Source organism: Opisthocomus hoazin, chromosome 18 (genome assembly GCF_030867145.1).
Source record: "Opisthocomus hoazin isolate bOpiHoa1 chromosome 18, bOpiHoa1.hap1, whole genome shotgun sequence".
Lineage (NCBI taxonomy): Eukaryota > Metazoa > Chordata > Aves > Opisthocomiformes > Opisthocomidae > Opisthocomus > Opisthocomus hoazin.
Window position 1 is genome coordinate 7,477,007 of NC_134431.1, and position 72,089 is coordinate 7,549,095.

Consider the following 72,089-nt stretch of genomic DNA (forward strand, 5'->3'; position numbering starts at 1 on the left):
TTTTAAAAACTTAGATTGCCAACCTCATAGCAAATCCCTTACGGTTTTGGAGGTCTGTCAAGCAGGTATGACTAAAAAGTGTCCTGCTGATAGCAGCTGTGACCTGAAGCACATCCTTTTAAGTGATAACTGCTGTCAAAGTGAGGAGACAAGCAGTCAGGGCAGAAAGGCATTTCAGTTGTAGCAACTTGCACAGGTCTCATACAATTTGTGTTTTCACTCAGTGGAAATACTTCATTAACTGTCAATTATTTTTGTTTTGTGGAAGAATTGTTTTCAGTTCACTCATTTTTCTTATAGTCGCTCAGTGTTGAGCAGGGTTTCATTCCTCCTGTGTTTCAATGCCAAAGAAGTTTCAAAATTCGTATATAGAAGTCCTGTCATCCTTAGGTCTTATCAAGAGCTCACTGAAGTCCATAGAAAGGTATCAGTTACCTCTGGTCTGTTCAGGGTCCACCTGTTTGTGACTGGCACCTTTGGCTCTCTGCTTTTCTTGATGAGCCTCTAATCAGATTCAGCTTTAGTATTCTGTGAAATACAGTATCCTTCTAACAGGGTAGTGGGCTCTGTTTCATCTGAAGATTTACTATGAAAGGGGATTATAGTCCTTTTGTGCGTGGAATGGAGAAAGTCCATGGAGATAAATTTTGAAAGGTGGGGAGACTTTGTCATGTACTTGATCATGCATGGCTCTGACAGGGCCATAAGCAGAGTGTGCAATGAATCAGAGCTCTCCCTGAGTTCCCCTACCCTGTTTTCCCTGTAGAAATTGCTTATCCAGTCAACAAACCAAGTTCCTCCACTCCATGTTTCCCGTGCATTTGCAAGAGAGAGCACAGTGTAAATGCACACTGGAGTCTGTGGGTAAATAATGGCCGATGTTTCTTATTGCAGCGAAGGAGCCTCTTGTGCAATTAGAGAGAGCGCTTTCAATTTTTTTTTTTTTCACAAAATAACTATGTATTTACATAATTGTGAAAGATTTGCAAAACACTTGGTCCATTTTTTTTTCTGTAATGATATCTTCCTCTTGCTCTCAGATGCAGTATTCCTCGTAAACAGCTCTCTCCTCTCCTTAGTACCCTCATCTGTATCATGTATGGAAAAGAGAGCTTGGGCTAGTTCTCATTCAAGCATTTGTCCAAAGTCTACAGGAATGCATGGAAAGATTCCCGGAGGATTCAGTGAGTTGTGGATTGGGCACTAAGGTCCTGGTGCAGTGCACCCACAGCGTAATCAACCTGCGCTATCCTGCCAGGTTTCGCCTTTGATTAATGAACATGCAATTTAACACAGATTCACTAAGCCTTTCAAGTGCACCAGAGCTCTTTTTTGACCAAAGTTTTCACTGTTTCACGCAGTTTCTGTAGAAACGTACTGAAAACTTGGGCTTTATTTGAAGCTATAAGAGCTGAGGTGTACTCTGATTTTAAGACTAAACTTTGTGAACAGATGGGAAGCCGAGCCCTGAACTCACTTTGGAGCTGAATTGGAGAGTCGTACAACTGCCTTGTGTTCCAACATTTCCTACTCGGTTTCAGTCCATTCAGAAGTTCAGGCAATTCAGGGATGTTCAAGCATGCATTTTACTTTCATTGAGGCAGAAATATGAGCTGTGTTAAAACAGCAAGTAATCAGGATTCTGCTTTGCTAGGAACCTAGATCACTGTCAAAAACTCTGTCCAAATTTGGGCAAAATTCAGACACCAATTCACATAATACCATTGTAGTTAGACTTTCAGCTCTTCTCTTCAGTTATGACACTGAATTACAACGTTTTTAACCTTTTTAAATATAAATAATCTTGTTTCTCACCATAAAGGAAGTGCAGGTGAGAGTGCATTCACTGTCTGGGTATTACTACAGGATTAAAAATAGGGAGAAAGGTTTCTTTCAGTCCCTCACATTGGATGTATTCTGACCTTTGTCTCCGGCATTCAGAGATGGCGAGGACAAGAGCAGCTCTTTTCCAAAGAGCTCAGCTCCCAGTAGTTCCCATTATAACACCATGACTCAGCACCTAACATGTGATCTCTGCCCCCGACACAAGCAGGGTGAAAAAAAAAGAAATACCCAATGACCCTTGGAGCAACGTGTCTTGCTGACAGTTAATTTGCGAACAGCACTCTGTGGCTTTGTATATTAATTAAGCAGTAAATTAATTCGTTAATGTTGCCGACTCACAGAAAGCAGAACATACCTTCATTTCATAATGTCTAATTCCATTTCAACAAGTTACATTCAGCCCGCAGCTTACCTACATGACACCGTTGCTGACTTCAACAGATGCCACAAGAAAACGTCTAGGGGCAGTTTTTGGCCTGATGTGTTTCACTGTGCTACAGACAGCCATGGGGCTTTTTCATTCCTGTAAGTAAATTTTCCTTCAGAAGCTTGGCAAAGTGAAACCTCAGACACTTTTGGGCTCTTTGCCCAAGCTGAGAACAAGGGGCACAAAAAAAGGCTCATTTTCTTCACCAGCTACAAAAGTGATTGACGTGGAGGGCTGGTCCTATTAAGCTGAGATCTGGCCTGGGTTCAATGTATTTGGAAGCCTAGTTACAAAAGCATTAAAACAACTTTAACAGAGATTTTGTCAACCTATCAAAGACAAATCAAGAGTGATTTCCCTGATGCCTCTGCTGAATTGGGTAAATTTCATTTATTGATTTCAAGCACTGCGTGCTGATAATTTTTCTGTCTTTTCCTCCAGAGGATTTTGACATGATCAGATCTACTCTGATGTTTTATAATCACATTTTCTTTCCCCTTCCTCTCTCCTCCTTTGCAGGGTGCTTTGAGTGTTGCTACCAGGTATGCAATATGTGTATGCTTTCATATGTCAGAGACAAAATATTGACCAAATTCAAAAGTGTGCTTAACCGAAGCTAACTCAGTAGTCTCCTTTAATCTAGCCTGCCCTGCACTTTCTTTGGCTTCTGTCATGTAGAGGCCCTCAGAGTGGCACCTATAGGGTTGCTCAGGTGAAACAAGTGTCGCTTTTATGGGACCTGGAATGGACCAAAACCCTTCATCTTGATGCACTTCAGCTTGATGCACTGCAAGTTCGTGGGATGGAGGAGGAAAAGGATGTGGGCTTAAATACAGCATGGAAGGAGTTGTGTGTGTGTTGGTATAAATGTCACTTTCAAGCAGTACTAATTAGCTGGAGGAAATTTTCCTTTGGGTGTAAATGGACATCATGTAGCTGGGGACACTGGATTTCAATACGTGTAATAACTGAGTAGGACTGTACAAAGGACTCTCTGCAGTGCCAGAGAGACTCCTACGGCCTCATCTGGGTCCGGAGTTCTCATTTTCACGTCATACTATTTTTTCATTTGTATGGCACACGCTTTGCATTGATAATCAGTGATACTTCTCCCTTGACCCTGCGGAAAGGTGGAGAGACCCACGCATGGGCTGCAAGGCTCACTTTTTGGGGGAGAAACTGTTGCCAGCACAGAAGTGCACCAATGTCTGTGACCAGTTTGCTGGGGTTTGTATGGATAAAGCTCGGTGTGACTGACACAACTTGGCACATTCCTTGGAGTTTGCAGTCACATTTGCAAGGATTTTGGGTGACACCAAGTGAGCCTCAGTGGTTTCAACTCTGCAGGGCCCTGATCCCAGTGTTGGCTTCAGTGTGCAACCACCTTGAAAGAAACATTGTCCAGTTCAGTGCAGTGCAAATATATTTCTAAAGCCAGCAGCAGTCACTTATAATGATTGTAAGAGCAGAAACAGACTGATCTCCTCCCATGTAGAACCTTCTGAGCTCCTTGTGCACATGCAGAGCTGGCCTGGGGCTTGTTAGCAGGAAAAACATACAATGGCAGAGGCAAGGGACCAACAGGTTCAAAGTGCCCAGAGGCACCCCAGGGTGTAAACTAGTGTTGCCCTCACTACAGTCCTTTGTCACCACTCCTGAAGATCAGTCAATCAAAATGCGATGCCGCCTTCAATGAAAGAGCATCCTCCTGCATGCATCTCTCTTTCCCTTAGCCCATGGGGCTGCGTGGAGCTGTGGACACCAGGGCACTGGTTGTCTTTCTCAGCTGCTGCTGGCCAGCATCTACTGTGGCTCTGCACAGAGCAAGCCTGATGCACGTCCTTTGTTCTGACCCCTGCCCAGAGGAGAAAACCAAAGCTAAGCAAGATTTAAGTGATGTGCTCAAAGTCAGACTGTGATTCAGTGATCAGCTGAGAAAGCAGACATGCTGTGCTAGCCACTATTCCTGTTTCTTCCAAGTTGATGTGGATGGATTTATTCTATGCATATTTATTTTGGGGTATCTTTTTCATGACATTTCCTCAATTTCTTGACTTACAGTTTTCATTATTGTGAAATTTGATTACAGAACCAGGCAAAATCGCAGAGCAAGGAATGTTTCCATCATGCAATTTCACTCCAAACCAGCCCCATTTCAGCCTGAGGAGTGCATGGAGAGACGATCGATTCGGAGTTGGCAAGTGACATAATCACCAAAAATCGTCTGATCTTATTTGGATCCCACTGAGAATATTTCATACACTTGAAATATCTGCTGATTTTTTTTCCTCCTCTTTTCCCGTTGTCCCACATAGTGAAATAGCATGGGAATGAGGGAATGCTGCTTGTGTATCCTCAATAATATGAGCTGCTTTGTCCTTTGCTTTCTGTTTATTTCTCAGTACATGCTAGTGCAGATATTTCCTGATCAGAGCAGGGTATGTAGCATGCAGAGATTCTCACAATGTCAAAATGTAGCATGCTGGCCTGGAGCAACTCTTCAATTTTTCACATTTATGTGACACTATGAAAGTAAGTAAGAGCCATGACTTTGTCTTGTGCCCTAGCAGCTAGAATTTACATAAACTTATAGAGGTCTTGAAATCACAAATGCAAAGTGAAGTATTGCGTATCATTAAAATAAATCACTGTCACAGAAGACTAAAACTTAAATAAAATTTTGTTTTCTAGAATCAGTCTGATCATACTATGCAGCCAACAGCTTTGCATTCAGTATTCTGTAGATCATATAAGTTATGTCAGTGTCTATTTGTATTCTACAATATCACATTTAATATCACAGAGTTACCTCCCTTAACTATGTTTAATTTGGCTTTATGTTTGTTTATTTTCTTTGTCATGTCATTTTTTCCTCTTGTTGTTAGTTTTGTTTGGCACTGGTATAATAACACTTTGGAAACATTAACTAAATAACCTTCCTAATACTCCTGGGCGGTGCTGTAGGCTACGTAAGCCTTACTCTGCCTCCCACTTCATGATGAAGTAAGCAGGAGTTGTCTGATTTGCATAAGGATGAAAAGAAAATCGTCTGCGCCAAGACTCAAATCTGGGGATCCTAGTTTGGATTTATATACTAGAAATTTTTTACAACTGTTTGTTTGGTTGGAATAAGCAGGGGAATGGAAAGACTGGGGGTTCTACCCTCCTCCCTAAGCTCCTTGTAAGTTCGTACGGGCATTTGGGGCATCCCCTAGCCAAACACACAGTGCTAGCATCCCCACCCAACAGCATCCCTACCGCACAAGGAACAAAAGCTAATCCTTGTACGACTGATCCTTTTGCCATCAGTGTTACGGTAGTGCCTAGAAATGCAATGGAAAGCAAGACCTTTTCTGGCACATACTATGCAAATAGCTATGAAAAATGGTCCTTGTCTTCAACAGCTCACAAACTCCTCTGTATACACACCTTCTGGCTGAGTGTTGAAGCCACTACTAACTGTTGGAGAGCTGTCATTCAAATATGGCTTGCCCAGAGAGACAGAATTGAAAAAGCAGCCTCTCCAGAGGATGGCTGGAAGGAAAATTATCTTTGTAACTTTATAGCTGGGGTGTGCAATAGATAGACTAATGTTATCAGAGGGAGGAGTAAGAATAGGGTTAGGTAAGTAAGGAATGAAGGCTACTCTAGGAAGCCAACACCCGGGAAGCATAATGGCAGGTATATGCCTCAGGAAAGAGGAGGACTGGTTTGTGCAATGGGGAGTGGGAGAAGTGATGTGAAGAGTGAACCCAGTGCAGGCTCTCCAATGCTCCAGGCACGTTATGCCTGGCCCTGGGGACTGCATGGCTCAGAGCAGTGGTGTGGCCGCAGGAGCAGGGAGGTCCAAGCACTGCATGGAAGGCTGTGGGGGCCAAGTCCTCTGTGGAAAACCAGCCTGTGTGTTTCTCCCGGCATTATAACTGTGGTGGACTGGACAGCCATGCCTATCCAGCACTGAATCATGGCAATAGCCCTGTGCATGCTCGAGCACTGCTGCCTCATGTGCCGGCACGCAGTTTGTAAATGTTCATGACTGTTTGGATTGCATTGAGAGCAGTGTAGAATGCCGCCCGTTCACTGCTGCAATACTGCTGTCAGGTCTCAGCTCAGCAGACACCGGCTCCTCAGGCTGAAATCATTTCTGCCTATGAAAACAGTCATCACACTATTCTCTGTGTCTGCCTTTTCCAAACGGGAGGAAAGTGAACTGGAGATCACAGGGGACAAAAAGGGTTTTGATGGAATATACACGTGTGTAAGCAGAATACATAGCTGTATAATGGAAAAGCACAGTTCAAAATGTTTGTGAACTAGGCCAGTGGTGGGCTGAAATGTCAGCACTTCTCTCCTTTTTATATGGTAGTAGAATAAGATTAAATTCCCTTTAAAAGCTGTAGCAGCTTCTGCCTGATTAGAATCATCTCTCATAACATTTTTAGCCTATTGTGTGGAATCCACTTCAACGAATCCCCATGAAATGAAGAGGGCTGTAAGAATAATCTGGCGGCTGTGCAGTGGGCTCTGCCTTGCACAGCTAGGTTTTGCTGTGTGCTTGCAGCGGGAGAGCAGGCCCCAGCTTCCCAGCTACTCGTGTTTTAGTGTCTGAAAAGGCACCAAGATACTTGCAACAATATTGTATCACACTGCTGTTTGAGCAAGGAGAGAGAGAGCTTTGAATAATTAAAATCAATTAAAAGGCTAAAGGATAGGGATTCTTCTTGTCTTCTGAGAACACTTTACAGCAGTAGGTAAATGTTTTCTTGCCTTTCCCAATAATTATCTCTCTCAAATACACTACCCACACACACAGTCTTGTGCAGTCACAGTCTCTTCTGGTTTAGATTTTCAAAGATCTCAAGGTCGGTTGTGCGAGCACTTAGCACCCGCAGCCAAAGCCCCACACCCAGCCCAGATGGTGGCTTCCCGAGGAGGTCGGCTCCAGCTGCCACAACCTGGACATTGCTGAAGACCAAGATCTGCTCTTTGCAAGCCCGGGCATTAAAATCCTTCTGGAAATATGTAGCTGCTAGCTGAGTTGGGCTGAAACTGCCAGAAAGGAAAAGAAAAAAAAAAAAAATACTAAAGCCTTAGTTAAACAATAAATGACAGAGCCTTCTGTGTGTGTGTGTGTCTGGTTGAGATTCACAAGCTGGGAGCAGTATGGTACAAGAGCACTTTCATCTCGCCAAGCTGTAGTTTAGGAGATTAAGGTCTATCATATTAAAAAAAAAAACAAAAAAAAAAAGAAAAAACCAACTAGGTCCTCGATCTGCTCCATCAGCTGATGTCTTCTCTGACTCAGGGCATCTCCACCTGAACACCCACTGATCTCTGCTCTTCCTGGTAATGATGCAGCCCTGTGAAGCAACGTGCGGATTGCATGATCTGATGAGGTGGCAGTCTGAGCAATGATGCAAACAGCATAAGCCCTGAAAAGCTTTCTGCCTCTTCATCACGCTTGACACGCTCCTCTCCCTGCTATGTCCCTCTGCCCCTCCTGAGAGACCCAACCGTTTGATTTTCTCTGCTGCCTCATTCAAAAAAATCCATCACCTCCCATAGCATGAAATCCCTGTAACAGCAAGGAATGAATTGCTGGCAGACACATGCCCTGAGATAAAACAGCAGCTTGTGAACATATACATAAAGAAGCCTTGGAGTCTGGGCTGGCTTCAAAATATGTCTGTTTATTTCTGCTGTGATTTGGGGAGTACGAACATCTTTACATTAGCAAGCAGCACACAACAGGATCTGTATCACAGCGAGGAATGTGCGTGGCTTTTTGAAAGGCCAGCTCCTACCTTGGCACTGCCCCAAGAGGGAAGAACAACTCTGTCCAATTGTACTTATCCCCCAGAAAATTATTGTAAGGGTTTAATAGTTAGCTTAGCCTTTAATAGCTCTTGTTCCCCATCAGCGCCTTCTTGCCTCCTTTCCCACTTCACTGACTAAAGGGTTTAATTGAAATAATGGAAATATTTTTTAAAAAGCCAGTGAACAATATGACGTATTTGCTTTTGGGCTACAATGTTTAAAACTTGAATTTTTCTGTGGTTTTCACAGGAAAAAATTCTGTTTGCCATTTTATAGTGGGGTTTTTCCCCCCAGCTGAAATGATATAAACTTGAAAATATATATAAATAGAGAGAGAAAAGCACTGGAGTATGTTCCAGATGACCTGGTCTCTGGAAGGGAAAGCTCGTGCGCTGCCCGCATGGTGCCAATGCTGGTCGCTGTGGGTAGGAGAGGAGGACAGACATAAGTCAAAGATTCAGGGTCAGGCTGACTCGAAGGACTGGAAACAAGTTCATCCACTTCTGCCCCTGAGCCTGGCAAAAGCCAGATTTCTGTGCAGGGCGCTGGGAGCTGTCACAACAGGGAACGGGTCAGGACAATGAGTGTAAATCAATTTACAAGAGTTGGCAAGAACATTTTCTGGACTCCCGATTTGAGAAGCCCTTTCAGCACGTGATCCAGAATTGCCCCATGTGTTCTTGTTCTTTTAGAAAAGCATGCACACTCTTTCCTCCCCAGTATTTTTAGCTCAGCTCCCTTAAGAAAGCAAGGACAATGCCATCTCCCTCCTCTCTAGGTTCCTGGATAGCAACAGCGTTGAGTACTTTTCTGTGGTTCAGATGTGTTTCAAACATGGGACAACTGCCAGGGTTTCATTAAGTGAACAACATGTGAATGTAACCACATACAGTACTGCTTACTTCCATACAGTGCAGAGCGCCTTTGCATGAAAGCAGATGTTATGGAAACAGCCCAAGTCAAATAAGCAAGGGAAGATTACCTTCATAATGAGCTAAAAATTAGTTCTGCACGCTCTTAAGGGGATCACAAAAAAAAAAGATTTTTCAGAAAATAAACAGATTGTTCGTGACACAGACACGTGGGCAGGTATCAGCAGGTGTAAAGCATTTGTTTTCCCCATATACCATAAATTCAGATGCAAACTTAAAAATGCCTAAGCAAATCTACATGGATGTGAATTACTTCTTCCAGCATACAAATCATACTAAATAAAAATTCACTGAATTTCTTTGCTTCTTAGAACTTGATTTATTATCTGGCTACTAGGAAGTGCTGTCATCACTGAAATGTTTAGACAGATTAACACAAACTAATTATAATCTATAAAGTTTTTAAGGTTGAAATATCGTAATTTTACATATATGTTATTTTAAAAAAAAAATCTTTGACATATACAGAGCACACAGCATATGTTCTCATTTGCCTGCACAGGGTATTCCCTCCAGTTTTAGTATAGAAATCTCACACACATTTTCCCCTACATCTGCCTTAAAATACTTTTCTCCCATGACTGCTTGTCGCTGTCTGACGGCCTTTGTGCCCTCGCCGAGCGATGGTGAAGGAAAGGGACTTGCCATGGGGGCGATCAGCATCTTAATTGGTAATTCCTTGGTCAATATTAATCTGGAACCACTGTTGCTCTCAGTATCACCACTGCTGGTTCGAGCGCAGGCAATGTTTTTTTTCAGAGGGGAAAATGAAGGGGTTTATTGGGAAGAGAAGGCAGCCAAAATGAGAGTCAGTGTTACTGGGCAAGAAGCCTGGGGGTTTTCCCCGTTTTCTCCCATGTTGCTATCCCTTCCTAACTTACTCAAAAGGCACAAAAGGAGAAATTGAAAAGGGAAGTCCCTTCTCAATCGTCCTCTGCCCACTCGGATGCTTTCTTCCTCTCACCACCCCTCACTCCCTGGTGCTCCATCCAAGAAATACAAGGAGGGGAGAGTGGAGAAGGGGGCAAAGAAACTAGTTTCAAAGAAGAACTTTTTTCCTCATCAGCAGTGCTGAAACACTTTGAAAAAGCCTCTTTCTGCACAATATGAACAGCTATACCCACTTCTTCAGCTTCCCCTCTCTTTCTCCCAGGAGGAGAGAAGTTAGGAACCTGAGAGAAGAACCTGTTCATTACTTCAAAATGAACACTTTATTTCAAATTTCAGCACATTTTTGCTCTTCTTTTTTTAAATGAGACATTGAATGAAAGGATTATTTTATCCATTTTTTGTCTAAACATTCTTGGGGCTGGGGAGGATCATTAAAACTCACTGACTAGATACATGAGTCTTTGCGTTTTGCAATTTGGCTTACATTGAGTAATAGTTATTTGTCTGAGTTAAATTAATGTTGATGGATTTCTTTCATATTTCTTCCTCACTCACTGAATAAGATTTACTGAATGTAGCTTTTAAATGTCATTGCATACGTGGAGTTTATTCACATCTGCATTTTTGTGCTGGGAGGGGTAACCTATTTTCTGCTTCCACTCTCCATAGCAGGGCTCGCATGTTTCAGGGGCTAGTTCTGCCATTCACTGCTTTCAAAGAGCCCTGATTGGCTTCAGTGGGAGTTAAAAGCACTTCAGGGCTTTAAGAAAGAGGTCTGATCAGTTTTTAAAGTGTTCAAAGCTGAATGGATTGAACTATTATCTGCGAGTTTTCAGAAGTTTCTGTCAGCAGCAATATGATCCTCAGTGCACTTAGTGTGATTTTTTTAAAAGGATTTGGTGTATTGTGGCAATAACCACAGAGCAAATGCTACCTATAAGGAGTCAAAATCTGTTGTTCATCCATCAGAAAGTCACAGTCCATCGATGTGACAGGGGAAGGCTCGGCTGGGAGACCTTGGGACAGCCAGACCTGTCGGCTAGCGGGCTTGCTGGGAGCCAGAGCCCCAGCAACACTGGCTAAAAACCTACAATGAATTTGTGTCATCTGCTCAAACCATTATTTACCCCAGGGACCACCCCAGTCTGCCAAGGCAACCATGCTGTTATCCTTCTGCACCTGCCCTTGCCATCCTGTTCGTGCTGCTGCAGCCTGGTTTTGCCAGGGTCCACGGAGAAGCAGATGTCTGCTGTCATGGACCTGGCTGGAGGGTTGGTGTCTGTCCCCTGGAAAGTGGCAAAATGCTTGAAAGATAAGGAGAGTGCTTAACAGAGCACCTTAGATTCGGGCTTTTGAAGTATGATGAGCACATGTTCTTCAGTGTTCCTGCCTCGCCCGTGTGATCCATCACAACACTTGAAAATAAGCACTTCTCAGAGCTGGAGTACCTGCATAAGGCTTGGCATATGGTTAAGTGCTGAGCTGAAATGGGGCAACCAGCAAAGTAAAAGCCCATTGAGTCCAAAATGTAGCTAATGGAAATTGGAATAGCGCCACTGATTGCAGGGGACTATCCTAATTAGCACCAGCAGAGACGGAGCTTTATGAAGCATAAAACACAGCTATGCAGTACGTCCCACCAGAACTCAGCAGCCTTAACTCTGACCTTTAAAATCACATTAGTTTAATAATTCCAGTTACAATAGTAAAGTGCATTTAAAGAGATGTGGAGAATACTGAGACTTACATATGTGTTTATATAAAATACATATATTTATCAAACTGACAGCCAACTTTTAGTTAATCCTTTATAATTGTGTTTTCTTGAGAATGTTATTGAACGTCTGATTTGAGGAAAAAAAAATGCATAACCATGTTGATTTGTGGCAGACTTATGCATGTGTATGGCTTTGCACATGAAGCTGATCAATATGTGTCATTAGTGTCTACATACATAATTTTTATGGCTCTTTTTAATAGGGTTTGCTTTATGTTTTATTTTGAGATTGCTAATGAAAGACAGCTATTTATTTAGAGGTCAGCGTTCAGCTTGTGATGAAATATGTATTTTGCTTTCTTTGTACTTGATAAGAATAATGCATGTACGTTTATTATGTCGGCAGCATAAGATTTATGATATCCACCACTATTAATGTCTTCGCTTTTCAGTGCTGAGATTTTGTAAATGAGCTGATAAGTACACTGTTGTTACTTAGCAACCTTAATTGAAATTTTTAAACAAAATACATTTTAGAATTTCCCAGGTAGTTTTTTTGGCACTTCATTATGTGTTTACTTTCTATTTTCCTCCTTTTATTACAAGGAGACACCTCGATTGTTTTCTTCCCCCTTTTCTTAATTAAAGGAAAACAGGAGAGCTGACAACGAAAGCAAGTTTCAGCCAGTGACCCGCAGCTTCTCCTTTAGCCCGGACTTTTTTCCCTACCATGCGTCAGCAAAGTTTTTACAAGAAAATTGCACCATCCTCTCACCACGACTTTTCTGCAAGTTTTCAACAGCCCATAAACCTGCTGCAAAGTTTATTCAAGGCCTGTGGCAGCCAGGCTGCTGCCCAGGACTGGGCGCAGCCCGACACAGGCAGGCACAGCAGGCAGCTGCTCCGGCAGGGGCACAGATAGCAGCCCCCAGACCCAAGGAGCACCCGAGCGACCTGGCATCCGCTGCAGCTTCACATCACCAACCCCACCGGCATTGCTGACCACGCTGGGTCATCGCTCCCAGCCATGCACTCCCCCACCTAACCCTGCTTGCAGAAGCACCTGTCACAGGGCTAATGTTATTGACATTAATAGTTCTTAAATTATTTTCTGTTTATTTATTTTTTTTAGCCATAGGTTTCATGGCAGCTGTCAGGCTGTCCATAAGTGCCTTTGAAAACCCACCTGCAATGCCAAGTGAAATGCTCTGTTAAGTCACACTTCAGGCTCTCCTGTTTACTGTCAGAAAATTTAGAAAACAAAACAAAACAAAACAACCAAACCTCCCCAAAACCGTGGTCCCATCTTAACACTGGAATTTATTTCCCTTTATGATATCCATAATTATCTGAATCTTCAGGTGCTGTATGAGAGATCACACCCTGTAATCACAGCTATGATACTTCAATGATTATTCATCCTCTTCCTCCTTGAGCTCTTTCTGGGGGCACAATGTTCATAGGGGTGAAAGAGCTATATCAGTTTAATCCCTCCGTCTTTTCCTTTCATGCTTTGGTGCATTCAATACTTTTGTCAGATGCAATTATATCTGAGTAATGAGGAGACGAGTTCTGAGCTGAAGTTAAATAGTTACAATGTGTGTGAGCTGGTCCCACACACAGAGGCAGGAATTACAGGCTGAGGAATAAAAGTTTTCCTTGTCAGTGTGATCAGAGAGGTGTCAGAGGAGCAGCAACTACCAGGAATAAAACAAGCCCAGGGCTGATTCGACCTGGCCCCATACGCAGATGGCAGAAAGTGCTCGGATCCTAACACTTGTTTAGAAGAAAAGTGCATTAAAACAGCAAGAAGCAATACAGCACGTCTATTCATTAAAAAAAAAAGATATTTTTAGCAGAGAACTCAACTTAGTAAAAATCATCTATGCCTAGTTTAACAAGCCATGCCATTAAACTCAGGAGGGGCTGGGATATACTGTCTGAATGCCACAATTGCCTGCCTCACCCCAAAAGTGCCTGCAAGACACTGGGGTTGCACCAGATCTCCATGGGCAGCTGAGAGCAGAGTCACTCCATGCAAGTGAGAGCCAGGCTGGTTTTTATAGTTGTTTTTTTTAATTCCCTGGTTTTGTGTGAATTCTGCTGAAGGGGAAAGGGTGTGGAGGAGTCAGTGTTGGAGCTCCTAAAGGTGTAGCATCCCGCAGCTGCTCAGGAAATCTCTGAAATCCCCACGTCACCAGGCTGGGAAGGGCAGGAGAGTGAAGGGAAGTACAAAAGCCACTACCTATTCACTGTGGCCAAAGGTGTTTCCTTTAGCTCCTCTTTACTGAATCGGAAGGGGGGGGGGAAGAGGTGGAAAGAGCAGCCAAAAAAACTGAGCAGGCAGCGTAATGCTCTTTTTAAGAGAAGCCACTTTCACAGGGGAAAAGGAAGCATTAACCCTGCAGCTCATGGGATGCACCCTGACACCCATGAGCATTTGGACAAGAAAGCAGCATCTCTGCTAGGGCTGGCACACCTGGCCGGGGGTCACGCAAAGCTCTGTCTTCTTCCAATCCCCCTGCCCTTAGGGCCTGCAGGGGTCCAACTGCTGCAGTATTATTCTCAGTTTAGGAATTAGGGCCATTGCTTACTTCCAGGTGGCTTTAGCAGGAGAAGTGCTGCTCCTCTCTCAGAGAGAAAAAATGAAAAAGAATTATTTACTAGAAAAGACAATAAAATCTTCAGCGTGATGTGATACTTGCCCTGTCCCCCACAGACCACTGCTGGCATGGGCTGGAAGTGTGTCTGAGCAGCGCTAGGAGGACAGAAGCGGTAAAAAGTTTCACTTGGAAGTGAAACTCTCAGTATCCTCAGAAATCAAGTATTCTCCACAACAACAAAAAATCCAAGGACGTTTACATCATTCATTCCACATCCACCTGATTACACAGAAAAGTCATGTTTCTCTCAAACCCTCCTTGCCCCCCTGAAACACCTCACTGAATTAAATCTTCAATCCACTTTGACTCCTGTTCTGTTTTTTGGGGTAACTTTGGAAAAGAGGTGGTCTTTCAGCAGCTTCTACATCACTCATTGCAGCGAGTTCCCCAGAGTGTGTTGAAAAGTGCCGGTGCTGGGGTGGAAGAAAGTTTGATGAAAAAACAGTTGTTTTTCCCAACTGGCTTCACCTGAGTGCAGCCAGGATAAAGCTCCTCACTCATACGCCTTGGCTTCTTGCCTGCACGAGGTCTCCAAAATACTCAGAGGGTGGGGAACAGGGTCTTTTCCTTTCCCAACAGCTGACCCACCACAGCCAAACCACTTCACTTTTAAACTATTTTTAAATCCGAAGGCAATCCAGCTGGTGACATAATGACTGTGGGAGCGATGCCATATGGGGCACCTGGTGAGACAGCTAAGAAAGAGCCCGGACAGTTCTCCAGAACACTTCCCACATCAGGAACAGCCCCGGGGGAGCTGCACGGAGCGCATCCCGCCCTCGTGTGAGCCCTGGCACAGCATCGGTGGTCGGCACCCCACTCTGCCCCGCGGGGATGCCAGCCCACGCCCTGCTTCCTTCCCTCGCACAGCCGGCGGTTTGGCCGCTTCGCTGGGTTGCTACCAGGCTGCCTCGACGGAAAGGTTCAGAGGAGGGTACGGCCGTTTGCAGCGTTACACAAGGACTGGAAACGCCGCGCTGGGGAGAGGACTGGGGAGCGAAGCCAATTGCAGTGGGCTGCTTGGGTCTGGGTTTCAGGTTTGTTGCTCTGCTGTTTGTTGTTTCTCCCGGGACATGTTGCAGCCTGCAGAAGCATCAAGGCTACTCCAGGAGGTATGGTCAGCACTGGGCTGAGAAAGAAGCTGTAACTGTCGCAGCCTTGACGTGCTTTTAAACATGTCAGAGATGTCTCCTGGTGTTCATTTGACAGTCTCCTTGCTCAATGCATACAAGTCCCACAATAACCATGCTGCTGTATGGGAGAGCAGACCTCCCTGGGGTTTCTTGCCTCCTGTGCTACAGAGATGGCACTGAGTTCCCAAAAAGGATGGTGATGGCTCTCTGGCAGCAACACTCTTGCCATAAAAACCATGGTAATTCACATGGGTGGGGAATTAGAATAACACTTTTTTTTATAACACTTTTGACAAGTGTGTTTTGTATATTCTGTCTTTTTTTCTTTTGTTAAGGTGTTTCGAAGTGGTCTGCTCCAACTTCAGATCACAGGCAGCCTGAAGCCAGTGCCCCTGAAAGCCATGGGAAGTTCTCCACCAGCTTCAATGAGGATGGAGCATCTCCTCCATGATCATAAGGTTGCAGGGGTGATCTTGCTCTGCAAAGCTGGGTGCTGGAAATGCAGATACCTCGTACTTATATACTTTGGAAATATTTCTAAGAACATTTGAAGGAAGGATGGCTTCAGCCCTCCAGTTACTGGGAGCTGCTTTCTGTCACAGAAGCTCAAGGCCTAAGGGTGCATCCAAAGTGAAATGAGCAGGAAGGAAAAAGGAGGAGTGGGATTTTTTTTTAAAAGCTTCTGTAAATGTAAATGTATTTCATTTTTCCCCAAAAGTGTGCCATTCTGACCAGTCTTCATGAAACCCCTTGAGACCTAGAAATGTGGTAAATACACACCAGAAAGACAGATACACTCCTGTAGCTTCTGCAACAGCACCAAACACCTGGGGTCCTGTCACACACCTTGCGCAGCAAGAAGCACAAGAGAACACACATGGTATATCTTCACTCATTAATGAGTATAGAAGTGTCTTTTTATTGTGACCAAAATTAAAATGAATTATGATTCAGGGACACCAAAACTTCAGTAGCATGACAAGGATTTTCCGCCCCTGTCCCAGCAGCAGCACCATACGTGGTCAGAGTGCATTCCTTCAGTGCTGCTCTCCCCTTCTTCTCTGCAACCTCCCTCCCAAGTGATGGGTCTCCCTATTAACATCTGAGATGTGCAAGCCCCCTGCGCTACTCAGAGCCCCCTGAGACTCCTCACATCACTGTCCACGCTATGGCCCAACGTTGGACATGAAATGAAATGTACATGGTTTCTGTAGGGACAGAGGATTCAAGGAGAATATTGGTCCCTTTCCCAAGCCTGATGAAGTCAGGGAAATCTCGTCCTGTCACTCCAATGGGGTTTAGTAAGAGCCTTTCATGAGCACAGTCTGCAGCATGCTGCTGCCTGCTCGCTGACTGCTTTGACCCAATCTGTCGAAAGCCTGATGTCCGGGCACTTTGCTTTTCCCAGATGGTGGAAGGGAGGATATGAAAGAGGATGTTACAGAGCCAGGACAATAATTTTATCGCTTGACATCCTGCTTTGATAAGAGGAAAAAAAAAATACCCCACCATAACTAGCATTTTCAGGACAAACTGCCTGGCAACAACTCTAAAAAGAGGAGGAAAACCCAGAACAGCTCATTACAATTAGGTAAAGAATTTAAAATCACATCTTCTCAGAGCCAGTGAAAGCCCAAATGCTGGGCAGGACACATGGCGGCAGAGTGGCCTGTACTTCCACAGGAATCAACTCATGAATAACTCTATGCTATCCTGGCAGCACGAAGAATAGTAATTTGGAAGTCCCGCCTTTTAGAAGCCTCTGTCCTGCCTTCTAGCTTCCAGCAGAGAAGGTGACCCTGCCCCAGATCTCAGTACATTGCCACTGCCTTGGGTAGACACCCCGTGCCCCCCTCACTACTGCTCGGTAAAGGTCTCGCTCTCTGGTGCAGGGGCTAAGGATTCACGGGGTGGTAGCAGGAGGGCTCAGGCATGTCCTAGAATTGGTGTGCATGACTCGGGAGGGCTGGGGGAGCATTGCACATCTGTGGGAAAGTCGCTCCTTCTGCAGCTGGCTGCTTTGCAGGCAGCGAGGTGCTGGCCGAGCCTGTGGCACAGCCGGGGCCATGGAGCTCGAGTGCAGGAGAGCCCTGAAGGCTCTGATGCTCCTCTGAGTCACTAAGCCTCCTCCTCCTCCTCGCTCAATGGCAAAGGAGTACCCATTGCTTTCCAGGTTGCTCTGATCAGAAATGAAGGCAATGCCCACATCACCTCAGCCACAGCGGTCCCCGCCGAGGGCAGGCAGTGCCAAAACTCACACGTTTTAGGGCTGGGCGTGAGTGGCTTTGTTTTGCCTTTTTGCTTTCAACTGCAGAAGCCAAAAGCATTAGTAACCCATGGCAGGGAGCACAGGGCAATCTTCCTTCTTGGGCAACGTACAGGCCTACACCAAATGCCGGTGTCTGAGCTTGCATGGGGTGTCTCACCTGGTTACCAAAGGCACGCAACCCTGCATCAAAACAACACAAACAAACAAGCATCATCTTTCTCTGGTGCTTTGTAGGTGAGCTGCAAGTAAACAGCAGTACCCACGATCAGTTAGACAGTTGTGTTTAATGAGATCTATTTCAGAGATTAACTACCGAGTTTAAAACTCATCATTCTGCTGCTATTCGGTTGGTCTCGAAATGTCATGGAAATGAAAATAATTGCAGTGCAGGTTGTAGTAACTCTTAGGAAATATTGGCAGAACAATGAAAAACCTGTTGAAAAGAAGAATTTCTTTATGAGGCCTATGACATACTAAAATACTTATTGGTTAATATTATGCTAATCAAAACATCCTAGAGAGTCACAATTTCATATAGAGAGGTGGCAGGGAAACCATGCTTAAATAAATAAGGATCAGCCAGTGTTAGCAGAAGTCAAAGACAAATCCTGAAGTAATTGCACGAGTAAATAGTAATTGTTTCCATTGGTACTGCCTGAGCACATGTTGTTTGTTTGTTTTCATGAAAAAAAAAGGTTAGGTTTGTGCAAAAATTAAAAAATTGCATTTTCCATTGCTTTTTTCATACTTGAAAATGCACTGTAATGAGGGATGATTTAAAACATGTTCTCTTGTTCAGGAGAAGCAAAAGAAAAAATGTTGTCCATCCCGAGCCTGAGCTGTCCATACAACAACAGGAGTTGATTAACGAAGCCCACACCTTTCACAACAGAAAACAGTAGCATGCCTGGCCCTATATTCCCTCCTCTCTCTCTCCCCAAGGAGATTAGATCATCAAAGCTTTATTGAAATGTTGTTTTCCAGGGATTCTGCAGGGCAGGCTGGTCCTCAAGGTAAGGTGCTTTGATTTCAAGACACAAGAGTGTTTGGAAATTCAGAGCATTTCATTTCCTGAGCTGCACTGCAAAAGCTGAATCTGATGCTTCCATGGGGTTCTCACTGTAACTTTAATGCACTGCCAGAAGAGATGGTGTTATTTTGCAATTTTGGCTGCAGTTATCGTCACATCCTCCAGGAAAGGCTCAGAGTACTGTTCCGGTATTTTGTTGCTGATCCTTGGCGGTTCCAGGTAGAAACAAGGGACCCAGATGAGTCCACCAGGACCTGAGACCTGCAAAAGCAGAGGACACTGCCAAGAGCTTCATCATCCTGTGGATTAACTGAAAGGTTGTGAGGACACCTGCCAACTTCTCATAACCAGGCTGGAAAAGTACAAGTCTGAGATCTGTCACACCTACTCGCTTGTATGTCTAATTATTTGCCCATATATTGTATGGCACTGCTGGGGCATCCTGGCAAGCCTGCAAGACATCTGCTCCTTCATGGCTGCTCAGGCTGGAGGCTCACACAGAGCGGGATTGTGTAACGTAATAAAAGTGATCCTAGAACAGTGTATGTCCAATACACCTGGACTGGTTTGCAAAACAGGTATGTTTTTGGCTAGGCAGGGTGGATCTGGCTGCACCTAACGTCGGGTGGCATCAAAGGAGGCACAAGGTTGAAAGTGGGTGAAGGAGACAAAAGGCAGGGTTGGGAGAGAAGCTTGGGTGGAGGACGAGAAGCGGGAGAGGTGGCAGATGAGAGGCTGGAGTGTGGGCCGTGGCAGCATTACACTGTGCTCTGCAATGCCGCCCAAGGAATTAGCTGGAGAGTGAGTATGGAGGGAAAGGCTAGAGTTGTGCCAGGGAAAAAGCGTTTATTAGATGCAGTGAACGAATGTACCACCTGTGCCCTAGGTGTGCTCAGGCACTGAGAGCCCGGCTCCCTGTCACCGGTGGCTTTCCTGCACCCAGGGTTGCCCAAAGCACCTTGGTGCCCTGCCTCTCCGATCACATAGACCCTCCCCAAATATTCACTTTCCAGCTTTATTCCCGGGCTCATTTTCCCTGCCAATGCTCTTTGGGACAGGCAGCAGTGCTCACTCCTGTTTGATGTGACACAGGCAGCCCGAGCACGGATGGGGCACAACCGGGGCTTGTCTGTGTGCAAGGGGTTGGCAGCGAAGGGATGATTCAAGGACTGGCACTGCCTGCTTTTACCCCAAGAGATGAAGGAGCTCTTCCACACACAGCATATCCCATCACCCCAACAGACCAACTTGTCCAGACCAGTCAGTGGCCTGCGTACAGCAATTAAACTTTGCCGAAATGGTAAAGCTAGTCTCTATAAATCCAGATCCAAACCAAGTATTTTTTATGACGGAGGCCACAGCTTAATATAATTAACTGTGACTTACACACTGGTTACTCTGGTGTGATGTCAGATTCTCCACACTGTTTATTTTAATTAAAAGAGAAATTGTAGGTCTTGAGTGCTGGTAATTACAGCCCGTGGACTCAATTTGCCAAAGCCCCTAATTAACCTGCTATGTGTCTACCTGACTTGAGGTGTTAGCTGAAACATGACTGGTGTAGTGGCATTATGTTGTCTGCCGTGATGGAAATATAGTAGGAAGACATGACAGGCTCTGTGATGGGGATCCATATTTTAAGCTATTCTGCATGACATTCCTTTCACTTTTATGTAGATTACCATTTCCTACCCGAGACTTTGTAAGTATAGATCAGCTGAGAAAATGGTTTTGATGAGAAGTACCCTGTTTTCAGAATAATTGCCTCCTGTATACGCTCAGCAGGGTTTGGAAATCTGGTATCTTTGTGGCAGCAGATTGCAGCAGGGCGGGTGGACAAGGCATGCTCCTGTGAGGATGTCTTTCCCTCTGGAGAAAGGCCAGTTATCTTTCACCTTAATGCTTACAAGTGCTTCTGCCCAGCTTTGGCACCTCCCTCTGTCCTGAGACACTTTAAATCCGAATACTTCTCTCCCAGCTCAGCCACAAACCCACATCATTCAAGTCCCTCTTTAATTTCCCATCTCATGCCTGCTATCACATTTAATGTATTCATTCCCCCAGTAAAGGTTCTGCATATTCTCTTGTTCCCTTATTTCCATAACTACTCTAGTTTCGCTCTTCTTGACTTGAGCAGACCAGCCAGATGTTTCACCACCAGTGCAACAGGGAGTTTTGCCATTGCCTACAGTGGCCCAGATCAGGGCCTGGAGATACACACGCTGCCCTGCTTTTTCCATACTCAGAAACCCACAGTTCTCCATAAGCTTGGAGCTGCGCTGACTACAAAGAGCATTAATTTAACCTGTAAAATGCATGCTTCCAAAATTGAGCTGCTTTGCACAGATCAGCCTCCACAGAATTAGAACCTGTGTTTCTGAGGCAAAATATATACCAGGTACAAATTAGGAAGCTATCTGCACAGATCTGCCATTTCATTGTCTTTTCTTGTAAATTTTCCCTCTTGCTCATTTCTATCATTTGCATACAGTTATTTTGCAGGTAATGTGTACCTGAAAAATTATTGAAGTAAACGATGCAGAGAGATGTGCAGGGCCAACATCAACCATTGTTTCTTATTGGCCTTGATGTACCCATCCAGCTTCAGAAATCTTTGTTTTCAGTTGAAAATTCTCCTCTATACTTGAACTTACAAAGGAAGTCAGTTTACTGGTTTAGGTACACATGTGAACCATAGTACCTCAATTTGCCCTTTAACTGGGTGACACAAAAAAATGCAAGAACTTAATTTATGGGCTACATACATGCAAAGAGGAGATACTCTCCATCCAGTTTATTCTAGAGAGAGATATGAAATCCTTTCCATAGGCTGCTCTTCTTTTCAGTGAGAACTTAATATAGAATATCAAAGATCCCTTTAACAATTTTAAGCACTTTGTTTCCCACAGATTTCCCCTACATTCTGTGGGGAGAGAGAATGTATTCCTTGTAACCTGTCATCATTCAAAATGGTATTAATCCATGAGAAGAGAGCTGAGGGAAGGAGGGGGGGTGGAGGAAAAGGTACACTGTGTGTGCATGATACATGTTAACCAACATCTCACAACACATTAATCTTCACTCGCAAGGAGAGACAGGCCAACTCCTTGGGGCTTCGCCACTATAACCCTGTCCTCCTCATTCATGAAGATAAATGCCCTCTGAGTGATCAGCCATCATGTATTCTTTATGCATGTGCCAGATGGCTGTCTTGTAAGTTAGCTGGAGAGCAATCTTCTCTATGGAGAGCAAACAGGCAGGATCACTAGCAGTGAGCTTCCCACAGGCGTGACATCTACCCGTCTGTCCGTCCATCCCTGCAATTCGGTGTGCTTTTGTGCGATGAGCTGGCAGGTCATCCACCCTCACCGGCTGGGTGGAGCCAGGCTGGGGTAGCCCCATTCCCGTAGAGATTGTTACTGCTTCGCCATGTGCCATTAAGGTGTAAATGACAGGGTTTTCCCAAATCCATCTCCCAGGAGTGTCTCACGCAAGCTTGGTGAGGAAACGGTGAAGAGTAAAATGGGTGTGGAGCTTTCTGGGGCTTGAGGAACAAGCCATGACAGCGCATTGCCTGGTATGATCTTGTGCTTGCTTTCTCTTTTCCTCCCATCTAAAGGTCAGATGCTGGTGACCTCACATCACCCAGCAAAGTGCCTGGTGCCACAAGCATCCACGCTGATTCTGGAAGATGGTGAGCAGCAGTTGCTTCTCCCAGCTGCAGGGTTGTTCAGAGGGCAGGGGCTGGTTTGGAGCACACTGATTTCCCCATGCCCTCTCTCCCTCTCCTTGTCATCCCATGGGCTCTCTTCCTTCTGACTTTGACATACCCAAGCAATGGCCAAAGGAGAGAAGCAAATATTGCAGAGTCGTGAAGCCAGCTGTGAGGCTGGACTACACCAGCGCTTGCAAGTGCAAACAAAACCTGATCTATGCATCCTGTCGGTCACTGCCTCCTTCTACCCCGAGAATCTGAAGTACCAACAAGGACAGCCTAACGCAGAGTAAAACACAGAATTAAAGAGAGAGAGATAAAGTTTGTTTCAACATTAAACTTTAAACTGTTTGTAATAGGCACGAGTCTTCTTGTACAGAAGGAGTGGAATCTTTATTTTCCTTTGGAAACCAATGGCCAAATTCCCATCCAATGCCTCCAGGATTTTGACTTAAATTGTTTCATTTATTAGAAATTATTCTGGGTAATTATATTGCTGTTGAATCAAGAGAGAGACAGAAATGTTAACACTAAGTATTTTTATTGTTACTATTGCTGACAGTTGCAAGGTTCTCGCTAGAACAGGAAGCTTGCAGTGTCCTAAGCTGCTGTAAATGAAAGTAAGACCCCTAGGCTCTCAGCATTTTTTTATGTCTCGAAGAAATACCCAGGATACTAAGGAACACAATTAGCAGAGTGCTGCTAGATCATTTATAATGGAAAACCCACCAGATTCATTAAAACAGTCAGTTCCAGCTGTTTGCAACGCACAGGGTTAACTGAAGGATTTCTCCTGCAGTGCTGTGGGACACTGCTTGATGGGATGGTGTGTTAAACTTCACTTGATAAGCATGGGAATTACTGGGCAGGTCTTCATGAACTGGATCAATCAGAGAGCAGCATTGGAGCTGGCTGCTTCATTTGGCTGTCGTTGTCTATATGCATGCCAGGGAGAAATAACTTTGTCCTAAGCTGCCATGTGTCAATGCACCAACTTGTAGACATGTGCTAGACAACTTTAGGAATAGAGTGCCATGAATCAGCCATATTAAAGGGGTTGTGTTTTCTAAACGGGAGCAAACTGCTTTAGGCTCAGATTTAATACTCATGTTCTTAGTGAAGACCAGAAATATTTATTTTTCTTATTCATCTGTGAGACCCGCTGTTTTCCAACAGATCTCCCCACCTGCATGTGCAAGTACCTCCTCCTGGTTGGGCAACTTGGGTCAGTAACACCATTGCTCAACCACAGAGCCCCACTGCACTCTGACATAGACCAGTACGAGCTCTGGGATCCCTGGAGTCAGGAGGCTCAAACACCACTAGGTCAGGAGTCAACTTACCAGTACATTTAGGTTGCAAGTTCCTAGCAGAAGGGACCGTTGCTTTGTTCTGGGTTTGGATAGTGTCCTGCCTGTGGGGCTGTGCCTTCAGGTTAGGGCCCTTCAATGCCACAGTAATACAGTGAAATTAAATAATAAAATAGCAGCAATAACCATAGTAATTAGCACTTTCTTTGACTTGTTGCCACAGACCCACCAACCACAAACATTAGTCAAGGTTTATGATCACGTCTCCCAAACTGCGAATGCTTGAAAAACACCTACTGTCTCTTCACACATGGAGAAGTGGGGAAAAGTCAGAAAAACAATTACCTACAACAAATCTCATCACCCAGATTCCTCTGGGTGGCCAGTGATTTCCTCTAGCTGTAAAAAGTCTCTTCCCACTCCAGCTCCACCAGGTGCATGGGTACTCAGCTCCATCAGGTAAGGTCCTACACTGCATCTCCAACGGGTAAGCAAAGGAGGGATTATTCTCAGCTGGATTTCTTCTGTCAGTCATTGAGTATCAGCCACAGCATGAGTTAAAATAGGGGCATAATAGGATAAATGAAAGGGAGTGATTGAGAAGATGTGGGCGACGTGACAGACAGGCAAGCTCCTTGAATGTTGATGAGAATGGCATTATCCAGGCAATGGTTGATTTCTTTTTGTGTCTTGTTTAAAGGGGCAGCATCTTTGAGCAGCCTGTATTTCTTGAAGGATAATAGTTCTACTGCAGAAAAATCCCATGTCTTCCCACTGAATCAATTCTACATTCATTTAACCCAAAAACCACAAGGCAAATTAAAATAAACAATTTCAAAAGCAATCCAGTATGGGACAGGAAACCTTCGCAGGAGTTGCCAGCCTAATGCACAAAGAATGGGTCTGTGAATAATGGTAACCCATTGTGAAACAAGCTGAAATTTCAGTGAGTTTTTAATAAACCAGAGCATCAAAACAATGGAAAGTCTGCCAGCACTTACGAACTACATGTGAGAAAGCCTCTTGCAGCCTCTGTGTTCATCTTTCATCAGAGATGCTTGCTAATGCTGTCACACAATTCTACTTTTATAGTGTAGGCTTTATACGCATGCATTATTCTCAGGCATTTACGGTGGCCCTGCAATTCCGAGAAGTACAGAACACTGAGCCCCATAGAAGGAAAATGCACAGATGGATTTGAAAGCAATTCTCGCTGAAGAAGCCTTAAGGCCTAGGTGTGTTTACAACCTTGACAAAGTTACAGAAAGATGAAAGAGAAGGAGCAGGAAAACATATAATTAAAGTAGCATGATGTTACTGTGCACAGACACAGAATGAATATGGAATGCTTTTATCACAAGAGATGCTGTTCGGTTGTCACCAGCTGTCCCATACAGAGGTCATTCAGACACAGGATGGCCAAAATGAGCCACCAACATTGCTCCTGCACAAGGCACATCTCGAAGAGGATTCCCACTAAGTTCGGCAAGCAGGAAAAGGTAGTTTGGAAAGAGCAACGATAAAGAACAATTTGGTTATGAAACAGAATACTCTGGAGGCAGTTTAAAGAAGGCGGTCCAGGTCAAAGCTGTTGTGATGGGAGAGAACTTTTAAATTGCTCAGGGCTTAAGGGGACCCAATGTTCCTTCTGATTTAGAAATTGGTTCCAGCTGGAGATGGGCCAGCTTAGGATCCACTAGCAGATACAAACCCAAATCGTAAGGCAGAATAGCAACTGGCAGTTAGGATTAGACTTCTCATGTATTTTATCTATTGTCTTGATAGTGACAGCAACCCAAACCAGATAAATTGGAGGGAGATAGAACAAGTCTTTCCACAAATATTTAGGGACAATTCCTTGATTCGAGGTTCTAGTTTGAATTGTCGCAACAATCAGTGAGAGGAACAACGTTAATCAGGGTGATGCTCACAGTGTTGTAGTGTTAGACACAGCTACTGCTATTACCATTATGACAGTTTCCTCTCTAGTATGTTGCTTCCTAAAGGAGCCCAGTACGTATCACAAGCTATACCGTACTCCACTGGTACTACTGGGAGTCAATTCTCTGATAAGCCAAGAATAGCAATGAGGCAACACAGAGCCCATGAGAAGGGAAAGGGAAAGGGAAAATGTTCATCCCAGCAGCCGGACAAGCTGCAGCTCACTGTGCAGAAGAGACCACACTTCGCACTCCCGCAGTCAGTCGGTCCAGTCCCCTGCTAGCGTCTCACAAATCTGTACCAATTTCACGTATGCCCTCCAAACTCATCATCTGATGGTCATGCACAGACATCTACAGCCGTGTCATCCTTCTGCATAGGTTAGAGGAGGTACCATTCTGTGATTCTGTGGTTCTGTGAGGTGCTGTGGCCCAGTAAGAGGTCCAACCTCTCACCAAAGCCTTTGCCCCATGCTCCACTGTCCTAGCAGCTGGTGGGAGTGAGCTGCTTTTGCCAGCTTTTAGCTTTCCCTCTGCCAGTGCTTGACCCAAAATGATACTCTGGATGGTTCCCAGCAGTGACAGCAAACCACTGAGCTTCATGTGATCTGTTAGTGAAAAACACTCGTCTAGTTTTTGGCTTACATCCTCCCACAGCAACATTTCCACCCCCCACAATGCCCCTGCCACATGTCTCCTTGTCCAGACCCAGCCACTGCCACAGCACAGGGTCCCAGAGCACAGCTGTGGGACCGTCCCTGCAGACACAGCATGGCTGTGGCTCGATGGAGCAATGTCCTCCAAACCGCAACTGAGCACGGGGAACCCAGCCTCTCCCATGACCATGTCGAATGCCAGCCTTGTAACCTGCTGTGGGAAAATCCAGGACTTCAGGGGTTCAAGCAGTGCTTTACAGCAGTGCCACCACAATGAGCTTGAGAGATGCTAGGACCTGGGCAAGCTGTCCAGCTCCTGACAAACTCACTGTTTATATGGCTAAAGAGGAAGAGTAGCCTAGTGAATGGTGTATTAAATTGATTCTTTGGGGAGCTGGATCTAGTTCTCTATCATTCCAGACATGTTTCACAAAAACTTGTCATTGCCTCAGTTTCCCCTCTCTGAAGTTACGTCTTTGAGATATTCAGGAGTAAACAGTTATCTCACTGCCATTAGGAACAACATTGTTTCTATGTTCCTTACTCCCTGACTGGAGCACATACAGGTGAGTTCACGGGATCTTTTAGTTACCACGGCCAGCAGTGTTATAAGGTGCTATTAAAATGAGTGAGGTGCTCACACAGAGCAAAACGATATCCGAAAGAAATAAAAAGATTGGACAGAGGAGAAGAGAGAAAGCTGAGGCCATGGAGTAGTGATCCAGCTTGCTGGAGGCACAACAAAGGACAAGAGCGGGGCCAGGAACCAAAACCTCATCCTCCTCCGCGGGACAAAGCCATCCTTCCAGCAAGGGTCCAGATCTCTGCCAGGAGGCTTTGTGTCCGTATCAAGGATCCCATTCATGGCCTAAATTAAGCAGGAGATTTCCAGTGTCTGTGGAGATACTGACAGCATCTTTTGGCTGGGTGGAGTCCCGGGTATTCTCTTGTCTCAGATGCCATAGGAGCGATACCACTGCTGACTGGCCCTAGCTGTCATCAGTGATGCTATGACTGTTCCTTGTGCGAGCAGGTTACGGCTAAGGAAAGACGAGGTGGGAGGGCTGTGTTTATTTCACTGCATTTTAATGAAGACATTGGAGCTGTTGTCAGCATTACCCGTGGGTGCATCAGCTGCAAATCAACACTTAAATAAATGAACTAAATGATGTGATGTCAACTCCACATTCACAGGAAACTATTTGATCAGAACACAGACTGAGCACTTTGGAAGCTATTCCCAAAATAACCCTTCGGGTAAAAGCCTGAACTAATTAACAAGTAGGCGTCCTCTTCTGAAAGACAAAAAACTCAGGGGACACAAATGTTAATACTTAGTATCACCAAAAATAATCAACACTAGAGACATCTACAGCAATCTAAATCTGGCATTCCTCATCCCCGCCTCACGCCAGCCAGAGCTGCGAACAGCGGGAGAGCCGCTCCCCTGGGCTACCCGGTACCCCCGCCCAGGCCATCAGCCCAGCCCCGACCGGTTACTGATAGGGACCATCATTAGGACTCTTTGGTTGGTGCCAGCCCCAGCGATGGAGCAGGGAGAGGGAGGCTGGTGACTCAGGACCCGGGAGTCCTCCCGGCTTTGAGAAGTGAGAGTCGGTGCCGTCACAAGTGACTAAGGCACTGACGCAGGTGCCTGCGACAGACGATGCAGGCCCTTCGTTCCCGTCACCAAGCGCTTTCCTGAGATGCTGGGCTGGGTCAGCCCCTCAAGCAGTGCTGAGCTGTCCCTGTTTCTTTGCCAGGGGACTGATCCAAGAGGGGCAGTTTGCCCCCAGGCACCAGGAAGGATTGCTCTGCCACTTCAATGCACCAACTGCTGAGGACAGGCTCTGCCGTTTGTCTGGGAGGGCAGTTTCTCCCAGACCTTTCCCATATCCCAGTCCTGTGTTGCCTGCTGAACAGGCAATGATGGTGCAGTGATTCTCACTGCTCTCCTGGCCTCCTACGCCTCACAGAGAGCCCACCTGTCTCATTGAGCACTGAGAGCTGCTGTATATTTATCTATGAAGCAGTATGCTGGCTGGACGGGTATTTTTCTACGAAGTGGCAGCAAATTTTGGCTAAAAATAATACTAATTTAGCCTCTTTGGCCTTCAGTTTAACCCCTCAAATGTTCCATTTTAGAGAGGTGACAGCTGTTTGGTTCTGTTTTATTGAAGGTGGATAGAAAGTTTGAGGCTTGCTGAAAGGCAGCTGTTTTTCCCCTGCAGCCTGCTGGGAAGATGTTGTGGGTAAGGGAAGCATTAAGAGATAGGTGACTCCTCACCGGACCTTGATTAGAAGAGGGAAATGCTTTAATTGGTATATTCTTTGACTGTCTCAGTCACCTCTAGGTCCCACACTGCTTCAGCACAGTCATCAGTGCAACTCTCCTCCTTGGTGCAGTTCCAGTCTACTGGGGTCTAGAAAAAGATGAGCATGAGTCTGGGCTGGGTGATGAGGTGCCGGAAAAAGCCTTCTCCAGCATCTACATTTGACAGGGAGCCTCCTGAATTTACACAGTCCTGTTGGATTTTAGAGTCTTCGCCCGAGGAAGAAGAGTTCCTCTATGGAGGAGCCCCATGGTGTTTGGGTGCTATTCTGCTGGCTGTAATTAAGTGCTACTTGGCTAAATAACTTGTTCAATTTATATGTGATACTTTCCTGGAAGGCTATTAAATGCACGCTATTTTCCTAAGATAGAGGCTTTTGAAGCTATTCTGGGCTTTCATATAAAAATGCATTTAGACAGTTGCAATAAATAGCAGGATGAATGCTGTTCCGTAAGTGCCGTGTGAGGCCATCAGAGGCAGATGGAGAGTTCTCAGCACAGCTAGTTTTGGTTTTGGTGATCAGGTTTGTTCCTCTTACAGGGATTCTGCGGAAGTCCAATGGCTTTCACTAGACGCCTGTGCAAAACCGATCTAGTAATGCAAACCCCTGGTGCTGGGCAATCAGGGGCTTTCCATGAGTCCGTCTGACATGAGAAATACTGTTTTGAGATGCCTCCTCTTCCTCTTACCCATGTTCTGTTCAGTATCTTTAGGTATTGAATGCTTTTCGTTCAGAGCAGGTCAGAGCCCTATCTCCGGGCCAGACACGCCTGCCATTCATGCAAACCCAAGCGCAGAAGAAGACTGCGCAGGGACCTTGTGGTGTGAAGGACACCTCAGGGCATCCAGGTGGACCAAGTATGGATAGGTTGATCTACCCACAGATGTCCTCTTCTGAAGTCTTCCTCAGCTCTTGCAGTACTTTCAGCTTGCAGCATGGCCAAACCTCAGTCAGCAATGCAGAAGAGCCATGATCAAGACAGAGAGCAAATGGATCAGGCTGCTGCAGTTGCTGTTCTGTTGAGTCTTCAACCTCCAAAATTAGTAACTAAATTGGCATAGGCTATGGCCAAAGCTGGACTAATCAGCTGATTACTGCAAGAAGCAAAGAAGCCACCAAGTGACACCATCGAGGCTGACTTCTTTCTCAGGAGAGAACTTCAAGATCTCTCACATATTTAGAGGTTGAGAGAGCAGCTTTCAGAGGAACTTGCACAGCTCATTTGATTTCTCTACGCAGAAAACTCTATGTAAGTTTGAATCACAAAATCCAGTCTGAAAACAGTGATGGGCTCTGGGGACTGAGAAGACATCTGAAGTTGGATCCTGACTCTGAAGTAAGCACATGACCAATCACCCCAGACTTTAATGTGGTAAGCGCTGGTTCCGAACGCTGCAGATGGTCTCCAGTTCTATTAAGGTCCAAACTGATGTTTTTATTTTGTCAGTCTGAATGTCCACATAGCCCACATAACCCATACTTAGGGATGCTTTAGAATGGGGATCAAGTTCTCCTCTGTCACTGAGCACTCAGGAAGGATTCAAAAATTCAGGAGGAGTTTTTATTTTGTCAGTCTGAATGTCCACATAGCCCACATAACCCATACTTAGGGATGCTTTAGAATGGGGATCAAGTTCTCCTCTGTCACTGAGCACTCAGGAAGGATTCAAAAATTCAGGAGGAGATGTTTTAGGGCAGGTTGCCAGTTCTTTTGCCAGCACACAGACTACTACAAATTCTTACACGCACGTACATAGTTCAGACTCGCCCTGCACAGTGACACCCAACCGCATTTAATTCCTGTGCATACCATCTCTCTGTGCCAGCCTCCTCTCTGACACTTTTTTCCTTGTTCTCAACAAACACAATTCTAAATTCAGTCCCTGAGTTTCCATTGAGGATGAGCAAAGCAGAGCTTTAAAGTCTGTGGCTGTTTTAACCCATTTTCTCCTGGATCAAAAAGGTTCCCAGTTCATTCCAACAACCCAGGAAACTTTCCCCCACCGAAATCTTGAAAAACAAGGGGGACTGAAAATGAATTACTTTTGCTAAGGAGCAGTTTCTTTCTCTGGTGTGGTTTTACTTCCAGAGATGTGAGTTAAAGGAATGATGGTGAATACAATCTTAAGACTGATCTGAGTCTTCTGTGAATATTCCTTTGTAGAGCACACTCCCGCATATTCTGGTCTGTACTTGTGGTTGGTAGTTCAAGGTCACATTAAAGAGGCTGACAGTGCAGCTCAGATCCTGCAGCACCTGCTCATGCCTTAGCTCTGATCATTTTTCAGCAAAAAGTAAAAAATTTACATGAATAACTGTAGAAAAAAAAGCTCCTGACATGCCATGTGTTTTCGTTTATTTTAGTGTTCGTAGCAAGAAAGGGGCATTAGCTGGAGCACAAGCTAGGTGTATGACTCGGCACCGATGGAGTTAATCATGATCCCCTTTCCTATGGCCATCCACCACGGGGTTAATGCACCCGCATTGTCCATGATCACAGCGCTGTGTTAAATGTGCTGCTCTTCCTGGAGCCACACCGTGAAATACTCGGGGCTGTACTAACAAAGACCTTACACTCTCTTTTCCTGTGTGAAAACGTGGAGCTTTTCCATGAGCAGCTCCTGGCCCCTCATGGCATCGTGGTGCAGCCTGTGCTTTTACAGTTCACTGAGAGCTGCCTCAGCAGATCCACCATAAATGCCTGTTTTCTAGGATTTAAAAGTGGGGTGGGAAAAAAAATTCAATGGGCTGAAACTTGTCATTTCAAGGCTCACCTGGGGAGTGAGTTTCTCATATCGCGCCAGATTCTGGCATCTTCAAAGGGTGAATTCCTGTTTCCTTGTAACTGAAACTGGTAGGAGCCACTGAAAGAAAGGGTGAACAAATCTGAGTATTAACTTCAGATCAGGCATGTTTTAAGTTGAGCAACGAGCACCTTGTGTATATGTACATGAAATACATATCTTCCCAACTGAGAATTACTTTCTGATAAATCCACAATGTGATGTAGCAACAACTTCTAGTTTCATCACTCTGATCTCATCTGAGCTCTGCACTGTGGATCACCATTGCCTGTTACCCGTGAAATCAGGGAGTTGCTGCTCTCTGAAGTGGCAAAAAGAGGGTTCCAATCACGCTCTGCACAAGCCTGTCATCTCCCTCCCCACAGTGGGTCCCTGCACAGTCTGCTCCTGCTGCTTCAGCCTCTGCTTCCACCAGCACTGCCTCTGACCCTCTCAATCGTTTTGGGACAGACACTACAGGGGCACTTCAAGTGCATGCGTGGCATCAACTGGCAAATGGAAGATTTTTATAGTATCATTGGATCTTTTGATTCAAGCCTATCGTAGAAACAATCCACCAACACAAGAACTGCATGTTTTGTAAAGAATTTAGTTCTCTCCTGCCACAAGAAATGTCTTAAAGATCTGCTGGCCTGCTCAAGTTTTGCTCTGCTGCAATTACGCTAATGCATATGTTTCACTGAAGGTCCGAAAGTCCTGATGCTGGCAAGATATGAGATACCCAGGCTCAGACCAACAGAAGGTACGTGGAAAGTAGCATATTTTGCTGCACAAATGCAGAGCATCTAGAGTCACGGTCTGCACATCTAGAGTCAGGGTTTGCACATCCAGAGTCAGGGTTTGCACCTGTGCAATTACTTTGAAGTAGTCATACTGGAGCAAGGAGAGGAAAAAAAAGCAATGTAGACAAAGCTTTCAGCTGACAGAGAAAATAAAAACACAGCTTGTGGTTGAGTGAACTGATCTGTGATAAAAATGTTTGCATAAAATTACATGCAAATGACTGGGAAGTACAAACCTACCCACAAGAAAGTCTGTTCCACTCAGGACCAGAAGCAGAAGTGCTGGAAATATGGGAAGCAAACGACCTCAAGGAAGTTAGAGGGTGCCAGTGTGAGCCTCCTTCCACCAATATCAGTAATAAAGCACCCAGTTACCTCACTAGGTATGGGATCATCTCCTGGCTTTGCAAACAAAGGGATTCTGTCTAGCTCAGCTAAGATTGAGGTAGGCACCCAGATTGTTGTCGCTTTTACAGATCTTACAAACATATGAAACCTGTAGAAACGCACCTCTTGGGGAGCGTTTCTTTGGCACCCCATCTGCCTATTTGGAGCTGGAAGTTGGAATGGGCATTCAAGACACAGCAGAGGGGATATTTCCAGTTGTCTGTCTCATTCACTTTGTCAAGTCATGATTATTCTGGGTCTCAGAAATCATAATTCCTTTGGGGAATGGGGACAGCCCCAGCCAGTATGACTATAAGCTTCAGACCAGTGTTCATCTACTGAAGAGAGTTACTTGTGTTGGTGTCTCTTGGCTGTCTCTTGAAGGAGACTTTGCCTTTCTAAAAGCTTCTGTCCATCATCTGTCCTCTGCAGGTGGCTTCCTCTGTACAGTGAAGGCTGCGTCTTGCCTGCTTGTGTGCTAAAACATCTGACTGAGCCACCAGCAATTTAACCAGGGTCTTCCTGAGGTAGTACAGACATACATTTTTTTAAGGGTCTCATAGGTCAAAGATATACATATACATATGTAAGTGTGGTAAATAAGAAGTTGGTTTTCACCCTCATTTTAAACAAAGATAGGAAAAGTAATAATTATAACTTCAATGGCATTGATGCAAAATCACAGCAGTATTTTGCTTATCTGATCTTATCTTTCCTTTGATGGTCTGAGTTGCACAATGATTACAGCTAACTCTGCAGAGGCTGAGAGATAGCATTATATTGCTCATAAAGGTTATCATCTCACTGCTTCTCATCACAGCCACACTGTTGTTAATAACCCAAGCTGGAGTTTAAACAGGAATACTTATCTTTAATGTATATTTCCTGCTCCCATATATTTCAGGGAAAAGCATTGAATATATTGGCAAGAAGGACAAACAAAAACTGACTCTCCCAAGATGCTATGCACATATAAAAATCCAGATGTTTCCAGTATCAGGATTTTTTTTTTTCCTTTCTTTTGGTCTCTGTTTTCCTGCCATGCCTACAGGAAAGCACACACAGAATGAAACTGCTCTCCTATGGTAGCTTTGAGGAGCAAACTCTACAGACAAGAAAAAACAAACACAGTCAAAATCAAGCGTTTTCCTCCTTTTTCATTTGTTTGGCTGCTGCTGCTGAGACCCAGGCTCGTACCTGGGGTAAGAGATTTTCCTGTTTCTTCCAAGGCACCACTTCTGTGACCCGGGGACTTCTAAGGCTGGGAAAGGGGGGCACAAGGGGGTGTCCCATCTCACAGATCCTTCCTGCAAGATGTCTAAGTGATGACTACTTATTGATCCTGAGCCTGAGTGTGGTGGTGGAGATAAAGTTGTGTTTGTTGTACATCTCCCTGTGGCCAGGGCATCCTTATCTCTGCTGCAAATCGGGGCAATACAGCTTCTGTGGGTTCTCCGGGAGGCAAGGGAGGGAAAAGGCCTTGTGCTCAGGACTAAGGAATTTCCCTTATTATCTGATTAATCTTTAGGACTTCCCTGCCTTCCTTCCCCTCGTCTTACAATCACACTGTGTGTAGGCCTGGAGGACTCCTGGGAGTTTGAAGGACACGCTGATTTATTCATTGTTGCATTACTACACTAATGAAGGTCTTTCCAACTTGGTGGGTTCTTTAAACTTGATAAAACTTGCACAACAACACTGGCAGGCTTTATCTACTGCATTGCTACTACTCCTCTGCTTCATTAAATAGCTGCTGCATTAGGTACTCTGCAAAATATTAATGCAATTAGTGATTTACATTTATATAAATTTGGCAGTGACCTGTGATAAGAGAAAGATACTATAAGATCTTGCTGATGCCACTTTTCTTTTCAGAGTGTTGTTTCCCAATATCTTACTCCATCCTGACCTAGCAGTAATGAAGTCAATGAAAACTTTTCTTTTGATGTGAGAGGGAGCAGGAAAAAATTCACCCTTAGATTCCTTACACAAGGCTGGCTCTCATTAAAGTTACTGGAAAAAATATGTATGTCCAGTTTCTATGTGGAAATTATGTTGATTGTCCCTTCTGGCTGTAATAAAAAAAATAAAAACCAAACAAACACAACAACCCAAAAAACAACAAGCAAAATAATTTAGGAAAGAAAGCGTAAGTCCAACAAAGAATATTTTTCCAGTGTATTAAGTAAGCACTGTGTATTCTATGGTTGTGCTTACTGCTCAGCAGGGGAACTCATTTCCAATGGAGGACAGCAAAGTTAATCCTGTTCTGTTTTCTTTTGCTTACTAAAGGAGCTGAAAGACAAGCATTTGTTAATTGTATGCACAGAAAATGCACATGCAGAGCTCAGTTTAATCCCCAAAGTTATAAAACCAGTTAAAATTAGGCGGAGAGAGAGGAAAGAGGAAATTCCCCCTTTCTCCCTTTTTTTTAATAAAAAAAATTTCAGATTGTGGTGGAAAAAAAGAATGTTGAAAACTATCCTTCAGTTACACTCTGTACATCTGGGACTTTCTGTCAATTCAGTGTATCCTGTTTCATTGAGCTCTGGCAAGAAGTTCACTGACAGGGGGAAAATATCCTTATTACACGGGAATTGTTTGCTCTGCCACTATCAGTTGTGCTAACAGCAACTCCCAAAACGTTGTCAGGATCTAACTTTTCAGCCAAGTTTCTTCGACAAGAGCTAAGATGGGTTCTTTATAGACATATGGCTGCTGCCTGGTCACTAGGCTTACAAGAGAAAGACAGACGGTGGTTATGTTGCATGACAAAATATATGTATTCTGCCAAGTGGATTTGCCTGGTATAAAAGGCATCTTCATGGCAAAGACCCTGGTTTGCTCTCTGGGCAGTCGCTGGATGCCAGGACAGCCTTCTCTGCATTTCTGTTGCCTCTCTGTCCAAGCACAGTAAGTCATGCACAACCAGCAAAACTGCTATTTGCAAAACTGGGAGCTTTGACGTAAGGTTTCAAAGCCAGCAGTTGAGGAAAGTCATATTCCAAATATCTGAGTCACTCTCGGCTCACCAGCTACCAGCGGGTGCTGCTGCGTGCTCTGTCCCTCAGAGAACCAGGTCACTTTTTGGGCTGTTGCAAGCATGAGAGTAGCTGGTGATCTTAGTCACCTCTCCATTAAAGTCTTGCCTTTGCGTCATCGATGAAAGACTTGATCTTTTGCCGTTTTTACAACAAGAACCCTTCTCTCATCACTTCCCAACATGCCCCAGCAGAACAAAGCTATGACCCATCCTCTCATACTTGTCCTTCTGAGGCACAGAAGACTCTTTCAAAGGCGCAGTCCCATCTGGGGTTTCTTTCCTGAGACTCAGCCCAACAGCCATCTGTTGTGCTATCTTTGTTGACCCATAACAGGACTCAGTAAATCTCACTTCTGCCTGCCATGGGTACACAGTGACCAGTATCTACCTCTTCCCTAATTTTTTTTTTTTTTTAATTGGCTCTGTGGTTACAGTAGCTAAGCCCCCCTCGAGTCCCTGGGAAGCCCCATTGCTTCCTTGACACAGCATTGCCTCATGCAGTTGTCTGTAAGAGCAAGGACAGGCAGCCTTCAGCACATCATCCACGCTGTGTGTTGGCTTCTCCCCTTGCAGATGAGTTTCAGAAATCTCAGCCTACTGAAGGACTTTTCCCTTTTGTTTTTAAGAGGAACTACTGTATTTGCATGTCCAGAGACATTGACAGGCTGGACATTGATTTATCTCAAGAGTTAATCTGTGTCTTCCAAGGATGGTTAGTAACAGTTATTTAGGCACAGGCTGACAAAAGTTTGGTGTCTACATCTGAGGTGAAATCAGCAGCGATTAGACTGAAAAGACCCAATATTCTGGTCAACTGCAAGATTTCTGGAGAACAGGGGACTGCTGGTATCTTGCTGAAGATTTTGCTTTGGGGCATGGGATTTCCTCTGTGTTTCCCTCTCAGCTATTAGCCCTCAGAACTGGTCTATTCCAATAGTAGAAGAGCTAAAGCAATGGGGAACTGAAGACTGGTCCTGCCTCCTGCAGGAAAGAGGATCCAGATCTTGCAGAGGCTGAGAGACAGGATGATATTGCTTCTAATGGTTCTAGTTCTGCTTCTCCTCGGACACCCACACAGTTGTTACTAAGCCAACAGGAGGAAAAAGGTCCCCATGTGCCCTGTGTCCCTTCCTCCAAATGAATTTTGTTCTGTTTTTTAAACATGTAACTAAATTAGGTCCTCAAATATGCACAATTTCTATCTGATCCACCCTAAACATGTGCAAGAAACAGCATCCACAGAAAGAGCCTGGAACTCGATCGCTTTAAGCATTAATCACAACATTCAAAGCAAAGAGAACAGCCCAGGAGACCGGTCTCCATTTCTGCAGTGAAGCTGCTGGGTGGATGTGTTTTCATTAAGCAATTCATGCCTTCGTAGATGTACAGACCCCTTTACTCTTCCCCTTGACTTTGATATTTTTTGCCCAACTCATCTGAGTTTTTCATTCAGTTCAGAGATACAGGAGTGGAGGAGGTAAACCCAGCCCCACTGTGATCTGCAGGTCCTGCTGGGGTTCCTCCACAGACCAGCTCACAGGTCGTTCTCCTTATCACAGAGTTTTGAAGGGAAACAAGTATTTGCCCACCCCTTTGGCTGACCAAGACTTGGCTTGTCCATGGAGGAAGCAGCCATGGTCAGCTGAATAGGAGAAAGGGAATAATTCCTCCTACGCACCCCAAGACCACACTCTGACCTGGTGAGCGAAAGGCAAATAAGGGCACTCGGGAGACCACCTTATCCAGAGGTAGAATCAGAGCCACACTGTGGGTGGGAGCTGGAAGACAGATCGGAGGGGAGAGGGAGAAGAACACAGCATAAAGAATAGAAGGGGGTGAAAGGTTCATAAAATTATTAGAAAGAAGCCTTCTTATTCCCCCCTTGTTGACTATTGGCACTGCAGATTGGACACAGGCATTTGGCAAGGCTCTGCCTGTGGAATGCACACAACAGTGATCTACCCCGTGCACTGCACACACTGCAGTCCTCCCACCCACGAAACATCTCCAGGGCCCTCTCTGGGTTTACTTCAGCTTGGAAACCCACCACACCTCTGAAGTCATCCCCCACTGGGGCTTGAATTCACTTCAAGTTGACTGGTCCAGCCCAAAAATCTTTTTTTTGATTGTACGAGGTATATCTACGGTTCGTAAAGCAACACACAGGACTGAAGTGGCTAGAGACTAAGTGATAAACTGATGCCAACTATTTATACAATTGGATCAGAAAAGGGATTTTTATTGATTGAATGCATCTTTTTTTCCCATTATACTTTTGGGGCTACTTAAATCAGCTCTGCTCCATGGACTGAGGCTCCACGTATCGCACAGAACTCAAGCAGGGAGACCAGGAAGAAAATTAAGAACCAAGCCAATTAATACATACAGTCTCATGTTTATTAGATGCCTTTTGAAACTACTGCTTATTCCTTTTAAAAAAAGACTCCAGTCTCAGTCATACAAACACTCTGAGAAACCGCTCACAGTCTAGGGGTGAATTATTAGTTTTACTTGCATGAAAACTCTGTAGAACCATTTGCTTCATGGCAATTGACAAAGCATTTCGGCATGTCTATTTGATCCTCAGGCAGAAAGAATCTGAGAACCTTTTAATACCCACAAGAGCCTTTGTCAATAAGAAGTGAACGTGTCATCCCAGCAATGATAAAGACCTCCTGAATAGCTCCCGTCTAGGACTGGACTTTGAGCTTTGAATGTAACCGGTACAGACAAACAGGAAACAATAGATTACAGTTTGTAGCTTGCTTTAAATTGTTCTCTTGCCTTTTTGTTGTTGTTGTTGTTATGTTTTAGACAGTGACAAATATAATGTTTCATTCAAGTGGAGGTAACAATTTGTTTATTTATTGGGGGTATTTTGCACTTTGCATTGCAAGCCGCTGTACCTGAAAGAAACATGGGTTGGCACAAAAAGGGGAGGAGGAGTGAGCACTATAATGGAAGAAATATTACCCAATAATTAAAATTTGGTGGCACTGTAAATCCTAATGGAAACAACAATGTGTCTTTGTGTACAATTAACTCTGGGCTCCAGTTCATGATAAAAATTCTAGCTTGTAAAAAGCCCTGACCTCAATACTGACAGCTGAACAGAGGTTCACAGATTTGGCTAAAAAAAAAAAACACAAAAAAACCCAACTTTCACAGAAGAGGAATAAATAATAGCTGGACTTGGTCCCCTAAATATGCTCCATTTATTCAGGGTGGTTGAAGATAAGAAGATGCAGTAGAAGTAGCAAGGGAAAAATAGTCCCATAGCTGAAAGAAAAGTATAAAATGTTGGTTGACGTCTTGAGAGAAAATTCACCCTCCCCCTCTTGTTATTCCAGTCATATATTCTGTGGGGCACCCTGTGTGTTAACAGCAAAGTCCTAGAAAATCTTTATTATTATTAGTTTAATACTTTTTTTATTGTTAACAAAGCAGACAAAACGAGTTGTTCATTACAGTGAGTGACTGACAGGGAAACATGGAGGACTATTCATTAAGTAATTACTACTTATAGGCAGAAAAAGTTACTGTGCTTAAAAGAGGGAAAAAACAGTACAAAATCAAATTGCCTATTCTTTTTTTGGTGGGTGTGTGTGGAGGGAGTAATGTCTCATGGAAAAGACAGTTCTACAAATGTCAATCAGTTTGACAAGCAATTATCAACTTTGAGATTAGGACGTAGACTGTGGGTAGAGTACCTCAGAGCAGACTACCTCAGTTACCGTGCAGTGTAATGGTGGATAGAGCAGGACTTGTCCAGAAGAGTGTATCTAGGGCTTATCTGCAAACCTGTAGAAACAGCATCAAACCTCATAATATTTTCTAACCAACTATAGGTCCATTTGCACAGGACTTTTTTTTGTTTCCCACCACTTCTAAAGAAGGAAGGACAACACAATGCCTTATGGAAGAATGATGATTTCAAGAAGGTATTTTGGAAATATTTTTTGTCAGAGCTCAGGCAGGCTGGATTCAGACTTGGGCCTGGGGTGGTTCTCTGCAGCAGTGAATTCAGCAGTTTTGACAGATGCTTCCTCCAAAGAAGGTGAGAAATAGGATTGTCAAAAACATTGAAGTGTCTGAAGCCCTCAAATCCCCGCTGCATTGTTTGATCCTGAATCCCCTTGGCTCTCCCTGCACATACATCTACATTTTTTGCTGATATTAAAATGGCCCAAGAATCCATGTGTAATCATCTGGGGGCTGAAATATCAGAAATGCCTGCTTCACTTCCTTACATGGGAAAATCGGAGAAAGGCTCTGGACTTACCTGGCACCACGCATCGGTAAAAAACTGCTCAAAAAAAGAGAGCTGTGACTTGGTTCTGAGAGTAACTTACATTCCCTTGGTTTCAATAAGAGCTGTGGGTGCTCCGATGCTTTGGTTGCAAGACTGTTTATTGGATGCTTAAAATACAGATTAAACTGAGAGAGATGTGATCTCTCTGCTTGTGGAAAGCTATAAAAAGAAACAATTCTGCATTTCAACCACTATCTTTTGATCCTTAACCATAAGTAGGTAGATTTAGGAAGGAACCTGATGGTGTACACTGCAATGTGTTAGCTCTTGGCGTCTGGATGACTTACAGAAGGAACAGAGCAGCCGCCACCAGAAGTGGCTGTTCATGGTAAAAAGGAAAGAAAGGTTTAAATGAGTGGAAGTGTGGAAAAATAGCACTCTCCTGCAAATAATCTTTACAGTGAAGAACTCCATCTGCTCTGGTCTTGTGCATCTGAACCTATTTTATGCTGCACTGGGGCACATATCCATGCAGAGTCCCTGGGAAAAGGCATTAGAAACATTAAGTTCCAGGTTTTTGTATGTCTACAAATATCCCTAGAGTGCCACTTAACACCTTTCTCTCATAAGCCATGAAAAACCATAGAAGCAGGTAGGATTCCTCAGGAGAATGGTTCCCAAGGAGAAACGTCACTGGCATTTGGTCCATTTTAGGCAGAACAGGAACACGTGCACATGTCCCAGACAGTTGTGCATGCTGCGAGCCAGTGACAACAGTGACAACTGATGGCATAACTTCTTGATCCCAGTGGAGCAAGAGTAAGTCCTTAATCCCCTTGTTGTTTCCAAGCTTCCTATTTTGAAATCACCATATTTGAATTCTAAAGACTGAGAAAGCACCAAGCAAGTAGCCAAGTTTGTGTCAAGCTTTATCAGCTGATCTTATCATAATCTGGTAAATAGCATATCATGAACATCAAATCTAATTAAATCCTCTTGAGATACAGATTTAAAAAACAGCCACAAACAGGAATCAAACATTTTAAACCTGCCATTGTACAATCAGAATTAATCCACAGGGACAAAAGAATTTCCTTGAAATCTGGACAAATAAGCCTTCTACGTTCTCCTTTCCCCAGTGGCTCATGCTCTCTCTGGCACACACAGTCAGAAGGAAAATGCAGTTACTGGGCTTTTACTTTCAACATAGATTGCATGAAATACACCTCTAAAGTCTGTCTTCTGGACTAGCATACAGGTTGAGGCAGAGTAAAGGAGACGTATTTTATTTATGTATTTGTCTCCCATATTCTCAGCAGTACTTTAGGTGCTGTCCATATGTAAAAGAGTTATCTCTAGCCATGGGAAGCACAAGAAAAAAAGCTCTAACTTGAACTCGGAAAGGCAGCAGTGAGTTTGTTGTTCTTAAGTCAATCTCATGATCATCACATTATCTGCCAGGCACCTTTCGAAACGCATCTCAAATGCGCAAATAGGTGTCTGTGCGTGTGCATAAGCCCTTAGGGCTACACCTATGCTGCTAGTAAATTAAACAGTAGCAGGTAATGTTCCCAGGCATAGGAATTTGATAGTCTATATTGTTAAATTCCTAGAACCTGCCCTGGCACATTTTTGGCCTGGATCAATTAGTGCTCTCCCACACACGTCCCAGGACTTTAGGAGTTAGCACAGCCAGAGACCATTCCCAAGAGATGCCGTGTGTTCGGTAGTCCTGTGTGGTGACTAGCTTAATAATATGGACATGGCTCCTTCCAGGTCAGCTGGCCTCATTGCCAGAGAACAGCCTTAACGACACCTAATTTTCTAGTAAGAGCTATTGCCTACATGTCCATGATATAGCCTATATCTGCAGTATGCTTAATTTGGGTACTTCTTAAGAGTGCTCTACCCTGAAGCCAGACAACACCAGGTCTTTCTGAAAGGGCAGTTCAGGACTTTGTCATTTGGATGACTTTATGAACTACAGCTTTCCTAGACTTGTGCATGAGTTGCTCTCAAATTCAACCTTTCCAATAAATTGCATTAGGTTACAGCAAAGGTGAACATGGTAAACAGACTTCTCTGTTCCCATTCTTCTTTCCTGACATGAACTAGCCCATCCCTGGTCTCTCTAAAAATCATCAAGAAGCTGATGTTTTCATGTCTTGCAATCCTTTAATGGCCTCATTCAGAAGACCAAGAATTCATACCAAGCAGTATAATTTCAGTCTGGCATAAAAGCTGTCCTTTCACCTCCAGGATTAAGCTAAAAATCAAAGCTCTGAATGGATTACCCTCAGGATAACAGAATAGTGCCTGTGGTGTGGATTCACCTTACTTAGCTTTAGGTATCCGAAATAGAACCTTGCATTCCTGAGGCTTCCTCTGCAGCCAAAGGAACGAGACACCAAAAGATTCAGCCCATCTCAGACCTAGACTGTATCTCCACTAATACAAGGAGCATAAGCCAGCAATAGTCATCATTTTGGGATTTCAAATTATTGTCTTTTGCCTGCAAACCTGCAGTGCTTGGTCTGCCTGCTTCTGACAGTGACTTTCAAGTCTTTTACAAGCCTCTCCAACTTCTGTCTGTATTTTCACAGTAAAACAAAAAGCACATTAACCAGATCTGTCCCAGTTGCCAGTTCTAATAACAAAAACTACTGACAGAGTTTCAGGCCAAACATGATTCAAAGTGAAGTTTCTGTTCTTCTCACTCTTGCTCACCTCAAAAAAACTTCAGTTTCATAGCACCAAGGTGACCCTGACTGAGAAGGTGAACCAGCTCCCTTGCGTAGCAGCTGTTCATCATATTTGGTTCATTCCCATAATTTTAATTTCACTTAAAGCGGTGTTGGCTGGTCCTGCTACTTGCTAACTTCATGGATATCACCAGGGTGGATGCTGGACTAAGTTCTTCCCCTGTCCAGGCTTAGATGCCACTATTCTGTACGTCGTTATCATTCAAAACCTCATGGCAAAGCTGGAATGAGAGTTCAGCCCTTGCTTCCACAGCACAGGAATCGTCAGTTGAATTTACATCCCTGTCAAGTGTTAGCTGTAAGGGGCCTGCTGCTTCCAGCCGTACAGAGGGATGGAGCCCAGGCACTTGTATTGCAATACTACAGTCTACTTACATACTGTGTAGTGATATGGAGAACGATTTCCTGACTGCTGGTGTTTGCAGATCTCTAAAGGTGAGGAAGAAACAAAACAAAACAAAACAAAAAAAACCCAAAACAAACTCACCAGACTTTTCAATCAAGAAAACTGCAGTTTGTACCTGTGGCATTTGGAAATTGCTTAAACAGGATTTTACTTCCCTGTTCACTGACTCCATTCTTCAGAAGAAATTGATTTGGGTTGCAGAATCTGAATTTACCTGCCTTTGTCTCCCTGGAAATGCTTTAGTACCAGATATCATACAAAAGTTGCAATTTATGATACTCCACGATTTTGTAATACCATGACTTTCCAGGCCCCCCCCCCCTTTCTTCCTTCCTCTCCCCAGGCCACTCACACCCCCAGTCACTCACAAGGCACAGCATGTGTTTCTGCAGACTGTGTGCTGGAAGACCACCCATCATTCTCAGCATACCCATTAGTATGGTGCACCTTCAATTCATCCTCTAAGTTCAGTATGCAAAGGCAGCTTCAAAACGAGATGTTGCGAAGTTTATTTACAGAGAGTTAATGACAGAGAAACAATGACAGCTAAAAAAAATAAATCAATTCACCCAGTCCTTTGGTGAGGAAGGAATACACATTTCCCTTCTTTCTGAGGTTGTGCTTTAGATCCAGAGGGAAAGGTCTGCTGTGTTCCATGCAAATAGTGCTGTTTATGTTGTGTATCAGAAGAGCCAGAAAAGCCAGTGATTTGTGATGTCTTTTAAGCAAGATAATATGCAATAGCTCTAAGAGGAAGGAAACTTTAATCTTTGAAGATCAGAGGTTATCACAGCAAAATATATTATCTGTCAGTGTTATTATTAATAGCAATAAATAATGGTAACACCTTGACAAATTCAATTCACAGCTGATGATCAGCATTAGATGATCGCTTTTTTGCTAGCTTGGTCTTACGACCTCTGGGCTGAGCCTACAGGTGAGTAGGCACGAAGCTGCTGATCAGCTGCGCATCCATAGCTTCACAATCTTCATTCACCATCACCTGGATACCAAGACAAGGACAGGATGAAAACTATACCTTGGCACTTCTTGCTTTGTTGCAGCTTTGACACTGGGATAGTTAATGTGCCCTCAAGGATAGTTAATGTGCCCTCAAGGTTGTTTTTCTCAAAGACACCGTTCTTCCTCCTGCCAGTGGTGCCTTAATATGTGGACGTATGTTTGGTTCCTAAGGGACATGTCCCAAGTACATCGACATTTAAACTTTATGCTCAATGTACAGGATGTTTTACTTCTTTGCAGGTGATTAAATTTCTGCCTAATGTGCTAGTGGATCTCCATGTTTTGAAAACACAGGTCAACACTGAAGTTATACCTAAGCTGTAATTTTTCTCTTTGGGCTTTGGAGTTGATGTCCCTTCTCAGATGTACTTGTTGAAACTCATTCTTGAACCTAATACAGATATAGATTCAGATGCCCTATACAAGACTTTCCAATTCCTTCAGTAAGGATCCACTGACTCCAGGTACTTTGCTCTGAAGGCAAACTCAAAGCGGTACCTGAGGCAATATTCACTTCCTTTTCACATCATTTACCTGTGAAAGCATCCTTGGGGCTAGTTGTGGGAGATGCAGCTGACACTGCCTGGGTGTATCCTCTGCTGCTTAGCCCTGGCACTCAGTGCTATGCTTGCAGCCTCTCATATGACAAATGTAGGGCAGACAAAATGGCCTTGGACCCTTGCTGCAAGGGACCAAGCACTACTCCTGACAGAGGCAGATGGGATTTGCGAGCTCACAAAGCTCGGGCTGAGGTCTGGATGCCTTTAAAGAAAATACCAACATGAGGAGCTTGGCTTCAGGCTGTCCTTGCGGTAGTCTATCTTAGCTAGGTGTAGACATAGCCTTTGGCCCCAGGTGGAGTAGCATTTTCTTCCCTTGTATACTCTGGCAAGATTCACAGGGCACAGAAAGGAACATGCAGGAGAACATGGCTTCTCATCTGTCATGCCCACCTAGAGGTGAAGCACCTGTGATGAACTGGCATAAAAAAAGCCTTCCTCATAAATTTCCTCATTGGGAAAAACACCACTCTTCTCCAATAACTCTAACCTGCTTCAGTTTAGCTTCATTTCTCCTGTAGCCAAAATATAAGAGCTTTTATGGAAAATAACCTCTCCTCTGCCTTGCAAAGCTCCTACCTGGTTTAACCTGGTTATTCATTTGTGATCGAGAGAAGCCCAGTAATGAGTGAAAGAACGAGATGGAAGGGCATCTCCTCCAAAGTAGCTTGTAGTGAATAGCAAAGCTCAGTGCTGTTAAAGTATTTTACTTTGCACAGAGATTGCACAGACTGTGAATACTCTGGTACTTTAACCCACTGCAGACACTTTTGAGCTCTTCATGTCAATCTCATTCTCCATTCATGTGTCTCAGCAACAGCCAAGTCATCTTTTCAGTGCTAAACACTTCAGATCTAAATTGTATTTCCTCTGGTTAGCACTTCATCAGTCATTGCTCTTCTCTGTCCTTGCTCTCTCTTCTGCCTATTTATATTCTGGTTTTGTCTTTCTGGCCACTTCATCCCCTGACTGATGCCACCAGCCACCAAACAGAGTGTGTGCTCCAAGTCCCCTTCCCTTTTCCCAAGAAATGATGCTTGCTCTTGGGCAAACGTGGTCAGCAGCACTGAAGTATTACAGAGTGCAGCTTTGCAGACTGGTCAGCTCTCCAACAACTCAGGGCTGCAAAGCAGTGGCATTTCTCCAGCATCGCTTCAATTAAGGCCACTGTTCCTTCTGTTACTGATATCAACATCCCTTCAGGCTAGGGGCATTAATCACATTTAGTAAGTCATAATCCCAGGCTGAAAAAAGTGATGACGGAACTACAAGAGACGAAGGCCAAGGGAAGTAGATAGGTTGAGAGGCCCAGATTCGTAAAGACTGAAAATCCTACTGATCTTTTGCAGTTCTGGCTGCAGGCGCCAAACTCCAGTCCACCAGCAGAGCCAGGCATGATATCTGGGTTTCCAAATAACCCCGGGCGGTAAGGGGACTGTCCTGGCTGATCCAGCTCTTGGCTAGCATAGACAGCCCTGTTCCAAGAGCAGGTGACCCAGCTGAGCTAAGGAAGACTCACGATTGATGGTTCCCTAAGGCGTGACCCGTGGTTCAATCTGGATGGTCATGGCAGTAGAGGGCAGTAGTGCACACCACCCCTAGTGCTTACAGAACCGAGGTGGTCCTGCTTGACAATGACCATACGCTGGTGGTCTAAGGAGCAAGATCAATAGCAGTTTGTCCACCCTCTAGAAGCCCAGAAAACATCCTGCTATTTGCTGGGTGGTTTTTTTCCAAGCAGTCATCGATATTTCCCAAAACTGCAAGTAAGACCCCATTCTCCAGTGTTTAGACCCTCTGGTGGGTACTGAGGTTTTGGGTGTATGTCAACAATCATTGGAGTGGATAAAACCTCTGCAATTGGATGCTCCCACCATGCTCACATGATGCTGAGCACTCGTGGATGCAGGGACTCATTTTGGTGTCTGCCTGGAGAGCTGAGCTTTTCCAACTTAAATGAAAAGGCAACAGCTGGGAAACTACCAAGGGCTACCAATGTAAATGCAATGACAGCTCCAGGCTGAAGAACAAAGGACAGGAAAATGAAAGGCAAAGCTGATGAGCCATCCTCAGTATTAGCCCTTGTCATTCACTTTCCTCTCTGGAGAAGATTTAAGGCCTCAGCAACAGCTGTCAATCTCACCTCCCCTGCAAGAGGGGGTTGGTTTAAGTCAACCCTTGAGTGGTGTGTCGGGAAGGATGGCAAGAGGGATTTTCCTCTGGTTTTTTTTAAGTAATAAAAGAAGACCCTGTGTCTTTAACCTTCAGGATAACCTTGTTTCAGTCTTGTTCTCATTGCTGGACTGCTCCTTGATGAGCTTTTTATGCCTGATTAATTAGTACACTGAAGGGGAGGGGGGGGCTGCTCTGTTTAGCAGCTTGTGCCTGCTTCTGACTAATCCACTACCCAGCATTACAGCTCCATAGGGTCTAGAGTTGTCTCTCTCATGACTCTGTTGTGGGGTATCATTACTTCTTGCTACTTTTTGATTGCATCACTTCCTATTGATTTAACCACATTTATTGAAGACTAGCTAGAGACAAGATTAATTTGAGTTTGTAGGCTTTATTTCTCCACTATCACAAAACTTTTCAAAGAAAAAGAAAACGCAGATGCAGGAGCGAATGGTTAAGATTTATGGAACATTATCTTCCAAAGAGCCTCTGTTACAGTGCTATGGATGACAAGAAATCATATTTTTTTAGGAAGATAACTTTGCATATGCTGTTATTGCCAGTGTGCTTGCAATCAAGAGAACAGGAAAAGCACTTTTTGTGGTCCTTTTCTTTTTAGAAATATAAACCCATAATAACACAACTTATGATAAATTATTTTGTGTCCCAATTTTCCCAGGGAGACAGGGAGGAAATACTGACCCTCTTAGATCACATTCAGCTCTGCCTATAAAGAGTACTGGATAAAAGCTAAGCAGTATTACTGAGGATAAAAATCAAGGCATTTTTTTGCTCAACTAGCTTTTCGGCAAAACTGGAAAAAGTCAAACTACAAATCCGATGCAAGTACACAAAAGAAGTCTGTGGCTATTAGAGCCAGGGGAGATGGCGGCTTTTTTGTCACTTCATCGCTCTTTGGAAGTTATGGGACAGTCAGGTGCTGATTCACTGGGAGAAGTAATGGTATATGAGTCCCCTTGAGACAGCTTGTGCAGTATGCACACCCCTGGTCATACAATGCAGGACCAGCCATGTGGCTGCATTGCTCTCTTGCCTTTCCTTTCCCCAGGTAAGGTGAGGGCTTTGCATTTGATCAAACAGGATCTTAATGACTTTATGTAGACATACCTGGGTGAGGTTCTCAAGCCTCTGCAAGGGGGCAGACAAGGTGAGCGTAATAGTCCCTCCTGATTTGAAAGCCTATGAGTCAATGAGCCTAATGTTAGCCTGAGGGTTAACGCTGATAGATATGTTTCAGTTGCTAAGGGGAGGGGAACAAATCTTACTGTGTTAGTAAAAAAAGAGCTTCTTTCTGGGACAGTAACCCCAAAGTTACAGCAGGTCCCCCATCAGCCTGTTATTAGCGGATGTGGGTATTATCCAACCTCTTTGGGGACTGCTTCTGACCTTTGGTGAAGCTGTTACATCCTCAGTTAGAGACCTTTGCTGGACCTGCAAGCTGGCATTTCTGTATTCCAGAGACGCGCCTACTTCATGACACCATCCTCGGTGCTCAAGTGCTTCACTGAGTATACAATGGCATATGTCAAATTTAGAATTCACAGAGTAACTGATCACTCAAAGAGCCAAATTCCCTTTCCTGCTGTAACTCTGGTCTCAGAGCTGTGAAAAATAGTCCGGAAGGGACCTGGAGAGGTCATGTAGTTCACCTCAATTCCCTAAGGCAGGATCAGATCTACTTACGGTACTCCTTGTTTGTCTAACCTGTTCTCAAAAGCGTCTGGGGATACAAATCCACGCCCTCCCTGGGTGATCTCTCCTGGTGCTCACCTGAGCTTTGACTCACAGCATGGTGAATTCTCCCAACTTGATGCAAGGAGAGGTTAAGTTCTGAAGTGAAAATATACCTTATACGGAAGGCATGGTAAAAAAAAAATGGAGATAATACATGTGTACCTCACCTGTCTGGTATTCAGACACTCAGTGACCCTGTATAACCTAGACGAGACAGTTTAGCTGTAAATAACTTTACAAAGCAATGAAAAATGAGCCCCGCTGTTTCCAAAACACCACATTATTCCTTAGCAAGCCAGCTTTGGTAGGTCAAATTTCAAAACAATGTCCTACTGATTTAGTGACATATGTAGCCCTGTTTCACCACAAAGAAGTTCAATGCTCAGCTAACATCTGCTGGGGAAGCTTTAGTTCAGTTTAACTTGTTTCTAGTCCAGTGCCTAAAACAGAAAAGTTGGGTCTGAAGGTGTCTTTGAATGAAAATTTACTAGAAGGGGAAAAGTGAAAACCTCATTCTGGGTATCTTCTACCTCCAAAGTACACAACTAAAGCTGCATTTTTCCCCTGGAGAAGGCCCCTTGGCTGCTGGAGAGGCAGAACTGGGCAGACCCCTGGAAACTTTCTGTTGTCCTGGAAAACAGGAGGGTTTAACTGTGCTGAATTTCCACAGGCACTGCTGACATGTGTGGCATGGTAGTGGAAGCAGAGGAGCACCATGAAGTGAGTTTCATGTGATTTTCCATCCTCTTACCTTGGGTTACCCTGAGACGTGGCCCAATTGACAGGAAAGGGAACTGGGGTGCAAGAGGCACTTCCTCTTCCAGGAATTCCTCTCCAGCAAATAATAAGCATCCTTTCAAAAGGTCAGTCCTGAACCACACCTCCTGTTGATCAGGAAGGATACAGAGCACAGGTGAGATCAGAGCAACACAGCCTGCACTTCTGCTGCGAGGAGTGGCACGGCACAGAGCCCTGGAAGATCTGGGAGCCTCCTCTGCGTGGACATACCTACAGGACTTGGCTCCTGCTTAGCCTAGCAAAACATGGGCTGCAAGGAGGCACAAAAATGCTTAAAGGGAGAGGGTAGTGTGTGTGAGCTGGAAAATAACCACTACGCAACGCCACAGAGGAATAAATTGGTCATGGGGGCTGTTGGGCTAAAAATTTCAGCAGCATCTTCTCATAGAGCAGCAGCAAGTTGGTGCCTAAGGAGTGCTCCAGGAACTTTGTCAGGCTACATCAGTGATGGCAACAAAGTTCTTTTTGCAAAATATTTGCTTGTCAAATACTAGAGTTCTAGCACTAAGCAGAAGAATATGTACAGAGTCAGACAGATTCTTCCTCACCTTTCAAAACAAGGTCAAATACCAAGTTCAGGTCACAGTGATAAAACAGGTTACTGCCCGTAATTGCTTCACAGTTTCCATCTTCGGAGGAAGTGAAACACTTTGGTGGGCTCTGAGACTCCCGATTCCTCTTTGTACAGAACTCGAGGAACTTTTGTGTCCCCCTCACGTGGGCTCTGCCCTCTGTCATGTAGGGACCGTCCGCCTCCTGGCAGCTGCCCCGGCCACCCGCCGCGTCCTCGGGTCTGGCCATGCCCTGCTGCAGCAGCAAGTGGGTGACGGAGTGGCGATCAAAGCAACCTTTTTGTGACCATGATCTTTACATCTGTAGGGTGCAGAGAGTGTTTTTTCTCCATTGTGGCCCCTGCACTGGCTATGAGTAGCTGACGTCTTCAGGCTCAGCACCGAGTACAGAAATACAAAAACATACAAGCAAAAACCCATGCATACGGCTTGTAGCAGCAAAACTACCCATTGTGCAGCCTGGTTAAGTGCAGCAAAAAAAAGATATACATGCGCGCAGGGAAGAAGGGAGTTTGACTTAAACTGAATTTCCCCTTGCCTCCCAGCAGCCAAACTGAAAAATATATTATTCACCAAAGCTTATTCCCAAAGACAGCCCTGCAGGACCACAGGCCCAGGCCACTGCCCAGGGTGAATACCATCTAGAGCTCAACTTGATGGCAAAAGCAAACACTTTGCTATCGAGAGGAAACAAATTCATTTTCCTCCTCCAAAATTGAGAGGCACTTGCATTAGGCAATGCACATAATAAAAATAAAATAAAAAAAAATTACAGAGAACAATAAATATCCCAAGCCATTGTCTGTTGAAAGATGAAGAAAACAGAGGCTGAGATAAGAAGAAAATGCAGTTTTATTCCCCCTTGAAACAAAAAGTCTTATTAATACCATCCCTTTGAGGTTGAACATGGCTAGCTGCAAGCCAGGGCTGTTGTCTGGGTGTTGAGGGGAGACAGCAGCAAACACCTTGCAGCGGCTGCCCTCCTGAGGAGCTGGTACCACCTCTGAAATGCGCTGGAGAAACAGACCCAAAAATATACCTGGATCTGAACAGAGCAAACCAGGCTCACGGGACCTGCCGCAGGCAGTTCCGTCATGGTGAAAGCTACGGCACTGTTCGGATGCGCATGGGAAGCCTCCTGCTGTGAGTTGGGACATCCAGCACTGTATTTGTTAAAGAGATGGTTAAAATATTTAGTGTGAAAATTCAGGGACAAAATCGGTAAACTTCAATAAAATGTATGTAGATTTTTGTAAAGAAGATGTTACTGTTCTAAATAAAAAAAAAAAAATGCAGCAAGTGAGACAAGAGGAGCAACTTCCCTCCCACTTTGTAGCCAAACACAAGGTAATATTTTGTTTCTGACTAAAGCAAAATCATTACAGGAAAAATGTCGCTTATCAGGAAGTTTGTTGCAGGTCTTTGACAGTCCAGAAGTGAACTCTCCAGGGACAGCCTGCTCCATCTTCCTTTGCTGGCAGCATCGGCAGATGTAGGCAGCTGCCCTGCCCTCTGTCCTGTCTGCCTTGCAGCTTGGTTTAGAGTCATGAAGGGTAAAAAATAGCGTAACAAATGTGTGCAGGTCTTATCCTGCCTCTTCTTTTCCCTGCCAGGGTTATCAGACCCACATTTTTGTCATCATCAGTAGAAAGGACCAGATCCTGACCCCAATCAAAGCCCTGGTGTCAGTGCCAGAAGTGGGGAGCCACACGTCACACCAGTGCCACACTCCTGCGGGGGCAAGAGAGATAATGGCATTTCAACAGGAACAGTTTGCTCAGGGAGCAGTGTCGCTGTAAGTCCCGCCGCAGCTTAGTGACATATTTGGAGACAGTTTTAGTTTTGGAAGAAGACTGCAAAAATGGGAAAGGAATAAAGGAGGCTGGTTTTGCTTTGTACGTATCTCTTTCCAAGAGGATATTTTTGATCAATTTTCCAATGTTAATGCCCTATTAATGATGAGGTGAGATCTGACAAAATAATACAATTCTTTTATCATTTATGCTTTTAAAGTACTTAAATAATTTCTAGCATAAGTCAATTAAATTAAATTAAATACATAAAGAGAAAGTGGGGGCCAAATTTTCTGGAGTTTGGGTCACTGCTATTCAAGTAACCAGAGAAAAAAAGCAAAAGGGTCAGGAAAAGTGAAAGGACAGGCAGAGCTTTACAAGAGTTAGGAAACTGCCGAGTGCCAAAGGAAGGGAATAAAGTGAAAACCAGACAGTGAATCATCGTCACTGGTGTGTGCAAAACCCGACTGGGAATTCAGGCAGGTCCTCTTGTTTTGCTTTGCCTATCCCTTTTATTCTTTTTGCAAGTTATTAATACTTCTGTTAAGCAGCTGCTTGAGGTGCCCCAGAAGTAAGCTTCCTTTCCCCCAAGCCTACCTACAGCCATTTTTCTTTCCCTGTAACCTTCCCCAGTCTCCCTTCCACTCAAACCTATTCTTGCCGTGGCAGCGCAAGACAAGAAGCTGTTACGGCTGACCAGGGCTTGCTGAGGTCAGCAGGAGTCTTTGCCAGCCTGACTGGCTCTGATTGACATCCTTGCTCTAGCTTGACATGAGGACAAAGTTTTAAAGACAGAATTCAATATTTAAGAGTACATTTTTAAAAATGTAGGAGGGGAGAAAATGGGGTGGAAGAGTAGCACAGATCAGGTCTCTCCTAACACATGTATTGTGCCTCTAGATCTTTTAAAAGGGAGGGGGAGTGCTGGCAAAATATATTGTCTGGCTGGCAGGCAGAAAGCAGAGCAGAAGAGAAAAATCCTTGGGGGTAACCTACCTAAGAAGAGCGGCACAACCTTTCCACCCTTTTTATTTTGGCAGGCTAGACCACAAATTGCAAGGAGCATTCCTGTTTCATTGACTGCATTTGCGGTGGGTTTGCCCAGCAATAGCAGACCAGCTGGGAGTTAAATCCTAGTAAATCAGGAGCCACAAAGGCAAGAGAGATAAGAACCCACCACACTTCAGGACGGGTCAGAATCAGGTTTGCAGTGACAGCAAGCCAGTGCATGGAAAGGATGGGTCCTGCGCTGCAGCTGCACAATCAGCCCCAGCAAACCATCCCAGCACATAATCACCAGCCCTAGCTCAGCGACAGAACCTGCCCAACAGGCTCAGTGTGACCCACTCCTGCAAAGCAGAGCATCTGCCGGCAGACCCCACGGATGAGGTAAGGAGGAGTCACAGTGGCAGCAGAAGAACCTGGAGGGGTAGAAAACACCTATTATCTCACAGTCTGCCTTTCAGCACAGCCCACTTAAACACCTGTAATTTTCTGAAGATGCAGACAGGTTACTGGACTCTTCAAGGGTACTGCTTCTGGCAAGAACAAAACCAAAAACAAACCCCCTCCAAACCCAACTTTACTTCAAATTTAACCCTCTCTGGCAGGCATAGTATTTTTATAAGCACTTAGTCCCACATTAATACTTCCTGGATATGCTCAAACACCTTCTGATTTTGTATTGAGGCAAATTAGTGAAGGTGGAGGCTCATAAATCCTCGGGAATTAGAGAACTGATTAAATGCCTGTGTGATGTATTTGAGCAAAGGCATGCAGTCCTGTGTTTTCCAGATACCCCAGCTGAGCTGTGCTTGCTGCAGGGGGTTGAGGAATGGCTCTCACTTCCCCAGGTCCCGTGATGAGTAGGGGTCTGGGGAGCCTGTGGCACAGGCAGCCTCACGTAGCACCGTGGCATGGTCCCATCAGCTTGTCTCCTTCTCAAGGCAGCTGTGCTTACTGGGATCACCAGCGTGCCCGGAGCCCATCACATCCCATTTTCCCTGTTGGTGTCAGGAAATCCTCCGTCAGCCCACAAGTGCGCCTGGGATGCGGACGGTCCAGAGCTCAGCTCACCGCTCCTGTGCTCTTCCTGGTGTCAGAAATGGCATCGCAAGGGATGTGTCCTGGCGTATCAGATGTGGGGGGAAAGCTACCTTTTTCCTCTGTGGGCTCTAAGTGCTGGACCCCAGGCTTCTTGGAAGAAGAAAGATGGAAAGAATAGAAGAAAGGCTGCTCTTGACTCATCACTTGCTGACTGGTACCAAGAATCAGCATCAATCAGCATGAGTCTTGCTTCCATGAGCAATTCAATCACATTTTCAGAGCATTCAAAAGTGCTTAGCGGACACACCCAATGTCACAGGTATTTGTTCCATGTCTCCTGATTCTTTACGTCATTGCATCGCTACAGTAGTAAACAAAATACTGCAAGTAACTACACGGGTGAGCCTCTCCACACTGGCCAGCTTGCTGAGGTCAGTGGAAGCACTTGCAGGTGGAGTCAGACAGGGATGGCTTTGCTAGACACACTGGGCTCTAACAAGCCTGTGGAGAATTCAGATTATGCTAAGTAGTTTGCACAGCTATTCTCAGGAATGAGTCAAACAATTAAAGAAAAACCCTGAACTATTTTTTCCTAATGAAGAACTTACTCTTTTAGGTTTTTAAGCCGCTGGCTAGGAACCTTCCTTTTTCCTCTTCAGGGCTGGGTACAGCAGAGCCACCACTGACCACACTGGCAGGTGTCTGCACATAGTCTTCCATTTAGCCTCCACTTCTGACAGTCTGAGGCTTAATCTCAGTCTCTCCCTGTAAAAATGACTTTTCTCTCTCTGGAAGAATACAACGAGGATGAAAAAATACCCAGAAAAACAAATTTACTCTTTCCCTTAAAACTTCAGTTTGCAATATTGTTTAGGAGTGAAGCAGTCAGTGGAAAGGAAGTCCCATACTGAAACCACCAAGTCCTACAGGACTCGAGGGAGTGGGATGATCTGAGTAGTTTCTGTGGGTGTATGTTTTCCCTGCACTCCCCTAAGAGCTGATTGACTCCCAGCATGTGCAGTCTCTGGGTGGGAAACACAGAGGGAGATTTGACTGACTGCTCCTCCACAGTGCACCTCATTGTCTTTTCTTCTCTTACAGCTGTTTTTGCGAGTGTGGGTTTTTGAGGGACTGCGTGTGTGGTTTTGTGTGTGAGGAGATTTCAAAAAAAAAGATTTAAAGGGCTGCTTTTAGGGGAAATCTAAACTCAGCCTCCATGTTTGCGTGCTTTGAGTTACACACCTAGATGCTTGCCCACTCACTTGGTGTTGGCTGCAGTTTTTCTCAGGCAAAAACTCACATGGGAGTGCTCAGACTGTCTGCATGTGCAAACTGGAGGATTAGCTACCTAACGATTGGTCCAAAAACATAGAATTGGCAATTTACAGGCTCAGCCAAAATAACAGGTCACATTCTCTGGTGGAAGAACTTGGCGTCACATTACCGAAGTCAGAGGAGCTTTGCAGATTTACACCAGCTAAGGATTTGGGCATAGGTGTTTCCCAAGTGAGAAAAATCCAAAGGGAAAAAACTACTCTATTCAGCTGAATTTTACCAAGCAGAGTCTACAGAAAGTGGTCACTTTGCCAAAGAAGCAGGGATCACCTCACGGGTGTTTGTGCGTGAGCAGTAACATCTTAAAGGAATTCACAAACTTCTGCAGTGACAAAATTCTATCATTCCTGCCAAGAAAGAGGAACCACTGCAGTTTAATGTCCTTTTTCTTTTCCTAAACAGTAGTATAAATGGCATTTTTGTACTTGGAAGCTTCAGGCCCATACTTTCACCATACTAATTGCAACTGCATTCACAGTTTCGGTAGGTGGCCACGTCCCTCGCAATGGCGCATGAAGCTACATGTAGTCTGCACGCGCTTTCCTGAACGCTAGGGTGTCACTTGGCTACCACAAGAAATATGCTTCCTACGCACTTTGCTTGCTTTGTTTTCTTTCTTTCTTAGCTCATCACACCATGTTGCAACTGTAAAGCAGCCTCTGGGGCTGCCTCATTTATTCAAGTCTACCGCTGCAGTGTGTCCCCTGTCCTCACACTCCCCACCTTGCTTGGACAACTTGTAGATACAGGATGGGTTTCTGGGGTGGAAATGGTTTAGTAGGACCCACAATCACTGGAATCTGAGACCTACACTTTAAATGTGTCTAAAATGTTACTGTTACTCATTGCTTTATTTCATTGGGTGTGTCATATGCTAGTTTCCCTTAATGAGGAGCTGTTACAAGGCAAGTTTATGCACTCTTGCTGGGTGTTGGAAGATCAAACCACATCGGGTGACAAGATTACACTTTGCTGGAGGGCTGAAAATACTCTGGAATGGGATGAGAGGTTTAACATGTTCACAGAGCCACAACTTGCCAGCAAGTGGAAGGAGGTATGGTTCCAGAAAGCATAGGAAACAGTCACTGGGCAATGATGAGATGTGTAAGTTACAGGAAATATTAAAATTCAACAAAATCTGCTCTGACACCCAAGCCTCAAATAACGCTTCTAGGGATGTATTAATTATTCAGGCAGAAATCCGCACCCACCCAAGCTTGCTAGTTGTGAGTCTGCCAAATCCAACCCAGCATTGCACCTTCAGACTCACAGCCACCTTTTAAACATTTGTATTATAATCGTACAGTTCTTTGGAGACATTACTACCAGGAATTGCTATGGGATGTTGCAATGGGAACACCACTGCAAGTAAATCACTAGTTTGACAGAAGGGAATGACGAGCTGTGTGCTATGAGCTCTGGAGAACAAGGACAGAAGAGCTGGCTGCATGGGCAGATGAGCAGCCCTGAAGATTCCAGAGCAGAGGGAGCAGAAAACCAGTCAGCTTCATGAAAAAGCAAGCAGGCTGTCCTTGGAGAAAAGCTACAAGGAGAAAAGGGTCCTTGCATTCAGGTGCTCAGGACATTACAAATCCAGCTCCTCTTGAGAGTCTATTTCTGCAAATTCAAGAGAGGACTTCCTATCAAATAAAGAATATTAAAAAAAAAAAATCCTGTTTTCTCTCTATTTGTATGTCTTGCTTCAGACACACAAACATTTTTATGTATATACATAAGCTTAAGCTGTTTCCTTCTTTTGGAGTCCAGGTGAGATTTTCTCCAAGGTCGGAGAAGAAGGTACCATATGCAGTTCTTTGCTGCCTTCTGCAGCATGGGCAGCTGTCCACTTACAAGCAGTGCCTGTTTTCATCATTTAATCTAAAATTTCATGGCTATTGAAGAGACCTAGAACATCAGTGAGCGCTCTCACTGTCTCCTGGTCTTTTCGTGTGCTATATTAATGGCTTTTACTGAAAATCTTGTTATAGGGTGTTGAGAAGTTCTTGAGTATCACTAAGACTGTGTGCACTGGAGATAGAAGTTGTGGAATAAAAATGCACAGTTGCCTGATGCTTCCTCATCTTGCCATAATGTGCAAAACTGGATCCAGGCTCCTCAGAGTTTGTGGCACAGGTTTTTTAGTTCTGGCCCTGATCTAATCTCAGATAAGGAGGCTGAGTTGCCCTAAATGGTCTCACAGTGATTTGTGGTAGGAACACTATCGGTTGTTTTCTTACAACAACAGAAGAACCATGACAACTTGGAAAGGGGAACTCTGCAGTGTCTGCACAGAGAGGAGATTTCAACATCAGACATAACCAAACTCTGATGAGGAATGAAAGCCAGGGGGGCTGAAGGTCACAGACGTGCAGAAGAGGTGAAAGAGACTAGAGAAGGTGGAAGTGGGTTTCTGAGTAACAAAAGGCTTAAACGAGCTGAGATGGCAGAGAACAAAGATGACAAGGAGGGCGTGGGAGACTGCAGGATGATTTCACCCCAAACTGCAGGAAAGAAGCACAAGAGGGAACAAACTAAGAGGAAATGCTACCCAAGCTCTAGGGAAAAATAACCCAGAGATCCACACAGCATATTTAACCCCTGTGTCCTGAACAGACTTACCCACTACCTCTGCACTTTGGGGAGGTTCAGCCATGAACCAGATTGCACCTTTGCCCTCTGACTCATTTCTTCTAGAGGAAAAAAAGTGTGGAAAAGAATGAACTGGTAGGAGGAATGTGCTATAAATCGTCCCAGCAGAAATAGAGGGTTGACAGAATTTTTCACTTGTATGTTGTTGTTGACAAAAAGGTGATTTCCTAATCAACAGGCCCCAAACAGAGATACTCCAAAGGCCATCAGAAAAAAATTACATACACAGAGGCAAAGCTGCAGAACTGGACCCTAAGTGGAATTAAAAATAGATCAAGTAATAGCCTATAAGGTTGAGAAAGCATTTAAGCAGCAGTGACAGTATTTTAGGGGCATTTGTCAGTAAAACTCAAATGAGACCACAAAGAAAGGAAACGTATGCACAGACAATCATCTTAGAGCAATTATTTAATGAAGGGGACTGGATATTAGGATGAGCTGGATGGCATAAAATCAGAGCAGGGGAGAATGCAGTGAAGAGGTAATACCTGTTACCCAGAGATAAACAGGACACTGAAAAGATGAGATCATGAGGGCAGAAAACCATCCTGCCAAGAAGTGTTTGTGGCGAGAGCAGGGAAAGTGTCTGTGTGTGTAGGAGTACATGAGCGAGATGAATCATTTTCAGAAATAGAGTCCCGTGAGCAGCAGAACCAACATAGCCCATGGACGTATAGCTCAAGACTGACTCGATTTTCTGATGTCTCACAGGGGATGAGCTCATACAGCAGGTTTAGTGGAAGCACTGACAAAATCCTTTCCTGAACCCAGGAACCTATTTTCCTAAGACTTATAAGCACTTCACATCTTTGAATGCACTGACAAATGGGTTGAAATTGGGTAACAGGTCCAAAAACTAGTAGGGATAAACTGATAGCCACGCAAGGATAGCCACAAGCAGCCACGCACAGAGTGTCAATGCTGTGAAATCAAGCTAGGAAAGTGTCCTGGCAAGTCTGTCACCTGTGTGCTGCAATGGGATATTTTCATTCAATTATTAACGATCTGGTTAACAAAGGCACATGCAGATGCTGGCAAACTGGAACCTAGGCTAATATTCTATTATCATTTTTTTTAAACTAGTTTTTTTAACTGCATTTATCAAGTAAACTATTATGAGCAAGTTGAAGCTGATGGGTCTTGCTCCCGGTTCCACTGCTCAGTGCCTCGTGATCTTAGACAGCTGGGTTATCCTAACCGCGTATTCTTGCCATGTGAAGTCTCCGCCTGCGGTAACTGATGGTGGTAAAATCAGTTCCATCTGTAATAAAATGGCAATTAAAAGACTCTTGGAGGTTTTATTACCTGGTATAATTTAAACACTTGCAGATGTGTTAATGAAAGTACTGATCAAAGTTTTACTAGTATTAATTATGTTTTCAGGCATTTCACTACTTCCTACTTTTCAGCAAGAGCCAGAAGGAGAGGCATCAAAGTACTGCCACAACGGTGATTGTCCCTGCAACATCACCACCAGCAGCAGTCAGGAAGTCCTGTTAAAAACTCCATTTTCCTTTGGGAGAAAAACTTGTATTTCTAGGCTTGAGTGGTTTGAGTAAAGTCTGGAGGTCTAAATGGAATTGCTGAATGTTTTAAGCCAAGTCCAAGGGCCCAAGTTTTTCCAAGGACTTTTACATTCAGCTTCCACAAGCCAAAGAATCAAGGCCAATGCATTCTTCTGTCCTGAGGAATGACCAAGAAAAATGTTTCTAGAAACTTCTAGAAAAAACATTTAGCACTGTGACTGAGCCCTGAAGAAATTAATCTCAGAAAAGACTGAAAATTAGAGCTCTGTATAGATGTGCCTGAGAATTATTCTATGAAATTGAATGGGGAATCTTAAATAGCCTTTAGACTTGAATATACATTTCCAAATCCATTATCGCTACTTCTCATCTGCACAAAAGTGATACCCTAAATATAGAGGGTGCCAAACAATTGTAAAGGAATGTAACGTCCTTGTCCAGAGAAATTCAGAATCAGTGCAGATATCAAAGGGAGTAGAGGGGTAAAACAAGCAAGGAAATGAGCATTGCTACAGCAGGCCTATGGCCGAGCTGGGTAGAAAGGGATTTCTCTGCCTGAAAAATATTTGAGAATTTTAAAATGTTCCCAAACCACACTCAGATGAAGCCAAATCTTTTCAATATGTTTTGCTGAAACTATTAATAAAAGCAAATATCCAAACAGTTTGGTTTTCAGCAACATCAAAAAATAATCCCCAAACTGAAAGAATAATTTGAAAACACTGGAAATAACCAGAAGCTGGATGTTTCCTGCTTTGGGGTTTGTTTGTTTTTTAAGCAAGTAGCTGGAAAGTTTCTTCCAAAAGAATGGAAAAAGTAAAAATTATTTTTCCCATTATTTGTCCCCATCCAGAGGGACCTGGACAAACTGGAGAGGTGGGACTGTGTGAACCTCATGAGGTTCAACAAGGCCAAGTGCAAGGTCCTACACCCGGGTCGGGGTAATCCCCGCTATCAATACAGGCTGGGGGATGAAAGGATCGAGAGCAGCCCTGCTGAGAGGGACTTGGGGGTGCTGACAGACGAAAGGCTGGACATGAGCCGGCAATGTGCGCTGGCAGCCCAGAGGGCCAACCGTGTCCTGGGCTGCATCAAGAGAAGCGTGGCCAGCAGGTCGAGAGAGGTGATTCTGCCCCTCTACTCTGCTCTGGTGAGACCTCACCTGGAGTACAGCGTTCAGCTCTGGAGCCCTCAGCACAAGAAGGACATGGAACTGTTGGAGTGGGTCCAAAGGAGGGCTACAAAAATGATCCGAGGGCTGGAGCACCTCTCCTATGAGGACAGGCTGAGAGAGTTGGGCTTGTTCAGCCTGGAGAAGAGAAGGCTGCGGGGAGACCTGATTGCAGCCTTTCAGTACTTAAAGGGAGCCTATAGGAAAGATGGGGACAATCTTTTTAGTAGAGACAGCAGTGACAGGACGAGGGGTAATGGTTTTAAACTAAAACAGGGTAGGTTTAGGCTACATATAAGGAAGAAATTCTTTACGAGGGTGGTGAAACACTGGACTGGGTTGCCCAGACAGGTAGTGGAGGCCCCATCCCTGGAAACATTCAAGACCAGGTTGGACAGGGCTCTGAGCAACCTGATCTAGTTAGCGGTGTCCCTGCTAGCTGTGGGGGGGGTTGGACTAGATGACCTCAATGGGTCCCTTCCGACCCAAAACTTTCTATGATTCTATGATTTTTTTCTTTCCAAAATATGTTGTGTGGACATACTTGTGATTTTCTGCTCACCATACTTCAGAATCAAACTGTCAGAGCAGTGACCCAAGAGCCCGGGAGCTCCAAACTGCAAGAGTGCCATGACTCAGGAGATGTCACGGTTCTGCATCATTTTGAAGGGGTAGTGAGACGTGACATTTGGAACTCAAGAAGATGAACTACTGTTGACTCATCTGTTCTGGAAGGGAACAGCTGGGTCCCTCGCAGCACTCCCTCCTTCCCATGGGAGGGATCCCTGCAAGATGTCCTCAGCAGTTGCTAACACAGCCCACAAAGGAGGGTGGTTTTCTTAGCCGGTGCTTAAGGCTTCTCTGGCGAGTATCAGGACACAGCTTCAACTCCTGTGTTCACCAACACAGGATACAGCAGTTGTTCTGGGCTTACGGGACCAATCCTCTGCAGGACTGCTGCAAAGAAACGTTTCAGTAGGAGGAAACAACAAAAAGAGCTCCTGGGAGCAGTATGTGGGCGCTGCTGATGGTGCGTACCTTCTCCCAGAAAATTTTTTTCAGCTTTCTGTTGCCTTTGCAGGTCTTTTCTGGTTGTATCCAGGTCTCCACTGTCCATTAGAAACCTTGTCAACTTCAGGCCAGCACAGTGCAATGCCCTGTACTTAAAATTAACTTTGAAGCTCCATGCCAGATTTAAGCAAAGCAGTAGAATATTTTTTTTTTATCTAAGCGTAGTCAGCCACTTGCCCTGCCTACATCAAGAAAAGCCTCTTTTTCTTCTGCAGGTGCATGGGGAAAGGCCATGTGGCTTTTCACGCTCGCATGTGCTGAAGGGCCAGGCCTGTGCATCTGCTGAGAGCTGTGCCTTTTCAACAGACACCAGGGCAAGCAAGGACAGGCATGTAACAAGCAGGGGCACGGACAAGTAGACACCCAAAGTAGCAGAGCTGATGCATTTATCATTAGCTTGTGGTTAGTAAGTGAGCACAAAATCTGAAGAACCACCCAGCGCTCAGACAATTACTAATATTTTTATCTTGTCAAGTGCCAGGAAAGTATTCCTCTTCACTAATGAACCAAACAAAACTGCTGTAAGAACCACTGGTTCCTGTAGTCTTACCTGTCCAAGCAGCCCCTTTTAACTGGTCTGTTCTGGTGTGTTGTTTGTAGAAAGAATCAGGGCTTGGTCTTTAGAAAACTGAAGGAGTGAGATCACTGGGCTTCGGGACAGGGCCTTCATGAATACAGGAGCATTACACTACCCTCCAGTTTCAGATGATGTGGTTCCAGGGCTTAGCTCCAGGAAAGCCTGGGCTGTCTCAGCATCTTCTGCTAAGCTGGTAGGATACCCAGCATCTTACCTCAGGATCAGAGCAGTTCGACCTCAGCCTGGCAATGCATCGCAGGCTGATGACATGAGTAATGCCTGTCAACATTGACAATAGTGGTTTCATTTTAATTACTTTTTATGATACCTCCCAGCACAATGGCACACACTTACAGGCAACATTGCCCTTTATTAAGGTAACGAAATGCTTTTTCTGTGTTAAGACCCCATCTGCAGTAAATTATAACTTTGCCAAACCTACAATATTCAGACTGAAGTTTTTCCATACTGGTTGTCTGCCAGCATAGAAAACTCAATGAATTAGTTGTTTATCTAAACATCTGAGCAAAGACTCTCGTACACTTTGGTGATGAGCATAGGAATCGAATCGAATCGAATCGAATCGAATCGAATCGAATCGAATCGAATAGAATAGAATAGAATAGAATAGAATAGAATAGAATAGAATAGAATAGAATAGAAGTGAAGCTGTGGAAAACCAATCCTCTATCTACAAAGCTTTGAAGGACAGAGGAACATGTTAGCTGGTTTTGGACCAACGTGCCGGTTTGACTTGTTTAACAGCTTCTCTTCTACAGCAGGTAATGGACACTCACACACAACAAAAAGCTGTCCACAACATAACTCCAGCTGGCAAGGAATATTTCTTCCATTCTGCGTTGTTTTCACTCAAATAAGCTGCTGCTAAGCTATGCTTAAACCTATGAAAATGGTCAGAGGCACTTCATTGCCAGTTACATCAATTCTATAGAATTATTGAACCATCCTTAAGAATTCAAAGATAAATGTAGCCACCAGGACAGATACATAGAACAACTCAAAGTACAGAATAGTATGTGTTCAACTCTAGTGCTGGGATCTTCCCCCCTCCCCACCCATGAAGGACACTTGCAATGGGCACAGAGAATCCAATTGCTTTCAATATTCGGTGAAAAAATTTTTTCATTGATTAATTTTTAGAAAATGTTACAACATTTGTACAAAGCAATATTGGTTTCGCAGCTTTAGATCTTGCAGAGACTGACTCCTGTGTTTAATTTCTATATTGTAAATAGGTCCCATTGACTTTCATGAGCCTGCTTGTAAGTAAAGATAACTTAGAGGATCAAAGCCCTATAAACTGTGTCATTAAAGTTTAAGAAGTCAGAAGCTGCATGTTTTCTTCTCAGGCTGTACCAGCATCTCCCATGAGTGCTAATGAGACCAGTACACATGTCGCTGTTCTCTGGACATCAGAAGACACAGATTTGATTTTGGTCTTGATTGCACAGATGAAAACTAATGGAAATCAGTGTAGGTATACATGGTAGTAAAACTATAGCTGATAAAGTTCATGGGTACCTGTCTGAAGTTCAGGTCTCTACTTAATACACATGATGCATTGGGTCTGCACTGTAGGTTAGTAGAGCTCATGAGAATCAGTTCTCTATGTGTTTGTCAATAATTCCAGGAGCAAAAAAAGGACTACACTGAGACTAACAGACGGGTTTGGCTCAGGAATGTGTGGGAAAGGCGACTCAGATTTTAGACAAAGTGACTGACTCCATACCTTGTAGGGGAGTTTTCCTGAAAATCAGACAGGTCTTTACTGATAACAACGTTTCATGAAGTAGGAAGTGAGAAAAGAGAAGTGAGGAGGACTTTGTCTCTCAGGAACCTTTTCAAGCCACTGCAGAGACATGGGAGAGGAAGAGGGTGAAAGCATCTTCCCAATCTTATTTTTACTTGTTGCTTTTTTACAGCTATCTTCAAAACAAACAAAAAGTAGACACTGCTGAAGAACCTCAAGGACAAAGACTGATTCAGCTGTTCCAGCAGACGTTCTTTTGCCATCCCTAAAGTGCAGAACAAAGGAGGATTTCCAGCATCTCCAGGACTGGATGAGACACTTTCCCCCGCAAAAAATCCTGACCCTAGTTTCCACAGCAAAGAGACCCAGGCTTTGAGGGAGTCCTGATACACCCCAGGCAGCATTGCCAATGTGGGAGGCCACGGGGCCAGAACGGCGGGCACACTCTGGAACACCACTGCCCTGCAGCCTCTGTGTGATGGTTTAGAGCACGTGAAAAATACCCTGTGTGGGACTTCTCGCTTCACTCCCAGGCTTTTTTGCAAGATATTGTCCGAGAGGACCAGCTACTGCGAGTCACCTCTGCAGTGTTTGGCTATCATCTCCTTGCAAAGGCAGGACATACCCTGAAGTCTGCGAGCATTTCTGTGAAAGGGAGTTTTATCCAAATAAAGAAGCCAGAACTTAAAGGAAGATGAATGGGAAAGCAGTCACTTTTGTGAACTCCTGCCACCATGCAGCAAATACTGCTTTTCAGTACAAGACAGAGAATAGCATCTGGTGAAGGTTCCAGTTAGCACTAGAACCGCAGGGGATACCTTTCGTTGGGGCAAACATCACTGAAAAGGTAGATAGTAAAATAAGCATATCCTGGGCAGGAGAGACAAATAAATCATTCATGAAAAGAATAGGAAGCATCACAGTCGGGGCAAAGAGAATGCTAATTTGCTTTACAACCAGATCAAATGGAACGACTGGCCTAGAGGGATGCAGCCATTTTGGGGGCTGATTGCTAGAGTTAATACAGAGCATTAACTTTGCAGCTTTGCTCCAGGCAGGACTTGTCCCAAGTGATCTAAAACTTTCAATGCACTTATTCTATCAGAATATTTTTTCGTGTGTGTGTGTGTGTGTGTGTGTGTGTGTGTGTGTGACTGCCTAATTAATGACCTTTTTTCAATATTAATATGCAGAAAAGTTTACTGCCTTAAATGTGTGTCAATATATACATTTTTCTGATTGAAGAAGCCTGCCTTTGGCTATTCTGAAATATAAAAGCTATTAATTGAAGTATACAGTGCTTTAGAAAAAATAGCATTGAATTACTGAAGTCTTTGGGGAGAATTTCTACAGAATTTATGCCAAATGTCTCAATAAGTTGATATGCTAAAATGAGTAACTTGAAGTATTTTAGTAAAGATTTTTCACAAGGCTTCACCTACTCCCTCCCACCCATCAAAGAATACTGTCAAGTGATTTCAGCCCAAGTGGAATACAAGAAAAACCAAATGCATGAACTCCTCCCAAACCTGTTGAGTTGCTCCTTATCCTGCATATGGACCTACAGGGACCTGGGAAGCACAGAGCCCTTATGGTGTGCGGCACTGCTGGCTGTGCATGCATTGGGCCTCCTCTCCAAGCAGGTTTGCTCACCAGCCACACAACAAACCCCAGCCCCACCTCAGACCTGTGTCTGGCAGACCACCAGACTGGTCCTTCCCCAGACAACCTCTGGCTGGAGGCTTCCAAGGTTGGCATAGGCCCACCACACAAGAACAAGGGCCAGCAGTGTGGGCAGACCTCATCTGAAGCTTGGTCTTCATTGCAGAGTGCACCCTGTCCTCACAGGTGCTCCTCACCATGCACCTCACATCTGGGAGAAGTCAACAAGTAGGGAGAAGAAGAAGTAACACTATTGCTTTCATTTTTACATATGGGAAACCGAGGCATGAACGCAAGACAGATCTCCAAAGCAATTTCCTAATTATTTTTCTTGCCTAAAGAACTTCAAAAACAATCTTCTCCGAGTGATTTTTGTCAGAGGTTATACAGGAAGCCTCTGGAAAAGCCAAAGGCCAAGAGCTGCATACTAAGCCAGTATTTTAGCTGTATGACTATTCTTCCTTCCCAGTAGGTGCCTGTATAAAAGGTTTGCCAATTGAACCTGAAATTATCCTTCCCCTTCTTAAATTTCCCAGATCATATCATATTATCCTTTCCTACCTGGTAAATCCTGCCATAAACCTCCGACAGTGACTGCTGAACATGCTCAGCACAGCCTTGCAGGAGAGTAAAACCCTTCAGCAAGTCCTTCCAGCCTGTCTGGACCCCAAATTACCACCTGCATATAGTGCAACAAATGTTCCAGCAAAGTAGCAGGAAAGAAAGACTCTTCTCTTAACCAGGCTGATGAGCTGGTGGGGAAAATCAGCTGATGTCCATGGAGCAAGGCTGGGGTAAAGAATAAGCAGCTGCAAGGTGATAAACAGCCCATGTGCCTCATCTCAGAGTGGGATATTTGGGAAATTGGGATGTGTTTCTTGGGCAAAGCTTCTGGTCAGCAAACTCTTATTTTGAAAACATAGAGCCAGAACTATTTTCTCAGTGTAGGTGATTATTATACTTCATGTGAGGGGCTTTAATAAGCAAGAGCTAGCTGCTTGCTATGAGGTGATAGAAGTAGTAGCAGGGTACAGACAGTCTTCCGACTCCTTTTTTTCCCTGCTTGCAGGGACTGAGAAAAGGATGGGAGAGAAAGTCAGAAAAAAGAAGGATTGTGAAATACGCCTTTCCTTTCTTCTTCAGTTCTCTGTAGTTGTGAGGAAGCTCTCCATAATATAGGAGCTAAACAGCTGCTCAATTTCGGATCAGTAGAGCTAAAAAAATCATATGCTTTATAGATGTTATTTGATCTCTAATAAATATACTGAGTATGGGATTTTTGCATGATGCTTTGATCTCAGTGAAGTATATTCTAGCTGAGTTGCTGCCACCCTTCTAATGAGTGGTGTTGGAGGCCCTACATAAACAGCGGCTAGTAAAAGTGGGGAGGAAGAATTCAAACTCTGATATCCCTCTCCCAAAGTAGGTCAGGCTACTGCGAAGGCCCGGCTGCAACAGCTCCGTGTTGCTCCTCCAGTAGTAGCAGGCGCCTGTTCAGGATGCAGGTGCAGTGCCTTAGCTGTTCACTGCTGAGGACAGGTCTAGCTCTTACGCTGGGTGAGATGTGAGGCAATTCAATGGCTTAATTTATGTGTACTGCAGGGCAGCTCCATATGGCTTCACCAATGATCACAGCTCAGGAGTGAGGGTTCTGGCAGACCAGAATGAGAGCTGCAAAAGACCGAGAAGTCGCTGCAGCAGATGCCTTATGGCTTGTACAAACATATCCTGGACTCACCTGAAAAATCCTAAACTGCCTGCAGAAAAGTGAAATGAAGATGTTCCTTCTAGGATGGGTGCATAACAGAGAAATGTATGGAGAAAAGACTTGAACCTTGCAAAGTTTCAGAGGCAGTTACATGCTGGGCTCTAGCTGTCCTGTATTCAGCTGCAACTGCATTCGGGTTCCTTCTAGTCCCTGTCTGACAGTGTGACTGTTCACACGTGTACCTCACTACCTTGCGAGGAACAGACATTGGGCTCCCTGATGAGCCCTGACTAGGTGCGTGCCGTTTGGAGAGCTAAGCTGCTTCATCTGCACAGCTCAGAAAAGCTGCTCCATGCACAGACTTTATAGGACCAGGAGCGTCTCTAGGTCCCGGGTCTAATGGAGACCTAATTCACAGCCGACATCTAAGGTGCTGCAGCCGTACTACTAATAAACCAGCTAAAACAGGAAAGGAGGCCTCTGCCTGCTGCCAGCTCCTGTAACAACGTGTCCTAAGTACGCTTTCGTCTTGCTCTTTCAAGTCATGCACGCACAAGTTACTTTACAAAGTGGTCTCTTGTCTGAGCCTCACAAACTTGTTTGACTTATAACATGTCTTAGATTCTAACAAGGACTGCCAGAGGGGAAGCAGCGTTACACTGGATTGCACCACAGAAACCACCCAACTTAAGTGGATTACTCTTTTTGCCATGGGCTGACTTGCTTATGCAGGTTTGCTTTGTTATCAAATGTCTGTTACGACATAGGAAAAAGTACTGAGCTGAGCAAGGCCTGTTGTGTGATCTGGATTATCCACTCTCTGCTTCCCCATGGGAGCTTTAAGGAAAGATTCTTCTGTACTGGCCAAAAAAATCTTTGTTCTGAAAAGCCTAACTGTGGGAAACGAGACTGGCAGCATCTGCCTTTACAGTGAGTTTCTCGGTGGCCTGGAGCGGCTTGAAGGATGTTTTTAGTCCTTCGGTTGGTAAAGCCTCAGATATGATAAATCTGAATGCTGACCTGCAGGCTGTTAGGGTGCCTCCAACCCCTTTCTTAACTTATAGCTGAGTAAGGGATAGTATTTTGCTTCTGCTTGATTTCACTTTATTTTTACAATAGAGTTAGTGTACCTGGAACTTTCACAGTTTGTCTGCAACAGATGGGCTGGGATTCAAGGAATCTTCTTTTAATCCTGTCTTCTGGGTGTGGGTTTTCCCCAAATCTCTTCTCCTATTGTAGGTTTGAATGCCCTTTGACTCAAATTAACCCAACACAATAAAAACTGAGGGCTGAGTTTCAGAGGATGTGTTTCAGTGGCAGAGGTATCATAGCTCAATGTTGGGCAAAGGATTCCCATCTCCCCTGCCACCACACCTCCCTGCCCCTCCAAGAACTGGGATTTTAGGACCTAAAACATAAGCTATTTGAAAAGCAGTTTAAGGGCTCTTCTCTTCAGATCTCAGTGTTCACTATTTTCAGATTTTTGCCACATCCATGCAGGCTGGAAACCTTCTCTTAATTAATGCTGAAACTCTGGTATATACATAGGACTCCAAGGTCTAGGGTTTTAAGAAAAATACCAAGTATCATGAGACTCCTCATAAAATCATGACAGTTAGCTAGCTGAATACACAAAGAGCAGTCTTGTACTTCTTTTCTCTAAAGTTACTTCTATTTTACAGTAAGGAATCCTAGAAAGAAAAAGAGCAAAGTGCTCACAAAAGATCCTTGTGTCATGCAGCAAACTTCCTGGAATAAAACTACCAGCACTGTTCCCCTGAAAAGAGGTAGCCTTTGAAGATGCAGTCTATGAGACAATACGCCAGTTTGCAAAGGTATTGGAAACCTCGTTTGAGGTTGGAGAAGCCAGAAGCTGCCAGTTGAAAACCGAGGGTTTAATATGTGAAGGATCAAAATACATCAACTTTAAACTATTTTCTGTACCACTCTAGACAAATAAAGGAACCTGTAAAAAGAGAGGGTAAAATCAAACATGGAATCCAGGCTGTGACTAGCTGTCCTCCAGTAATTTTGAAAGCTGGCTAAATTTAGAAAAAGAGGCCCTGAAACTTCTCCTGAACAGAACTGGTGTTTGTAACTTGAAATGGTGATGAGAGTTTCACTTTTCCTTACTAGCAGATTATTCAGGTTTCTTCAGCACTGGTGTGTCAAGGAATTTAAACCACTATTAAAAAACAGTGTAATTTTGTAAGCTGTGAAATGACTGTGGTAGCAAGGTCTGCACGTGCTGGCGAGAAGCGAGGACTCTCCCAGTGCAGGGACCTGCAACCATGCATCCCCATCAGTGGAATACAGCAGGTGACTGTGCAGATGAGAAGTAGGGATATTGTCCTATTTGTTTTCATTTCCAGGGATAACCTCCTCCATTAACTAGGGACACTTGGAGAGCTCTTAAAATAGCTTTGATTTTTTTTCATTGACAGTAACAATTTTTTCGGCATCATAGACCTCTGTGGCCAATTTAATCCCAGTCATTCTGCTACTCTGATTGCTGGGACTGATCTAGAGACCAGGCACCATGGGGCCAACCCTCTTTGCAAGGTGCCTCTTTAAGGAAAAGAGCTGTTAACCCAAATTACTTGGCAGCTCTAAGAAATTCTAGCAGGTAATTTTTGCAGTGCAGTCAGTCACTCTCAGCCCCTGTGGCTGCACTAGTTGCTCTGCATAGCTACAGTAGCTCTGATCATGAATTACCATGATTTGTCGGCTGTAATATAAGCCCAGCTAGGGTTTTGATACTTTTGCCAGCAACATGTGAAAGAAAATACTTGAGTGAAGCTGTCTAAGCCAGGTTGGGTAAAGAAAACGGAGGGTAAAAAGCCAATCTGACCTGCCCAGATTAATTTCATGCGGTGCTGAAACCAGCCCACTGCCTGGATTTGAGACCAGTGGATATATTTAATCTTCTTGAATAACTCCTGATGGGTGTTGGGCTTCTTTCCCCTGGAAATTATAATCCAATCCTGCATACCATCTAAATAATGCAATAATCTACTATAATATCTCTTCTCTTGGAACAATTATACAGAACGCTGGGGAAAAAAAAAAAGTGTGTCTCTGAAACAAAAACATCCTTCTGACAAGAACTGCTACAGTTTGGCCAGTGACATTTTTTTCACTGCTGGGGAACAGAGCAATTACCGCACAGGGCAGCAGGCAGGGATCCACGCTGGTTCCCAAGTTTCAGACCCAGCTCTCTGCTGAACCACACAGAAACTGAATGTCAAACAGCTATCAATAACCCTTCGTAGTTTACTGCTGGAAAAACTGAGCAATGTTTTCTGGGTCCATGTGGGAGTTCTTGAAGTTCATGGAGCTTACCTAGTGAAAAAACTCAGGTAGCTGCAAGGGGAGTGGCAGTGATGTTCCTTACTACTATATGTGTAACTCTATATATAGCTATATACATATATAATAAAATATACAATTACATAGAGAGTTTTATACACATATATATGGTTATATAGTTACACATATTTTTTCAATAACCCAGGAGTTAGGAAAATTCCTGTTGAAAGTTCTCGTCTTGCAGTGAGACCTCGGAGAAGGACAACTACATTTGCTTCTGTGCCTCACAAGAGCCTATTGCAGAACTGGGTCCAGTTTTTTAACAGACTGTTTTATAAACCTGTGTCCTCTAGTAAGAATTTGAAAGGACGGTACTTCAGTGTGCATTCAGTTGATCTTTTCTTCCTCCTGCATCTGCATATGCTGTGTGACAAGTGAGTGTGCTGAAGGTTAATTGTGACTCTAGGATATTATGTTCCTTCTCTCTTTTGTTAATTTTGGGGGCAGAGTGGGGAAAGGAAATCCCTGATACTTGAACCTTGCTGGAAATGTCTCGATGATTGCTTAAAACAAATGTTTCTCTTAAAAGAAAAAAAATACCACAGTCCAAATATATTTTTCTTTTAAACAAAACTTGCATGAAAAAGCCAAAAATTTTACCTGCTGTTTTTGATGTTCCTGTAGCTGAGAAAACAGGTCTGAATCAGGGATATCTCTTACTTTCTGTTCGGTTGTTTTAACATTAGCAGAAGCTTTATTCCTTTACCCCCCATCAATGTCAGAGATTCTCTGTGGCTTAAACCCCTGTTTAACTAGATCAGAATCAGCCCAAATAACTCCAAGGATGGGTTTTTATTTGAAGATCCCCAAATGTATCTGCTGGGTGTGCTGTCGAGGAGAGGATCCATTCGCAGCCCAACTTAACTGGATCAGCGAGGCAAGCGCAGACGAATTCCCAATGCCAGCCGTGGGACCGCGCAGTGCTCCTGGAAGAGACAGAGCTATTAGGTTCACATTAAGTGACCAATGAACTGCCTGCGAGCATCTGGCGGATTCATTTCAAGCTCCATCCTTTTAATTCGAGCTTCCCTTTCGTCCATGTGAACCACAGGGGAGTGAATATGTGAGGGTTTCTACCCAATTACACCTCTCTCTAATGGTGTAGGAAGCTGGGGAGCTGCTCAATACCTAGCTGAGGTAGCAGGAATATTTAGTATCTAAGAAGATTTATGTCCGTGACCTTCTGGGTGTAAGGTGGCAGAGCACCCCATGCTGTGCTACATCTAATATGCATATTCATGGCTCGTTTATTCATGAAAGAAATTACTGGATTAGCGCTGGTTTGAAGGACAATGTTCATGGAGTTGGAATACATTCCAGTTGCTCACAAACTAGAGCTCCATCATTTTTTGTGATAAACTGGTAACCATTGTAAATGCTTGCATATCGGTGTTGTTATTGGAAATACTATGT